Source organism: Ctenopharyngodon idella, chromosome 7 (assembly GCF_019924925.1).
Source record: "Ctenopharyngodon idella isolate HZGC_01 chromosome 7, HZGC01, whole genome shotgun sequence".
NCBI lineage: Eukaryota > Metazoa > Chordata > Actinopteri > Cypriniformes > Xenocyprididae > Ctenopharyngodon > Ctenopharyngodon idella.
This window is the reverse complement of record NC_067226.1, coordinates 19,279,948-19,330,712: the sequence shown is the minus strand read 5'-3', so window position 1 is coordinate 19,330,712 and position 50,765 is coordinate 19,279,948. Positions and strand designations below refer to the sequence as shown.

At 37.8% G+C, this 50,765-nt stretch overlaps 1 protein-coding gene across 4 annotated transcripts; it reads left to right on the top strand.

The window, feature by feature from the left end:
• The first annotated feature begins 402 nt into the window (after positions 1-402).
• crtc3 (CREB regulated transcription coactivator 3) lies at positions 403-48,720 on the top strand. Of its 4 annotated transcripts, XM_051900013.1 has the most exons (16): positions 403-1,837; positions 9,485-9,595; positions 10,208-10,336; positions 20,174-20,235; positions 27,879-27,941; positions 28,563-28,666; positions 34,028-34,066; positions 34,773-34,858; positions 35,782-35,831; positions 35,932-36,149; positions 36,868-37,133; positions 37,356-37,439; positions 38,376-38,729; positions 40,468-40,551; positions 40,642-40,837; positions 43,900-48,720. In XM_051900013.1, the coding sequence occupies exons 1-16, from the start codon at positions 1,706-1,708 to the stop codon at positions 44,103-44,105; spliced, it is 2,184 nt and encodes a 727-aa protein (XP_051755973.1). In that variant the 5' UTR covers positions 403-1,705; the 3' UTR covers positions 44,106-48,720. The 4 variants fall into 4 exon arrangements, with proteins under 4 accessions (XP_051755973.1, XP_051755974.1, XP_051755975.1 ...); XM_051900014.1 differs by lacking the exon at positions 27,879-27,941 and having other exon boundaries at positions 405-1,837; XM_051900015.1 differs by lacking the exon at positions 37,356-37,439 and having other exon boundaries at positions 419-1,837.
• The last annotated feature ends 2,045 nt before the right edge of the window (positions 48,721-50,765 follow it).

Genomic DNA, 50,765 nt, shown 5'->3' with positions numbered 1-50,765 from the left:
CATTACTCCAGTCTTAGTTTTCAGTTTTAGTTTTAATTTGAGATAGTTTTAGTTTCAATTTAAGCTTATTTCAGTTTATCGCCAAGGCAACATTTCTAATTTTTGTTTTTCATCTAAAATTTATATTTGATTTCAGCTTTATTTTATAAATAAAATGTTTTTAACTCTTTTAGTTTTGGTTAACCATAATATCTCTGCTTCTTACTTTTAAGGGGGAGTTCAAAAGAACAGCATTTATTTGAAATATATATAATCAATACACACACATAGCGTTTTTGCATCTATTTAGTATTTCATGACCAGATTTGTAGGATTTGTAGAGCAGAAGTTTTAACTTTTTTTTTTGCAAGTTCTTTATGACACCTTTAACATGAATAATAGGGCTGTGTATCCCTTTAAGGGAACTCCACTGCCTCCTTGTGGACACAACACAAAAAAATTGGTATACAGTTTTGGGGCAGGCTTGTGTGTTTTTTCCTCGGCTTGTTTTCACTCGGAGTGAGGGATCGAAGTTGACAAAACAAATGTGTGCCGTGGAGTCACGAGTCGGCGTTTCACAGTTCAGGTGGATCTAGATGATGGACAAGGAGAAGAGAGTTCAAGGGAGTACACGCGGACTACATGATCAGATTTCGCCGCTGCATTTCACGAATCAGTAACATCTAAACATTTTCTCTGACTCGTATGACAACAGCGCTCGATCACTGGCCGCTGGTTGTCCTGCCGCGGGACAGTGAGTGTCTGGTGCAGAGTTTCATTTGCTACCTTGTTGCAAAGTTGCTGTCGCGCTTACCTGTTTTATATGAGTTTTGAATGCGTAATGAGGTTTACATTGGCGAGACCACTTGTTGAAATCTCACGAAACTAAGTTCAGTATTGTGGGCAATAAGATTGATTGAATTTACCATATAGTCGGCCGTTTGCTGTCATCTACAGTTCGTTTGTGACATTTCGTTTGTGATATTTTGATTGTGTCATATCGCTCATTAGCTGGTTAGCTGTTACGGCTGACTTTACACTGTACCTGACCGAGAAATAGCAGTCAATTACACACATTTAGACAGTTATATCACCAACTGTCTACCTTAATTCATAAATAATGGTGGGCACTTAAATATTTATGTGTAATCATTAAAAATACATAATTAAAATGCTTCTCGTCAGAATCTAAAGTATTTAGCTCGCTAGCTAGAGTCGATACTGAACTTGTTTCGGAAAGCCAAGTGAAATATTTAAGCTTTTCTGTTTGGCATTGCACAGTATTCCACATCTCACTCTCTTTTTCCAATGATACAAAGCAAGAACTTGTTTGGGTGATGCCAAACAAAACTGTCATAAACGCTTGAATATTTAGCGATGTCCAGTTTCCTGACAAACTTTTAGCAATATCGGCTCATCGCCTATATTCAAAAATTGTCGTTATAAGTATAAGTAATTCCTATATATCGTCGTTACTTTGCACGTAAGCTTATTTAAGTCCATTAAGTTGTTAATAATACGGTTTCGTCGCGTTTTCCAGCTCATTAACGGTGGCAAAGCTCTTGTCATTAAAGCGACCTCGTCAAACCCCTCTAAAGCATCTGGACTGCACTCTTACACGCTTTTCAGACATGGAGGGACAACTTAAACATATTTGACTTCTATATCGACAACATTCAACAGTCAGTTCCCTGCGAAGTTGATCTCGAAACTCTGCGGCCCAATCATGTCTGGATCCCCGGGCTCGAGTGGCTCCAACCCGCGGAAGTTCAGCGAGAAGATCGCGCTGCACAACCAGAAACAGGCGGAGGAGACGCGGGCCTTCGAGCAGCTCATGACAGACCTCACCGTCTCAAGGGTAAGCACAGCCAAATTAGGAAATTACCTCGTTCCCTCGATTTCATACATCAAATGCAGATGCCTAAGTTTGTCCTATGCGCAACTGAATCACTATGAATGTAAAATGCCCGACACATCGAGCTCATGAGGAGGGATGAGAATGTCAGTGGCTGACTGCTGTCATTCACACTGCACGCATTCACACGGACATCATTAAAGGGATGATACCTTTTATTGATCTCATCATATTTGCTAGTCATCACTTGATGAATCGCTAATTACATTTTGTCTTAGCTGTGAAAAGGAAATGTATTTTTTCTTTAAGTACAGATGTTTTTGATAGTCATGACCCCTTGAAGAAGGCACCATGGCAACCATAGTTACCAGAGCTATTGTTACTACAATAAAACTGTAGTAACGACATATAGGACAGAATAACCACAGAAACAGCATTGAGGTTACCTTGATGACATCCTGGGGTGGGCAGGCGGATATGTGGGGTGGGTAGCTCAAGTAAATATGAAAAGTTCAAATAAAATATTGTCTTAAATGATTTCAAACAATATATATATTTTTTAAATGTGAATTCAGACAGAGTCACAATGCAAAGTAGTTCACTTGAATACATGGGTATCACTTTTATTACACTTTTGAGTGTGAGGAATCTGATGTAAAGTTTTTAAATTTACACCTGTGTTTTATTGGATATATATTATGTAGGAGTTTATTTGTTTGCGTTTTGTAATGTATAATGTACAGTAAGTCGATTGTTATTGGAAAATAAACCCATCATGGTTATCAGAGCCTTAAAATGGAGGGGTTTTGCAAAAATAACCCCCTTTAGGTTGATATAAGACCCCTCCACATCCACAAGTCCAGTTCACCCTGTCGAGTCTAATATTGAAAGTAATAATAATAGTAATAAGCTCGATTTATGTAGTGCCTTTTTAAAACTCAAGGTCTCTTGTATGTTTATGAAGAATTGATTTTGCAATAATAACCAGCTGAATATACATAATCTTGCTTATTACATGGCTGCTTACCAAATAAATCAAAGACAGAACATAGTTATATACCGTAGTGGTCAGTTATACAGTGTTGGCCGATAATTATTCAGAAATACTTGACTGCCGTATGTAGCAATCAAGTATTCCAATGAGTGAAAAATCAGCAAAAGAGAACGTAAAAGCCAATTAACAAAGGGTTCCAACAAAAGGATTTTTCCCAGTAATGCCGTAGAAGAACCCCTCCACGGATGTTAAAGGATCTTCATGGAACCATCAATGCCTCTTTTTTTTTTTTTTTTTTTTTTTTTTTTTTTTTTGCTAAATACTAAAATTTTGCTGATTTTATATTGTTTGGTCACTGACCATCCCTAGACATGCCCCCAAAAAGATTCACTAGTAATTTATGATTTTATACAAGAACTAGTAACTGTTGTTTAGTAGGAAGCTGCGGTTGCCATGGTAAACATTTGTAGGGGTCATGTCAGAGGCTTTTAGTGTGCTGAGCTGCTTTGCATTTTCAGTTATATTTACATGCACTTCTTGTAAACATTTAGAGTAACATTTGTAATGGTGAACATCACCCTCTAGCTTTGGACTGACCAGTAAAAGATGAGAGCTGAACATGTTCAGGCTGCTTTACTGTGAGTTGTGGAAAAATGCTTGTGTGTACCAAGCTTAGAGTTTGAGTTATGTTTTAGTTTTTGTTGTCTGCAATGAATTATTATTATTATTATTATTTAGCTTTTGAAGTATGGTTAGAGTAAGGTTAAGAAATGTTGTTCAGGTGTAGTGGCTCAACTGTAGGTCTTTCACCAGTGGGAAGTGTTTGACCAGAAAGCAGCTCTGCCTCAGACAGCGCTCTGTCTCTGTGTGGAGTCTGTAGGCGGGTATGAATGAACATGATCTGCCAGTTCATGATCTGGCTGCCTCCTCTTCTAGGGCACGAGAACATGTGGTTGTGTTATAGTAAATTGTCAGAGTTTTTCAGAGTTCATACATCTTAAATACAATTTGTCTTCTTGACAATAGAATGAGCCCTGGAGGAAAATGCTTGTATTTCAGAGAGGTTACAAAAGGCAAGTTTGTGATCTCTCAAGCATTTCTCAAATTTTACACATTTGGTTAATTTTTTAAACTTTGTGATATGTACCAAACCGCTCAGTGTTGTTGTAGCTTTCCAAACCTTGTTAGCAATGGTCCACAAATGAAATAAGTGTATACATGGCAACAGGGCTTGACATTAACTTTTTTGCTCACCAGCCACTGTGGCTAGTACTTTTCCAAAGTTACTAGCCACTCAGCACTTTCACTGGCCACAATTTTGCTGATTGGGAAATTACATTTTATATGATTAAAGTTGACTTTGGCATGCTAAAATTACTTGATTTTGAGTCATTTTACTTGATTTAGCTAGATTTAAAACGCTTTCAATCTTTCAGATGCAGATTGACCACCCTTATCAAAACTTCATGGTATATCAGCTGGTATGTATGGGTGGGCAATATGACCATAATATGAGAAATTTTATTTTTTATAAAGTTATTTTTGTTAGGCTATACAAAATGAAAAGAAGAAAAAATTTACCAATACAATAGTAAACTAAATAAACTTTTTTTTTTTTTTTTTTTTTTTTTTAAGATACAGTAGGTTTATTTAACATGTATACATTTATTTAACTGTTTGATTAACATTAATGACAGACAGGTATTTAATTGGGCTGCTGAATGCATGGACGTAATATACTGACACATATCCAGTTTTTACCCACCTGTTTACGTACACTTAAGCCATAACCGACTGTATTCACGTGAGATACTCCACACGATGGACATTTTGACATTTGTGTGTGCGTGTATTTGACTATTCAGGCGCAAGGAGAACTGATCGGGCGTGCGACAGAGAGAGAGCGCGCACGCGAGAGAGCGCTTCTGTTGTGTCATTCAGCGCTATTCCGCCTATCCCACCTTCACTAACTGCACGTTCATTGATAACGAATTGTGATTGAATTGTCATTTTGTGCTACAACAAGCTTGGCTACCTTTGATTAGGCTGTAGGCTGAAATTATATTCAACCCGCCAAAGTGGCTAGTGGGAGTGGCTGTCTTACCCGCCACAGCTGAAATCTACCCACATTTGGCGGGTTGGCGGGTGTTAGTGTCAAGCCCTGCATGGCAATAATCCCAAAGGAAGCAGCAAAATGTGTCATTTGCAAGGAAATGACTGACAATGCTTCTGGTATCTCAAAGTGATCACTTTTCTTTGTTTGATTTCTCAATATTTCTTGAGCTGCTCAAATAAACATCATTTGCCACAGTGTTTACACTGTAAACTTTTCGAGGAAGTGAACCTACAAATGGCTTAATTATATGTATGGTGTCTGCACATTAAACTGCTATCAACAAAGGGATCATTTGACAATTTTTGATTTTGTCAAACAGTTGTCTTTCTTAGGAACAAGAACACGGTTCAGAATTGAATGTGTCACTTTGAATGTCTGCTTTTAGAAACGGATTTGACACCTTCACGTTTTTGTGGATCTGAGAGATTTGGCGAAAGGCAAAGACCAGGTGTTTTTCAGAGCAGAGAGAGTGATTCTTGCCATTTTCAGTAGGATGTGATAAACAGAAATGGAAACAGAACTTGTCTGTGTGCTATTACAACACTTGTTGTCTATAAGCCCACTACATGTTTGCATGCAGGAAGTCATCCAGCTGCAGGTGTGCTGACTGTCCTTTGGCATGTCCAGCCTATGCAACTTGTAGTAGTGAATCAAGGTGTCTCTGTTAAGCCGTGGTCACTAGACTTTGAGCATCATCTATGCAATCTACTTCACTTAATTGCATCGCTGCAGTCCTGCAGATTTAAAGTTTGTCACGTTGTGCCGTATCAATATTCTATTTGTCAGACCTCTTCACGTGATACAAATTTGCATGTCATAGTTCACCAAACGTGAACTTTGGAACACAGCGAATTGTGAAACTTCTTCGCATGAGCTTGCGTTTCCTGTCTCTATTATTCACGTGTATGAATGGAAGTCAATAAAACCAAAAGTTTAGTTTGTCCACCACTTTATTTTTAGATACCAGTAGAGTTTTTTCATCTCAAGTGTTTATTAGTAAAAGTTAACAATAAAAAAACTAAAACTAAAAAATGTATGCTCTACTGCATGAGAAAAATATTGAATTGGGAAACTAAAGAACTCTGTTTACTAGTTCATTTTTAAAGGGTTAGTTCACCCAAAAATGAAAATTCTGTCTTTAATTACTCACCCTCATGCCGTTCCACACCCATAAGACCTTGGTTCATCTTCGGAACACAAATTAAGATATTTTTGTTGAAATCCGATGGCTCAGTGAGGCCTCCATAGCCAGCAATGACATTTCCTCTCTCAAGATCCATTAATGTACTAAAAACATATTTAAATCAATTCATGTGAGTACAGTGGTTCAATATTAATATTATAAAGCGACGAGAATATTTTTGGTACGCCAAAAAAAAACAAAATAATGACTTATGTAGTGATGGCTGATTTCAAAACACTGCTTCAGGAAGCTTTGGAGCGCTATGAATCTTTTGTGTCGAATCGTGATTCAGATTGCGTGTCAAACCGCCAAACTGCTGAAATGAAATCACGTGACTTTGGCGCTCTGAACCGCTGATTCGACACAAAAGATTTGTACGGTCCGAAGCTTCATGAAGCAGTGTTTTGAAATCAGCCATCACTATATAAGTCGTTATTTTGTTTTTTTTTTGGCGCACCAAAATATTCTCGTCGCTTTATTATATTAATATTGAACCACTGTACTCACATGAACTGCTGTGTTTCAGCGCGTTGTTACAGGAAGAGCACATCCACAAGAGGAGTTACACTTTCTAACTAGCATGTAACTTAGTTCAAGTTCACTTGTGCATTCATCATTTCATTTTGTGCAGATATAAGTTGTAATGTTATGTTTATGTTGTATAAATATCTGATTAATCTAATATAAGATGTTTCATTGAGTTAATTAACCCGCTAACAAAGCACTTCAGCACTTATGAATTATAACTAGCACTTTTATTTCTCTTGTATTATTTTCATCAGCAATATAGTTGAATTAAAATCATTTCATTATTGTCTGTGCAGAGGATATTCCAATACATGTATCCATGGCACATGGATTTTAATTCTTTATACACAGGTAATGTTGTCCGTTGACTTATTTGCATTTATTTAGGCATTATTTTATATTTTATTTATTTGTAAGACAGTAGATTTTTTTTTTTTTTTGGTAAAGTACATTGGCCATAGGAGTGTAAAATTAATTTTAAAAGTTCTTACACTGGTTCAAACTAAGGCTACTGCTGTTTGTTTGATTTATGTTGAAGTGCATGGGACATGGCTTTTTAGACTTTTATTTTTGTAGTCAAAACATATATGATATAAAAATCTGTATTTTGATTTATCGGCCAAAATACTGGTTATCGGCCTTCGAATAAAGAATTATCGGCTATCAGTATCAGCCAAAATACTACTAGGGATGCACCGATTTTGTAACCATTCTCTGCAATGTTGTTTGTGATGTTGACAGAGGAGAGGAAGAGCATAAGCTTAAGCACGCTGCCCCAGGGAAATCCTCGGCTTCACTAAGCTGCTTGGTCCTGCTCCACAGCTGGGGTGTCATTGTTTTGATAACGCCGTATATTGAAAGGCTGGATGTGACTCTCAATGACCCCAGAGTGTGTGCTGAGAGCGAGGATCTGTGCTTGTTTATTAACAAGCCTGTGTTTCTGAGCTGTCTGCCTGGAACCGAGTCAACACTGGATTTGAAGCAGCATCTTGCTTATGCATTGAAACAGTGTCTGATGAGTGAGAGATTGTGTTGTGTTTTTGTTTTATGGCCCATCATTTTTAAGTTCAAGATATATATAAAAGTGTTTCTCATATCTATAATTAGGGCTGCACAGTTAATCGAAATAAAGTTGGCTTTTTAAAATTATTCTAAGGATAATTGACCATGCGCTGCACATTTTTTTCCAATCAAATTCTCTCTAGAATGAAAGTGTCCCTCTCTCTAATACCACCTGTCACAGTAGGTAGTACATTTTGGTTAATGGTAACTAAAGCTTGTTGGCAGATGTCAAAAAGAAATGTCAGCACAAGAAAGAAAATGGTTTTGACCAAAAATAAAGTGAAACGATTTATTTTGTTGTTTTATCTTTGTTATAAATTGGAACAAGGATGCAAAGACCGACTGTGTTTATGTGAACCTTGTGTGTTTTTGACATAACATTGTGAGCATTTCACAGTAGAGGCACAATAAGGCAAAAATTCCACTTTCAAGTTCAGGTATGCAACGAGAACTGGGTTCTGTTTGTCTTAGCTCACTTTTGGGTCTATGAGAGTTTGGCTTTTTTTTTTTTTTTTTTTTTCTAAAGATAAATGTGAATACCCTTAAAGTCGTCATGAAATGAAAATTCACTATTTTCTGAGTGCATGTTATTGACCTAATTGTGAACAATTAATCTGTGCATATGTTTAATTTTTGCATTTCCTTTTGACCTTGTAGTTTTTTTATGAAAATGTTATAACTTTATCTTGTGGTGAAACAACAGACTTCCCACTGGTGACGTATGCCACACATAAACAACCAATGGATAGATAATTAGGGGCTTAGGGGCAGTTGTGGCCTAATGGTAAGAGTGTCGGACTTGTAACCCGAAGGTCATGGGTTTGAGTCTCAGTACTGGCAGGAAATGTAGGTGGGGGAGTGAATGAACAGCCTTCTCTTCCTCTCTCATTACCCACAACTGAGGTACCCTTGAGCAAGGCACCTAACCCCCAATCACTCCCCGGGCGCCGCAGCAAAAATGGCTGCCCACTGCTCTGGGTGCGTGTACACGGTGTGTGTGTGTGTGTTCATTACTCACTACTGTACGTGTACACTTGGATGGGTGAAATGCAGAGCACAAATTCCAAGTATGGGACACCATACTTGGCTACACGTATGGTATTTCACTTACTCCATTTCGCTCGTATGTACGAAAGAAAAGATCTGTAACTACTTCTGTTTCATTGCAACTTTGCAGCAGTACGCCTTGTATGCCTTTTTTATACTTTTTATATTTCATTGGTGTCTTAGAAGCGATGTGAAATATTAAATGTTTATGAAATCGCAATTAAAATAGGAATTTTGTTATTTGTCAAAACAACTGCAATATGTTTCAGATTATGCAATATGACTTTTTTTGGCTAAATAAAGCAGCCTTACAACCAAGCAGCACACAACTCATGTTTTGTGCTCTGGCTTAAAAATGTCAGTGTGTTGGATTAAAAAGAGGCCTTAAGCTTATGTGTAGTAACCCATTGATATCATTAAATGAGGTCAGCCTTTGAGATTCAAATTTTGTCCTTTGGTTAGTGGGAGGAAGGAACGCCTCCTGATTTGCTTGTGCCTGATCAGAATTGATAATTTTCATTGTTTACTTTTGCCTAACAACAAAATCCATACTGTCCTCCAGCTTGGGCTCTGAAGTTCACTTAAAACCAAACTCATTTCCAAGAATTTCCACCTTAGTTAAATACATATGTTATAACAACACCTTATAAAATGCCTCGATAGACTCTCACTCTTCTTTCTTTTTCAAATGCATTCACGGTGTCTTCCTCTTGATTAAAGGTGCAGTTCCAGAAGATCCAGCAGCTCCGTCTGTCTCAGAACCGGGCACAGTACTACGGTGGCTCACTGCCCAACGTCAACCAGATAGGCAATGCCAGCAATGATTTCCAGGTACCTGGGTTGTCCTCCATCCACTTATCAAAGTCTACTAAATCTGTTCATTTAGTCATGTTCATTTAAGAGAAGATAAGCTCCAGCCATATATTCCCCTTTTCTACCCTCCGATAAACGATGTCAAGAGATGGTAATTGCAAACCTTGTCCTTATAAAACAAAGAGTGTGTTTGTACCCTCCTCTTAGTTTGCCCTCACTTTGCCTACTCCTTCAGTACACGGCTATCCCCACAAGTACACTTGATACAGCGGTGTGCACCAAGAGCCGAAGAACTGTATCTGTGTCTATCCCCTATGGAGAACAGTGTTGTATACCTTTAGGTGAAAGTGCTCTTGTTGCTCTGAATAAAGCTTCTTTGAGACACCGAGCAGTGATCCCTACTTTTTGTCTGCCATGAGAAACCAAACCTAGAGAGGTAAAAGCACTTTGGAGTAGACTGATTTCCACTGGGGACACAAGCTAATGGTGGCACTTTGAATACTTTACTTGTGTGTGAGTGTGTATTCTGCATGCTTTATCAGTCCTGAAATATGAACACTGACAATTTTTAGGCAGTTACTATTAAAGGCATTTATGACAGATGTTAACCAAAATGGTGTTTCTCCACAGGGGGCGTTTCCCTCTGGTCTGGACTCTGTGCGAGGGACTAGACACCATGGTCTGGTGGAGAGGGTCCATCGAGACCGCAATCGGATCAACTCACCGCACCGCAGGCCCATTGACAAGCACGGGCGGCAGATATCCTTTAAGTTCACTGGTGGAAAGGCCTTTGTAGAGGGAAAAAGTGACTTATAATCTGTGAGGTTCTTTGCTTACGCTAGTAGATGCATCATTATTATGAGCTCAGAATGTTGTATGTGTCATACATGTTGACCTTTGCTCATGTGGGCAGCTTTTTTTGAGGCTTCAGGCTGCTGATGATCCTCTATGTATTGATATTCCCACTCTTGTACTGTGGGTGTGAATGAGTGGGTAACTGCAATAACCTGCTGTTTTCTCCCTACTCATGAGAAACGTTTAGAGATTTGAATATCAGTACTCTGGTGTCCTCATTAGTGGGTGATTAACAAAACTTGCCGCAGATCGTCTTGCGCATTCTGCCGCTAGTTCTGCATTCATTCATCACGCAAGTTGATGAAGTCACTGACTATGCCGGCCCGGCCGGTCTTTTATCTTCCTCGGTTGTGTAGTTGATGGATTTCTTTCATTTATTTTTTTAGTGGTTGTCTGTAAGCTTAATCGTCTGTGGGCTCAAAAAATAATTTCGGGTCTGCAGATTTAGCTTAGTGCTAAAGATTAAATAAAAAATAACAAGGCCCTAATGCTTTCTGAGTAACCATGCTGTTTTGAAGATGTTGAGGGCATGAACAGTCTTCCACTGATTTAGTTTTGATTTCATCATCTTTCTTTTGAAGCTGCAGAGAAGTTTTGGGGTTTGAATTATCTAGAAACCCAGTAAGAAGCTGCTCTGTAGTCATTAAAATTGGAATAGTTTGGGAATGGTCCACTTGCTCTGATACGGTGCAATACGAAAAGACAACAAAGACAGTGTGAGGGAGACAGATGAAAATAAAAAAGTGTGGCAGAGTTGAGTTACGCAAGAACTTTGAATGATGGGTTCAAAGTAATTCCACACGGTGTGCTACAGCCGCCCTTCTTTGAGTGGGAAAAAGGCATTTGTGATGGTGACCGCAGTCATGCTAAAAACTGCAAGACCTGTTTGTCAGAACTCTGCTCTGTGAATTGAGCCGCTCCCTCCCCAAGAGCTGAAGATATTCTTGTGTATTCTCATGGGTTTCTTCAGAGTCTCAGATGATTTTTTTTCTCTTCACCTCGTTGTCTGTTTGTATTGTGTTGCTTTTGTTTTTTTCCCTTAATTGCTGACACTTGTTTCTAGTTGTCTTTGAAACAAAGAAAATAATTTTAATGAGTAAATGGTTAGCTGGGTTGTTATCGTCTTCAAAGCTTTTTGCTCTAGGCTCAGAACTTTCTGGTTTTTGTTGTTGCTTTCAGTTTAAAAATTCAGCATATGAATGAGAAGACTTACTAACACATTTTAATCTGATGCAGCAAAGAGTCCAGACCAATCCAACTTGTTAGTGGTGCATCACTGTTACTATTTGTCATACTTAAAGTAGGGGTGGGCGAAATGACCAAAATCTTATTTCACAATATAAGTAATTTTATATCACGATAACAATATATCACAATATAGTTATTTTTGCTTTAAATAATGATATCAAAAATGTTCATAATTTTCATAATTCTTATCACCATTTTCAATATGATTTTAAAAAAGGAATACTAGCCTTAAAAAAAACTCTCAAGCTTACTGAAGACAAGTAAACAGTGATGATGAAAAATCAAAGAAAACAAACTACAATAGAACAAACACACAATTGAAATAGACCTACCTGAAAAAACTTCAAGCACTAGAAATACTAAGCCTACATAAAATGTACAAAGTAATCAAATGTATAAAAAACAATGCATTGTCTTTACTGTGTAAATTAAATATACATTTATTCTTATTAAAGTTACAAAAGCAACCAGTGAGAGATTTTCTCTCTTTTTTTTTTTTTTTTTGTTGTTGTTGTTTGATTAGCATTTATAAAGTCAGCAGGTAAATTTGGAAGCTGTCCCTTTAAGACTGCACCGATCTATTATACTCATGCCTTGTCTTTCTCAACTGTACCTTCACTAAAGACAAATGGCTCTGTTTACTTGCAAATACATGGTCACTTTGATACATAAATATGTGTATTTAAACGTTCAAGCCCAATTAGTAGGCAAAAAGCACTCCGTTCAGGACTCATGCTGTATGAGCAGCGGCTTCATTTTGCACGTCTCTCAGACAGAGTGCGCATACCTAAATGAGTTGTCTTTCGCTGATAATTGTGCTTCAATGGTTTAAAACCACTTTTTTTCAAACCGCAATGCTTAAAAACGCATGCAAACGATAAGCTTTCGTGACCGCGCAGCACAGCATCTTCATGTGAGCATAACCGAGATAGACAATAGTCCAAAATTGTTTCATGATGCTATACATTTTGTCAGTTCATGGATTCCCCAGCAATCAAACCCATGACCTTGGCATTGGTAGTGCCGCGCTCTACCTGTTTGAGGCCTCTATCAAAAAACAGTTTCAAGAGGCGTTACATTTTTCAGAAACGCAATTAAATGCCCACTGCCATGAATGGCAAACTTTATTGCACTATTTTTATGCTCGAGATGGCCTGCTCTATAATAGAGCCATATATGTTTGAGCCAGAGTCAGATCCCAAAGCAGAAAAAATTGAACCAACGCAACCACGATTGCCACAGTCAGTGTGCTAATTGCCTGCACTTGCTAAAATCTGTTATCTGTTTTAAAACTATTATTAAAACTTGTTTGACTGCTATAATTAATTGATATTTAGAAAAAAGGCAGCATGTTGAGAATAATTAAGAAAAGAGTATGTAGTGAAATGATATGAATAATGAAAAACAGTTAAAAATTAATTTTAGCCATGTATTTCTAATAGTTTGATCTTTTGAAAGGGAATGCAGTTTTTGGAATGCGCAGTTTGTCTACATCCAGGGACAGAACAATGTCGGACGGTCTTACTTGGCATCTTACCCTCACAGCAGTAATGCTCTTGTGATTAATGGAGAGACATGAGTAGTTAAGAACACACCTCCTTCATATGCATGTTAAGGGTCTGTAGAGAAAAATCGTGAATGGGGCGATTTTAAATCCTGGTGTTTCAGATTTATTAACCTCTTATATGTGTAAATAACAAGACAACCATCATTTTTATTGCTTTTTGTTTAAGCCTCTGCTTTTAAACCGTGCACACTTGTGTGTGTGTGTGTGTGTGTGTGTGTGTGTGTGTGTGTGTGTGACAGTGTTGGCATGTCCTTCAGATCTTTTGAGGATTTTTTTTTTTATATATATATATATAAATATGGGCAGTTGTGAGATATGTATTTTGGCATTATTTTAGGCTCATTTCTGTGAGGCAGATTGCCTATTTTGGGCTTGTTTTGTTAAACCCAGTTGTTGCTTTTTCTAGCATGATCTGGCAACACTGTCCCTATGGACCCTAATGTATGTGGTGCCCCTAGACCACAGGGCCTGTGAAAGCAACTATGGTGCAGAGAATAAGACTTGAATCAAAATGAGTTGAGATGTATTTCCCTGTGTTTGCTCGAAGTGCTGCTGGAAATGAGATACTATCTCTGATACATGTTTAAATACGTAATTAATGTCAAGTCTTTCAATTTTATTTAATATCAATTCAATTGTCACTACATTAGGGCCTGTTTACACCTGGTCACTTCATGCATTTTCTCTGATAGCTATTCGATCCTGAAAAGACCAGGTGTAAATGCCCTCCGAATCACTTTCGAGACCGATTTTTAAATCCGATCACTCAAACCACTTTAAGAGGTGGTTTGAGATGCATTCCAAACAAAACTGGACAAGTATAAATGCATCTGGTTGTTGAAACCACATATATGTACATTTTACTCACCCCAAAAAATGTTAAAAAATAAATGCGTGAGAGCGTGTTATAGGTTTGCCATGTTATAGCCAGATATGATAGCCGTATCTCTTTAGCAAGCCAACGCGCAAACTGCCGCAAATGAATTGGTCGCAGATGCTCAACACACAATCATCTTCATTAAAAATGGGACTAAATGAATCTTTCCAGTGCTGATCCCACTTTTTCTCCTGTTGCGGTCTTTGATCTTGAAATTAGCTGATAAATAAAATGCAGCTCATATCTGTTGCTTTCGTTGACGTGAACCCCGTTGAGTTTGCATACAGCGCAGGAATTGAAGTTTGGATTTATATTCGTATTGTGGATTCACATTTATGTGGCAAAGTGTAAATAAAACCGTCTTAACAAGTTTAACTTCACAAATTTTCGGTCATTTCAGGTGGTAGAATGCAATTGTTATTTCCATAATTCTTCGGAACTTTGTGAGATTAGGCACTCAGTAGATGAGGAATAACCATATTTAGGTGCAATAAGAGTTAACTAATGCTAAATCTATTAAACATTGTGGTGTATAATGCATTAGAATGGTATTCATAATGTATGTTATAATGCATTATATCTTTTCTTAAATAATTGTAAAGTTAAATGCATTATAATATTAGCAGATTCCCCTGAATTTTTTTTTTTTTTTTTTCATGTGTTTTAATGCATTGTACTTTCTAAAGGTGTGTTGAGGTTTAATAGATTAATAATAGATTACTATTATTATAACTGTGGCTACAGTTATTCACAGGACTATATAATGCATTATATGGTGCGTTTTAATGAATTTGTTAAATCTAAAACTGAAACAAAAAAATAATTATAGAAAGCTAAATAGAAATATTTTAAAGAAAACAAAAACTAATAAAAATGACAAAAGCACATAACAAAATGACTAAAACTTAAACTAAAATTAAAATGCAAACTGAAAATATTATAAAAATAAACCCTAATTCAAAATATTAATAAATGCTATAGTAGTATATAAATAATACTAAAATAACACTGATGGTCCTGGAAGCCACCTACAACACCCTGTCATTATGATGGCATGTTCTTCACAGCCATATGCCACTCACATTTTCAAAAAAAAAAAAAAAACAATTTTTAAATCTTCTTAAACTCCAAACTACACTCTACATCTAATCTAAATAAATGTAGTCTCTCTAAATAAACGTTCACCCACTAGGCTTTTCTCTTAATGTCCAAAGCATTTCATTTTCATGCCACTCTAATTCTGCTGAGTGAGAGAATATAAGGGAGGATTCAAAGCCCAAATTTGCTTTCGCTCTGATTTTTTTCCCTTTAGTGCCAGATGTCCCTCACAGTGTTGGCTTGTTTTGCTCACATCGATTCAACCACGTCTGCCAAGATTAGACTCTCTCACAGGCTCGTTAGCCAACCTAACGCTGTCCAACTTCCTCCTAACCCATGTAGTTGCCTTCAAGCCACATATATCATGCCAGATGCCTTGATTTGGCTTTGTCTGTATTTCTGGAACGATGTCCTATTGGAGGGCGAGCGGTGTGGGTCGAGTGTGAAATGTCAGAGAGAAAGGTTAGCTCACCCACGCCGTCCTGGAGCTTCTGAGACGAAGGTGCTGTCACAGCCACCCTGTCTCTCCACACCGCTTCAGCAGCCATGGGCTAATTAGATCTTAGGAAGGATCCCTCGTAATCCAAGCCGCCTGGCTTATGTCATCATCGCTCTCCCCCTCCCCAGGCCTAGCATCACCAACAGTATGTCACGCTAGGGATTTCATACAAATGATACGGGTTATAGCATACTGTATTAACTTTGAAGTGACCTAAAATGGTTTTTCTGTGGCCTGGCTTTGCCTCTTTGCTGTGTCATGGTTCGGGTCAAGGGGCGGGCTGGTGGTTGAAGAGTAGGTATGAAGAGCTCAGTCTCTCATTACTGCAGCAGAACTGATTGCTGGGTTTTCCAGGCCCATGCAGATGTTGAACAGAGAAAGACTCTGTCCTGCTTTCTGTCTTGTAAATCCACCCCTCCCCCCATTTGGATGTGAGAGTCTTGGCACAGAAGGACATGACGAGGCAGCATTGTCAACATCGTTCTGAGTCGAAGTAACAGTGTTTACTCAAGGAGTTCTTCAGCTGGGCTATTTTCTCTCCCATAGTTCCTGTAACTTTTGTTTGAGTCTTGAGTGGGTTCAGACAGCAAAAAAAGTTTAGAACTCGACACCATTTCTTCAGTTTACAAAGTACAGCTTGAAATCAAATGTGTCTACCTGGTTTTCAGAAACATTGGCCATCTGGCCACAGTGAGGTAACAAGGAGAAAGTATTATAGATTCTATTATTAAAGGGGTAGTTCACCCAAAAATGAAAATGATCCCATAATTTACTCACCCTCAAGCCATCCTAGGTGTATATGACTTCTTTCAGACGAACACAATCGGAGATATATTTTAAAATATCCTTGCTCTTCCAAGCTTTATAACGGTAGTGAAGGAGGGCCACATTTTGAAGCCCAAAAAAAATTCATCCATACATCATAAAAATAATCCATACTGCTCCAGGGGGTTAATAAAGTCCTTTTGAAGTGAAGCAATGCGTTTTTGTAAGAAAAATATCCATATTGAAAACTTTATAAATTCAAATAACTAGCTTCCGGCGGAAGACCATATGCAGAATGCGCAAGTCGACTTAGGCCAAATGAGTAACCCCCTGACGCGATGTATGATGTAAGATGTACAAACCCGATTCCAAAAAAGTTGGGACACTGTACAAATTGTGAATAAAAAAGGAATGCAATGATGTGGAAGTTTCAAATTTCAATATTTTATTCAGAATACAACATAAATGACATATCAAATGTTTAAACTGAGAAAATGTATCATTTTAAGGGAAAATTAAGTTGATTTTAAATTTCATGGCATCAACACATCTCAAAAAAGTTGGGACAAGGCCATGTTTACCACTGTTCGGCATCCCCTCTTCTTTTTATAACAGTCTGCAAACGTCTGGGGACTGAGGAGACAAGTTGCTCAAGTTTAGGAATAGAAATGTTGTCCTATTCTTGTCTGATACAGGCTTCTAGTTGCTCAACTGTCTTAGGTCTTCTTTGTCGCATCTTCCTCTTTATGATGCGCCAAATGTTTTCTATGGGTGAAAGATCTGGACTGCAGGCTGGCCATTTCAGTACCCGGATCCTTCTTCTACGCAGCCATGATGTTGTAATTGATGCAGTATGTGGTCTGGCATTGTCATGTTGGAAAATGCAAGGTCTTCCCTGAAAGAGACGACGTCTGGATGGGAGCATATGTTGTTCTAGAACTTGGATATACCTTTCAGCATTGATGGTGCCTTTCCAGATGTGTAAGCTGCCCATGCCACACGCACTCATGCAACCCCATACCATCAGAGATGCAGGCTTCTGAACTGAGCGCTGATAACAACTTGGGTTGTCCTTGTCCTCTTTAGTCCGGATGACATGGCGTCCCAGTTTTCCAAAAAGAACTTCAAATTTTGATTCGTCTGACCACAGAACAGTTTTCCACTTTGCCACAGTCCATTTTAAATGAGCCTTGGCCCAGAGAAAACGCCTGCGCTTCTGGATCATGTTTAGATATGGCTTCTTTTTTGACCTATAGAGTTTTGGCCTGCAACGGCTAATGGCACGGTGGATTGTGTTCACCGACAATGTTTTCTGGAAGTATTCCTGAGCCCATGTTGTGATTTCCATTACAGTAGCATTCCTGTATGTGACGCAGTGCCGTCTAAGGGCCCGAAGATCACGGGCATCCAGTATGGTTTTCCGGCCTTGACCCTTACGCACAGAGATTGTTCCAGATTCTCTGAATCTTTGGATGATATTATGCACTGTAGATGATGATAACTTCAAACTCTTTGCAATTTTTCTCTGAGAAACTCCTTTCTGATATTGCTCCACTATTTTTCGCCGCAGCATTGGGGGAATTGGTGATCCTCTGCCCATCTTGACTTCTGAGAGACACTGCCACTCTGAGAGGCTCTTTTTATACCCAATCATGTTGCCAATTGACCTAATAAGTTGCAAATTGGTCCTCCAACTGTTCCTTTATATGTACATTTAACTTTTCCGGCCTCTTATTGCTACCTGTCCCAACTTTTTTGGAATGTGTAGCTCTCATGAAATCCAAAATGAGCCAATATTTGGCATGACATTTCAAAATGTCTCACTTTCAACATTTGATATGTTATCTATATTCTATTGTGAATAAAATATAAATTTATGAGATTTGTAAATTATTGCATTCCTTTTTTATTCACAATTTGTACAGTGTCCCAACTTTTTTGGAATCGGGTTTGTAGGAGTATCGTAAGCTTAGACGCCTCTCACGGTTCAAACAAATAGGGCTGGGCAACAAACTCAAGCTCCTCTTCTTTTATATCGAAATCCTCCAACATTTCTCTTTAAAAATTGTTTTAGACTTCTAATTCATAACCGGTGTTTTGTTTTGCTCTATCCTCTGCACTTCCATGTTTGTCATTTCGTCATGCGTTGGGTCAGAGGTTACTCTTCCACCACATATCGGTACGTACGGCCGTCCGCCGGAAGCTAGTTATTATAGTTAATAAAGTTTTAAATATGGATATTTTTCTTAGAAAAACCCATCGCTTTGCTTTAGAAGGCCTTTATTAACCCCCTGGAGCAGTATTGATTAGTTTTATGATGGATGGATGCATTTATTTTGGCTTCAAAACCATTATCCCCCTTCACTACCATTATAAAATTTGGAAGAGCAAGGATATCTTTAAATCTATCTTTGATTGTGTTTGTCTGAAAGATGGTCATATACACCTAGGATGGCTTGAGGGTGAGTGAATCATGGGATAATTTTATTTTCATTTTTGGGTGAATTAACTGTTTAAGTCACCATCTGTTTTGTAAATGCATGTAAAATTGATCTTATTGTGAACTATTGATCTATGTATGGATTAAGTAAGAAATATTTGATGGGCCGTTGAATTATTAGAAAATAATGCACACCCAAGGTGGTAATGCAGCCATGACGCGAAGCAGAGTCAATTATTCTGCTTGTACTACAGTTACCACACCTGAAGACATTGTTCAGATGTTGTATTTCAAGATTTTTTTTTTATTTTTGTCCTTAAAATGCTTGTGTGTAGGACTAATTTCTTACACATCTTATCCCACGCCTTCATTGCTGATTCCAAAACATCATTTTAGCTCTAGTAATGGAAGCTTGAGCCATTGATAGCAGACTAATTCAGTTATTAATGCAGTAATGGAGGCTTGAGCCATTGATAGCAGACTAATGCAGTTTTTAATGCAGTTATTAGAGAGAGAGAGAGAGAGAGAGAGAGAGAGAGAGATTAAGCGTGTGTAAAGTTCCTGAGTCTCTCAACAGTGTTCAGCAGCAGCGTCTCTACTAATAGTGAAACTAATTTTATCTGCTTCAGCAGATATCAGCGCCATTATTACCTCACTAATGAGAAATGTCATTTAGCTTTTAAGTTGCTTTACTATTTTACTAATAAAATCATCAGAGCAGTGCTGACAACATGTTTCTGTGCAAGTGTTTGTTCGTACTGTATGTGTGTGCGTTTGAGTGGAAGAGAGAGCGGGAGAGAGAGAGTATGTGCTTTCCGTACATAAAATGTAATTTTGTGGCAAAAAACATGGAAATAACTTGTTGTTTTTATCCTATTGTTGTGGGTTTTGGTTCTTTTGCTGCTAACTGTTAATAACTGAAATCATTTGGTGAAGTGATATGGACTTGTAATGCAGTCAAGACCTGCCTGGAACAACTTTAGCTGTGTATTTCCTTGAAAATAATGGCACACCTCAGATTCAAGCATTCAACAGCCCCGTACTGTAAGAAAAATATAAATATTTCTTTCAAATATAAAAATACAGTACATTGCTAAAAATCAAGTAAAAATCTAAACTAGAAAGAGGGTTAAAAAATGGTCATCAAAAATTAGATTTATGCCTTTTTATATAAACAAGGGTTGAAGCACATATAATTTTGACCTTTTGCCTGTGAACATTTCGGAGGCTTTCCTTGACTGAACTACGCTGAGAGTTCTCCATATGGAACGATGTACCTTTCTCCTCCCCCTGACAACAGCTGGAGAAGGTGAGTCCTCATTTATTTACATTACACTTACATTCATGTATATGGCAGATGTTTTTACCCAAAGCAACTTATATTGCATTATCAGTTCTTGCTTTCCCTGGGAATCGAACCCAGGACCTTGCCGTTGCTAGCTACAGGAGCTACGACGGTTGCGCTACAGGAAAGATAAGGACCGATATACACCGCATTCCAAATTATTATGCAAGTGGCATATCAGTAAGATTTCAGTAGAATAAACATTCAGATTTTAGTTTGTCTAAGAAAATGTTTGTTTGTTTATTTATCCATGTCTTTTTACATAACTGGCATCAATCTCAGACAAAATAATTTGCCAGGTCTATTTAGGTAAATGGAAACCCTACTTAGAGGTTGTTCCACATTATTAAGCAAGTCACAGTTCTCATGCAATATGGGGAGGAAGAAAGATCTTTCTGAAGATGAAAAGCATGAAATGGTGCAATGTTGTGCAAAAGGCATGAAAACAACTAATATTGTGTGAAAACTGAATGCAGATTATCGAATTATCATAAGATTATTTAAAAATGAGTCTTTAATGTATTTCTAAACCCACTGTAAATGTTTCTCTTTGTGAGGTTTGGTTAGGAGTGGCTAAAATGCATCTTTACGCACAACTCCCAGTCTGCATGGAGAGGTTCTCAAGACTCCAGAGACACCAGCAGCTTCAAATACCTGTTTGCTGCTCAACACTGGCTTTTTTTATAGCTGCCCTTTTAATACAATTAATTTTTTTTGACAGGAACTTTCATTAATAAGCCTATATCTGACTTTGACTTGCTTAATAATGTGGAACAACCTCTAAGAAGGGTTTTCATAGACCTGGCAAATTATTTTTTCTGAGATTGATACCAGTTATGTAAAAAGACATGGATAAATAAACAAGCATTTTCTTAGAAAAACTAAAATATGAATGTTTATTGTGCTGAAATCTTACTGATATGTCACTTGCATAATAATTTGGAACGTGGTGTAGTCCTACACACACCCATCCACCATCAACAAATATGTGTCTGGTCATGTGTCACATACACTGTTACATTCTACTTCATGTAGAATTTGATCATATCTTCTGGGAAGGGTGCAAGGATGATGTTATCTTGATATGATGCCATCTTGGTGACATCAAGCGGTGTTGCAAGAGAGATCATGTCACATTAGAGGGAGTGTTATTGCATGTTTCGCATTTGCATAGGCTATCCCTACAGATGCCTGAAAAGAAAACAGTTTTGTTTTTTCAGCATGTGGAAAATCCGCATCCGCAGCAATGACAGATAACACCAGTAAAAGGTTAGATAAAAGCAAATGTGTTCAAAGAGAACTACGCACATGATTGTGTCAAACTTGACTCTCAGGGAGATTAGAAATCCGTTCTCTGAAAAACAAATTCTCATACGTTTGCTCTGCACAAATGTCACTCTTCTCGGTTCAGCCCCGGTGAGGCGTAACCATCGGATGGTTTTCCTCATTTGTTTACCGAGGAGTGAATTGCAGCCAGTAATAAAAGGCTTAAGGAAGCTTCTCCTCATCATAGTCGTGTTTTGAATGCAGGCTTGGCTGACGGCCAGCATACCTTCTTACCAGCAAGCTGTCTCGGGCTCCATGTTGACTCTGCGACTTGTAAAACTTTCAGAGTCCACGCCCTGTGGCATTGTGTACACCTGAAAACTGGTTGGCCTGATCAGCTTTAGCACAGCCTTCTGTTCCCACTGTGGCGAAACACTGCTGTGACAGCCATATGCCATAGAGTGGTTCACATGCAATACTAGATACAGGGCTGATTGCTTTTCTTATTTCCAATCTTATTGCTTTTAGATTGAGACGCGAAATTATATTACAGTTCAAACACTGACCGAATTGCATTGTAGATGTAGACGTTGTTGTGTAAAGAAGCACAGATGGGGGTAGCAGAGGATAAACCCTCATGCTGAGTTTAGCTGAATATATGATCTTAGGCAAACTTTAGAGCTTCGTTATAAATGCATAAACAGTGAGCGGTTCACTCCACTTCAAGGGATGTCTTGGAGGCATCCCATGAATTATGAAACATAGGATTCAGAGGATCAAGCACAGTTAGATCTTCACCACTACAATGTATATTTCAGATTTTTTTTTACATTGCCTTTTTGTTTTAATTATATCCAGTTTTTTCTCTTCTTCAGGAGTGTTGTCTTTGTGTCCTCATGAAGCCTGAATACTAACAACAGCATTTCTCCCTGATTCTAACGGCCTCTTTTTCTTCCTCAAGGATGAATGTTCAGCTATTCTTTAAATCTTTTCTCAGTGTAAACAGCACTAACTAAACCTGCCAGATCTTTTGCTAGCTACCCCTCAGAGCCGCCCTCCCCCAGAACAGATCGTGAGCTCAGCGTGTTTGTACGCCCCCCTCCCTTTTTGCTCTGGACCAGATTAGCATTTGCTAATGACTGTAGTTCATGTTTTGGTTTGGTGTTTGTTTGTTTTGTTCTGGTTTTTGTTTTATTCCGCTTTGTCCGTTTGACCTTGTACAGATATATGTGATTGAATAGTGGGTGTTCTGCTGTTGCTTTTTTGTTTCTGTTGGGATATTGTGCTGAAATGTCACCTCACGTGATTAAACGAAAGGCCAAACAGATGTTTTCTGTCTGCGTGGACATTAGAGGTTAAGCTAGATTTAGGAGGAGTCGGAGAGGGATTGCAAATGATTTTTGGCATTTTTAACTACACATGTTGTGTTTGTGAGGTCTGCTGTTTTTTTTTTGTTTTTTTTTGTCTGACAGTGTGACACGTCAGAAAATCTGCAGATTTACTAGTGTTTGTAGTTGTAAAAGGGATGTTTGCTTGGATGTTTGATGCTTTAACTCATGTAAAGAGGGTGCATATGGAAGGGAAGGGAGGTGATCTGCTGAAGGAAGGAGTCAAGGCCAGTTGGCAGCAAATCGGTGATTATGGTTTTAGAGCAGTGTTCGTGAAGGTTCAGTGGGACTTTCCATGTAAAGGGTACAAAATAGGGCCTGAAATGACTGATCTCCCCCCTCCCTGTAAGACGATGTGCAGTGCTTGAAGTGGGCTGGTACACACCAGTACGCAGTACCGGCACTTCTGTATTTGAATCTGTAGCATACTTTCAATTTTTTTTTCCCTACTGGCACTTCTCACATGTTGCTGGTACCCACACTGAAACATAGAATCAGGCTATTAATTAATTGTATTGTGCGTTTGGAGCTTTTTATAAGCTGTACGAACTGAACGGACCAATTATCTGTGCAATATGACTGAAGGCCAGTTGTTTAATTTTGCATGAATGTTGCACAAATCACTGTAGGAGCGTTCACCAGCGCGCTCTAAAAGTGTGATAAGATTTGCGCAAGCCGTTCCTATCGTGACGCTGATGATAAAATGTGCAACCCATTTGAATTGTATTGAGAATGTATCCCTTTAAAACACTATGGTGAAAGTCAAAAATGATCTAAAACAGCCACATAAACTAAAAGACTAATGAAAAGAGGAGAAAACATCATCCTGCACCAACATAAATTAAACGCTTGACCTCTCTACACATTTATAATAGATAATCTGTTAAGGAAATAGATTTTTCACTAAAGATTTATATTACAAATGTGACATGTTGTAGCTATAGTTACTGTTTTTCATAACAAATGCTATGGGTAAAAAAAGAGAGAAAAAAATATAACATTGGCCTCGGCATGGTAGTGAGGAGCCATCAATGGTTTTACATGTGATTATATCCTTACTTTATTGCAGTTATGTTGACAACCAACTTTGCGTGTTTGGATGATACCACAAAAAACCATTTTGCATATATAAATAAACAAACAAACAAATAAATAAACCTCACGAGGGAGCATGCCCTGGGAGACAACCAATCCCCCCCCCCCCACCCCCTGGAGAGCGATTTCAACAACCCCAATTTAAATGAAACTGTCACTCAAAGATAGTTTGAGATCAAATGTTGTTTTCTACTTTTTAATAAACTTGTATTTTACATTAATTCAAAGAAAGTTTGTTTGTTTTTTTTTTTCTTAAAGGGTTAGTTCACCCAAAAATGTGACCCTCATCATGTCATTCCAAACCCATAAGACTTTAGTTTATCTTTAAAAATCAAATTTAGATATTTCTTAAGAAACCTGAGAGGTTTCTTTCCCTCCATTGAAAGTCCAGGTAACTAAAACTTCTAAAATGATCTAAAAAGGTTATAAAGGTGTTTTAAAACAAATCCATATGAATCAAGTGGTTTAATCCAAGTCTTGTGAAAAGATAAAATTGCTTTATATGATGAACAGGTTAAATTGAGCATTTTATTTACATCTAAACATTGATCGACACAAACATTCACAATAGGTAAATGCAGAAACTCGTGCATGTGTCAAGCAATAGAACAAACCTCACTGGTTTTCATGCAGCATGCTTACACGGTAACCAATGAGGTTTGTTCTAGCGTGACGCACAAGCTTCTCTGTTTAAAATGCGATTCTCTCCATGTACGTATGTATGTTTATATGCGAGTCAGTAATGAAAGAATTTTCATTTTTCGGTGAGCTAACCTTTTAATAATTTTGTAACAGTGTTGAATGGTTGAGCTTGATGAATGTCAACAATATTGTAAAAACTATTTTTATCCAACTATTTTTAACCGATTCATTTTTAATGACTAAGTTGTCCATAATTTACTAAATAAGGATTAAAGATAATGATTTTTTTTTTTTTTATAATTTTTTTTTTTTTTTTTACTCACCGTTTCTACCCAATAAAATATTTTAAAGCTTGGCATAACTCCAGAAATGTCTATTCATTTTTAAAATGCCAATGGAGTTTTAAAATGTTATTGATGTACTTGACTTTTCCAGGTCTAAAAATCATAGGGTGATTTAAAATGATTAATTTTTAGTTGTTTCTGCTTATTTTAATGCTTGTTTATCTTATTTAAATAATTTTAAGTCATCTTGAGGCCCCCTAGTGGCCCCCGGCCCCCTGGTTACATTTAATATTCAGTAAATGAGCATTGTGTGCTAGTATGAGTAGTCTGTAGGGGATTGGTCATGGTTCTCTATCGGTTTAGGAGTGCAGTGGGCAGGCGTTTGAGCAGCAGAGGATGATTGTCCTACATTACTGGGAGGCTCATCCTAACATATGCCCTCGAGGAAATGTTTACAGTTCTCTCAACACATCTGTGATGCATTATCTACCGCAGCACACATTGGGTAAGGGTTAATGAGCTGAAAAAGGCATCAGCTCAGCTCATTAACCCTTTCGTCTCTTCACCACACAACTTGGCCCAACCAGTGCAGATTTCTGTTGCTTATTCACACAATAACCTGATGTATGGGTGGCGAATGTTTTGTGTTCAGTTCATAGGCCTGCTCAGTTCTTTCGCCAGAAAAGGAAATGTAAGAGGACTTGAGGTAGTATGTTGCCAATAAAAAGATGTTGTTGGCATTGAAATGGTTGAGATAAAGAGAGCCCAATACTGTAACATTAATATAAAGTGTTTTTGGAGATTTTTATCATCCATTCCTAACACATTTTTCTTTGGTTATTCTTTTGCCACAACATATTCTCATGTAAACATTGCATGACCCTTATTGAACTAACATTAATGTGGTGTACAATTTGAATCTCTGTGTTTTACTCTGCCACAAAGCTTAGTTGCGTCCTTAGGGACGACAGCGCTACTATGATACTTTCAGGCTCAGCTCTCCCTGGGGTACAGCTGTCCCTCTGGTGTCTGGGTAAACGTGGGCTGGTTTTGAATCCTAGGCAACATCCATATGTTTCCCTGTGGAGCTCAGCTGGACTGGGTCAGGAACACGGGTCAGTGCTGTCCTCTTAGTCCCACGCTCTCCCATCCTGGATCTGAGCCTCTGCTCTTCCCAGACAAGACTTCCTCTGGGAGGTTTTCTAGAAAGGCATTCGACTCAAGTGTGATTCAAGAGCGATAGGCTTTCATTGAAAAATCTCTGGTGGTCTGCCTGATGCTAGTTTAAAAACATCTGTTTTTCACGTCATTTCTTATCAAGGGTTAGATTTAAATAACAAGCTGTTTACGAATCAGCTTTCTAACCAAAGACTTTTACCAAGACTCCATCAATTCACTTCCTGATGCATTTCTTTTTATGCCATATACTGCCTTTAAACTCTTCGATTTTAAGTCTTAAATTCACAGATATCTCCAGCATGGGTGGTCGATGGACACTGACATTAGTGCTTCATATGGCATGTGCAGCTAAGCTCTACTGCACTTCAAAGCAGGGGCACAGACCAGCTTTACAGAAACATTTGAAGGAAGGCAACTTTCTGTTGTAACAAGGAGGATCTTTTTTTCCCCCCTTAAGCATTACATCACGCTAGTGTGGTCTGGCACACTGTAGCCTTTCCTTAGCAGCAGATCGGGCTGCAGGAAATCTGTTTATTATTTCTCTTTAGTGTCTTAGTGATAGGAATATATTAACCCTCTTAGTGGGAACCAGCTTCCCTGTTCTGGCAGACAGCAGCGTGCACAGGCTACATCTGCTGGGCCTCTCATGCATCTACACGGGCAAATGTGGATCATTATACATGCATGTCTTGTTTTGTGCTCTTTGACACACTTGCCATATGTTATTACTCACTGTGAGTAATGGCACCACTGAGTTATGATATCAATGGCTGCTTCGATAAGCGGTTACAGAAATAAAGAAAGAAATATTTTGTTAGTTTAATATACACTACCGTTCAAAAGTTGTTGTTTTTTTTAACATGTCTTATTATTATAAATGTTGAAAACAGTTGTGCTGCTTAATATTTTTGTGGAAACTGATACTTTTTTTTTGTTTTTGTTTTTTTTGTTTTTCAGGGAAAAAAAGAAGAGCATTTATTTGAAATATAATTTTTTGTAACATTGTCTTTTTTTTTTTTTTTTTTTTTAATCAGTTTAAACGTTGAATAAAAGTATTTCTTTCAAAAAAAAAAAAATCTTACTGACCCAAAACATTTGAACGGTAGTTCATTTAATTAGCTAGTTAGTTTGTTGGTAGTTAACAGTACAGTATGTGTGCTCCCTGGAAATCAAACCCATGACCTTGCCGTTGCTAGCACCATGCCTTACTATTTGAGCTACAGGACTAGACTAGAGTCTATTTTGACTCAGGCCAAAAAGAAACCACCTAGAACACCCTAGAGACCGCTAAGCAATGCCCTGGTCACAGAACCTTTGCTTTTTGTCCCTGAATTGCGTGGCTTTCACAAAGATTGAGGTTTTTATTTGTGTCGATTGCGTTTGTGGCCAGTAAGATATATTTGTTTATTTGGTTGAGTCTGTATCCTGATTTCCCAGTGTGGTTACTTTGCTGTAGTGTTGCCTGCGTGTTTCTTTCATTAACCACTGAAGATATTATAGCACTTTTGTTTGCTCTCAGACATGGCAGATCCAATCTAATTAAAGCAGTAAATCAGTGCTGCACACAGTATTGGACTAACCTGGGGGAATAGGCTCTGATTTCTACGACTCTGTTTGTTTTCCTGAAGGTGTCACAGAGGAATTTTCACCCTGCTTTGTCTCTCGCTTGCTCATCCTGCTGTACTAACCCCTGAGCCAGGGTTACAGGCTCAGTACAGTAGTGAGTAACACGTGACTGTTTCCATTTCTAAAGGGAGCAACAGCCATGGACCGAAGAGAAACGACCTGGATTTAGATTAATATCGCAGCTTAACAGGTGACCTTTGACTTTCAAATTCATCTCACAGATCTCCCCTGGACCTGTCTTATTTGTTTTTTCTTATTGTCATTTCTTGCAGATCTCCTTCTCTCGGCTTATCCTCCTTTTTGTGTTTTAGATCTGTTTCTTGATCAAGTCTTCATACAAACAGAATGATTTCAAGCAAATCACAGATGCCGTTTCTCTACTTGGCTGACTATAATCTTTAAACTAATATTTCACTGTACCAAACTAATCCTAACCAGGGATCATTATTTCTACTAATCAGTTTTTTCCCATCACCACACTCATTATTGTGATGTAGAGTAACTGCACTCTTGAACAGTTGCTCTACAAATAGCAAAAGCAGGACAGTTTTTATTTTTTTTTTTTTTTTTTATGTCACCTGAGAATTATTAGGTCAGACCTGATAATGGATGTAAAGCGGAGAGAGCCACTGGAGGCGAGTGAAGTGCTCTTAAGAGTGCCATCATGTGTAATTGCTTAATAAAGGCAGTGAGCAAGGGTAAAGGGTCATGTGGCTATGGCTCGGCTCAGCAATTTTATTTTTTTTTAATGATGGCTCACTGACCGAGCTGTTTTCCTCCTTTTTTCCTCCGTCCTTTTCTTCTCCCACAGAACAAACTCTGACTCAGCTCTGCACACCAGCGCCATGAGCCCAAACCCACAGGATCCTTTTGGCATGAACCAGCAGATGGGTAGAGGACCTCCTCAGCGGAACGGTGAGTTTAGCTTCCTCCCTCTCAGCCTGTTTACATACTAATTTTGAGACAGTTTAAAACCTACACAGCCATACCCTAACCATTGTTATTGTGTGGCATAACAGTGTGGTTGAAACAGAAATGCAAGGGGGTCAAATGGATTGCACAATGTCAGGCATGGATGATAAATCAATGATTTATACCAGACCCAAATCAAACCATCGCACCCGTAGTGCAGTGTGTTTGCACGACACAGCTGGGGCTCGCTGTCATGTTGTTTATCTAGTTGTCTTGGTTACAAAAGCAGGCATTTCAGATGGTAAGCTGAAAATGGCTTACAATCAGCCCAGTCCATTGTGCTGTAAAAGGATGTTCCCTATACCATTATTTTTCTCTGATTTCTAGAGCTCTTGAAAACAAATTAATGTACATTCTCCATGAGCTTTACAGATGCAATAGTCTGGCTTGTCCTCCCATAAAAAGACCCATAGCCAGAGTTCACATACACGTGCTTCAGTGAAGATGTTTGTAAGACTATAGGATTATGTCATAGGGCGGGATAATCTTCCTTCCATTCTGCATTAGCAGTGTAAACGTTTCATCATTGTATCTGTTGTAAGTTTGGCAAAGAAATTTGTTGCTTTGTCAATACAATAATACAATACAGTATTATGATAAAAAAAAAAATTTCATGATATTGCATCAACACGTCAGGTCCTTGTCTTGATACGTTTTTTTGTTGTCGTTGTTATTTAATTGTGTTCATTAAATCAAAAGTACAGTAAACATTTATAATGTTATAAAAACATACTATTTCAAATAAATTCTGATTTATACTTTCTATTCATCAAATAATCCTGAAAAGATTGTATCACATTTTCCACAAAAATATTAATTAGCACAACAGTTTATAACTGACAAGAAATATTTCTTAAAGGGATAGTTCACCCAAAAATGAAAATGTTATCATTTACTCATCCTCAAGTTGTTCCAAACCTGTATATATTTCTTTGTTCTGCTGAACACAAAGGAAGATATTTGGAAAAATGTCAGTAACCAAACAGATCTCGCCCCCCATTGACTTTCTATAGTATTTTATTATTTTTTTTCCTACAGTGGAAGTCAATGGGGGGTGAGATCTGCTTGGTTACAAATATTCTTTCAAATATCTTCCTTTGTGTGCAGCAGAACAAAGAAACATATACAGGTTTGGAACAACTTGAGGATAAGTAAATGACAGAATTTTCATTTTTGGGTGAACTATCCCTTTAAGCACCAAATCAGCATATTAGAATAATTTCTGAAGGATCATGTGACACTGAAGACTGGGATAATGATGATGAAAATTAGAGGAATAAATTGCATATTATATTTATTATATTATATTATACCAAAATGTCAGTTGACCAGTCAGTGATTCATCTTGAATCATTAAAATATTGGTGTCCGGGACAGTGTGAGCCCAGAGACACTGTGAGTTTAAAAAGCCTTAGCTTGAAGGTGTGCTATAAATGAATAGGGTTCATAAATGGCTGTTGAGAATAGTATTCTCACTTAAAAACAGAGTAGAGGCTTGAACCATGAAACTGTATTTGATTCATCGCAACTAGGAGTGGGTATCGTTTGAATTTTAGCAATTCCGATTCTTATCGATTCCCAGTTTTGATTTCAGAGAGTGCCGAATTGAATTCTCTTTTGCGTCTTGTTGCTCTTGAATGGTTTAAAATCACATTAAAATGGGCACACTGTAATTGATAAGCAGAATCGAATTTTTAAATTTCACAACAAGTATCCAGACCTTAAGTATCCGATTCCAGAAATGGAATCAATTTTCGATTCACAACCCTAGTCGTGACTTAAGTTGGATTGCCTTGACCAGTGTATTTACATTTTCTTTGTAAATTAGCTTTAAAAAAAAACCCAGACAAAATTATTCGCTTTGGTAATCAGCATTGTCACAAAAAAATATAACTTGTTGAATCTGTGATGTCCTTGATCAGTCTTACTCTCTATTGCAGTCTTTCTGTTTATCACTTGCTCTTTTATGAATGGATTTCCAGATGTATAGGCTTCAGTTTGCAGCTCATCTGCACTGCACATCGAAGATGAACGCATCTTTGTGTATTAGACTTTTGTTTAGTCAGTACGGCTCAGAGGCTGTCTCTGGCCCAGGGTAGTCGTTTTCACAGAGACACTTCAGTTCAATCTGATAAGAAACTGCTTCACTTAAGGACATGGCAGACAGCATTCATTTAATATCTGTCTGGCAGCTCATCTGAGCTATGCACATAGTTGACAGTGTGTGGAGGTGTGCAGTGAGGCTCACGTAATATGAACAAGTACAAACCAGCTTCTCGCATGGGACAAAAATTTGTCTCGCTTCCGCTATCACAGTAGTCTCATTCCAAACCTGCCAACCAACTCGACTGTGTGATGCAACTGTGCTACTCCTGTGGAGCTCCCAAAAGCATCAAGACCATATTGCAACTTGTGTTCCACGTTCAACCTCTTGACTCTGACCCTACTGGGATTTATGATTTGACACCAGCTGTAATAAGAACTACTGTTTTTATGCTCATTTTGTGCTATATGGATAAGTCTAGATTAACGTAATTGTAAATAATGTACTTCACATTAATTGGACTATGCGTTTCTTAGGTACTTTTTTTAGGTATAGGTTCAAGAAAAGTGAAACTGGACTCGGGCCAAAATGTTTTTCTATTGTAGTTGTCTTTCTGTTAGTTATGGCTTTGAATGAGACTCTCAGTGAGTGGGAAATGAGGTGTCGACATACTTTTTGTTTGATTCATTGTGCGTCGCAGTTGGGCGTCTGAGACCGGCAGCTTTGCTGAAGTGCCGGAGCTGGTTGATCTGGCTTCGGGCCCACACTGCATCTGTGCTGGGCCAGCATCAGCAGAGGAAGTAGAAAGGAGGTTTGTTTTCCACAGGATCTCTGTGGTGTACGGAAAACAATGCCTCTCCATTGATTCACTTTGCACTTGTGGTCACAGATTTCTCCTGATATACTTTTTTTTTTTTTTTTTTCTCTTTTGTCCCCTCCCTCTCACTTTCCCTTTCATGGGGGGGTTCCTTAAAGACACAGTGCACACTAAGAAGCCATTTTCAGCTCCCCTCTTCTGGAGTTTGTGCCCCGAATTTTCAATGGGTGGAGTGAGTGTGCACTGAATGACTCATTTCAATGAATCAAATGTTTGTGCTAGTTCGATTGAGCAGATTGAACTGAACTCTGCAGCCTAAATATATACAGTGCTGCTTGAAAGTTTGTGAACCACTTGCAGAATGTGAATAATTTTAACAAAATAAGAGGGATCATACAAAATGCATGTCATTTTTTTATTTGGTACTGTCCTGAGTAAGATATTTTATATAAATGACTCAACCTTGATTCTTAATACTGTGTGGTTACCTGGACGATCTATGACTGTTTATTTTTTTTGTTTTTTTTGTGATGGTTGTTCATGAGTCCCTTGTTTGTCCTATATTCTTCAAAAAAAATCCTCCAGGTCCCAAAAATTCTTCAGTTTTCCAGCATTTTTTGCATATTTGAACCCTTTCCAGCAGTGACTGTATGATTTTGAGATCCATCTTTTCACACTGAGGACAATTGAGGGACTCAAACACAATTATTAAAAAAGTTTCAAACATTCACTGATGCTCCAGAAGGAAACACAATGCATTAAGAGCCGGGGGGTGAAAACCTTTTAAATTTGAAGATCAAGGAATATTGTACTTAATTTGTCTTCTGGCAAACATTTAAGTGTCTGCTGTTGCTTCCGAAGGGCAGTACTAAATGAAAAAAAAAAAAAAGATATTTAAACAAAATAAGAAAAATTTGGACATCTTTATCCTGTTCAAAAGGTTTTCACCCCCCGGCTCTTAATGCATTGTGTTTCATTCTGGAGCATCAGTGAATGTTTGAACCTTTTTTAATAGTTGTGTTTGAGTCCCTCAATTGTCAAGTGTGAAAAGATGGATCTCAAAATCATACAGTCACTGCTGGAAATGGTTCAAATACGCGAAATGCTGGAAAACTGAAGAATTTTTGGGACCTGGAGGATTTTTTTTTTTGAAGAATATTAAGCAGTTTAACTGCTCAGGACAAACAAGGGATTCATGAACAACCATCACAAAAAAACAAAAAAACAGTTGTAGATCGTCCAGGTAACCACACAGTATTAAGAATCAAGGGTTCAAAAACTTTTGAGCGGGTCGTTTTTATAAATTCAGCTATTTTTTTTGTCTTGTGGACCATATGCAAATATTTTTTATGTAAAATATCTTACTCAGGACAGTACTAAATAAAAAAATAACATGGATATTGTATGTTACCTCTTATTTTGTTAAAATTATTCACATTTTCACAGATTCTGCAAGGGGTTCACAAACTTTCAAGCAGCACTGTATACACTACCGTTCAAATACTTTTATTTAGCAAGGATACTTAATTTTATCAAAAGTAGATATTTATAATAACAGAAAATCATTCTATTTCAAATAACTTCTGTTTTTTTTTTTAACTTTGTTCATCAAAGAATGCTGAAAAAAATGTATCACTGTTTTTACAAAAAATATTAATGTATCTTGAGAAAAATAAATGTGTCTTGAGCAGCAAATCAGCATATTAGAATGATTTCTGAAGAATCATGAGACACTGAAGACTGGAGTAATGCGTAAAATAAATTCAGCTTTACCATCACAGGAATAAATTACATTTTATAATGTATTCAAATATAAAAGTTATTTCAAATTGTAATAATATTGCTGTTTACTGTATTTTTGTATTTACTATATTTGTTTCATATTTTTGAAACCTCTGAATGGTAGTGTAGTGTATATAATGAAGGAAAGCTACCTTGCTAGAGGCTGTTTCTTCTAGAGTGAAGGTTCTGTATGCAATAATTAATTACTTTGAATGCTCAAGGCGTGATTCATTTGAGAAGGGGATATTAGACTTGATTGATTTCATCTGTTCTACGTAAAAGCTTTCGGTCAAAGTGTTGATCATTTATGTCATTAGAGATGCTTACTAATATAGTCTTACGTCACTAGCGATTCAGTTAGTTATATTAATTTTTAACAATCAAAACATACAAAAGAGAAACAAAATAAGAAAAACAGGAAGAAAGAGGGAAAACTCACAGACAAACTTTGTGAACAAATTTTGTGTTCATCTATATTTGCACAAATCTGTTTGCTTAAATGAACTTGCGCCTCGACTTTTCTCGTTTTAAATGTGATAAGACATTTGTAAATGCAAAATTATTGACTGCTTTTTGATCCTCTCTCTCTCTCTCTCTCTCTCTCTCTCTCTCTCTCTCTCTCTCTCTCTCTCTCTCTCTCTCTGTGTTTGTGGTCATGCAGCAAGCATGAATGAAGCAGAGGTGGACAATACTGGAGATGGTAAGTAGTGATGCAACAATCATGATTTTTCAATGGCAAGTGTGTGTTGTCATGCTCGTTGACTCTCCATCAAGTGTTCAGACCTTCAAAAGAAGATTCACCCCTTTAATGACAGCATCAGCCCTCACAGTATGACAGCTCTCTTGTGCTATGCTGTGGTTTGCTGTAGTGAGCTGATGGATGCTGTTTTAGAATAGTTGGTGTCCCCTGCTGGTGATCCCAGTCAGCCTCTCATACAGTTTACCTTAAAGGTAGTTCTCCCAAAAATGAAAATTCGGTCATCATTTACTCACCCTCATGTCGTTCCAACCCCAAAAGACTTTTGTTCGACTTTGGAACACAAATGAAGATATTTTGAAATCTTAGAAATTAGTTTTACAATCTTTTTATGAATTTTTTGAAGCGTCAAAGTGCTAGTTGCATCTATGGAGGGACAGAAATCGCTCAGATTTCATAAAAAAGATCTTCATTTGTGTTCCGAAGATGAATGAAAGTCTTACTGGTTTGGATGATGTGATATAAATGACGACAGAATTTAAAATTTTTTTTGTTTATTTAGTGTATTTGTAATTAAGCTGTTCACAACATATGATCTATTAGTGACTTAAGCAACTCTACTGGTGTAAAGTGAATATACATACAGCAAAAGATAGTAACAGGGATTATTTGTGTTATTTAATGTGGGTCTGTCTTTTTTCCTCTGCAGTGTTCTCATTTCCTGCTGTCCCTAATGAGGAGAATCTGCTCGGTGTGAATAAGCCATTGCCCAAACAGTTATGGGAGGCCAAAAAGGTGAGTACATGAGGACTGTCTTTCTACAGTCTGTAATACTGAGTAAAGACTAATTTGGAACCAAAGAAATCAGATTCATATCAAAATAGAAGATCCGTGCTTAGACTTAATAGACCTCTTACTGGCCATTATTACCAACAAAGTAAAGAGATGTTGTCAGTGTAGTTTTTTTTATTATTATTATTATTATTATTAATAATAATAATTTTAAATTTTCCCCATAAACAAATGTATTATGCCCACCATTTATTCAGTCATTTGGTAATTTTGAGTTTTTGAAGATTTAGAGAAGTATTTCAGAGAAGTAGTAATTAATTAGTAATTAAGTAATCTTAATTACTTTAGTAATCTTTAGTAATCTTTAGAAATTAGTAATCTGATAGTGACGTATATCCAATTTTTCTCTAATTAGAGAAAAATGTAGAGCGTAACTTAATTTTTTCCATCTGGAATTATTGAATCATTAGATTGTTGCACTTTGCTAATTTTCTGGCTGTGATTATTTAATGTGAGTGACAGGAGGGACTGAAACTTAGATATCTTATTGCTTAGCCCTCATTTCACTATACACATCATCAGAGAGGTGATGTTGTTGTGATAGGCAGGGGCATGTTAATGTTTTAATGCCACAAATTTTTTTGTTTTGTTTTTGAAAAATTAATGATGCGCATGCATAAATAATTTATAATGAACACTGCAGCATTCCATAAACAAATGGGAATTGTCAGTTTGTCATGTCAGATGTCATGATGACTTAACAAAATGTTGTGCTGATGTTTACAGAAAATGTATTATTGATTTAAGTATGATGCCATTTTGTCTTACAAGGTACAGCAGTACTAATTGATTCTATGTAGATGGTAGGTTGTTAAATGTATCTTCGGTTAGCGTGAACGTTTAATTCACATGTTGCCTGGTTGCAGGTGCAGTCTCTGTCCTCCCGGCCAAAGTCCTGTGAAGTGCCTGGAATCAAGTAAGTCAAGGGAAATTTATGTGTGTGTGCATGCATGCATGTTTATTGATATTTGCTGTACATTTGAACAGCAACATTGTCTCTCTCTGTTTCTCTGCAGTATATTCCCATCTCCAGAGCAGAATGCTGGTCTGTCTCACTACCAGGGCACGTTAAACACTGGCGGGTCTTTGCCTGACCTTAGTAACCTGCACTTCCCCTCTCCGTTGCCTACTCCGCTGGACCCTGATGAGGCTGGATATCCCAACCTGAGCGGAGGCAGCAGCACCGGCAACCTGCCTGCAGCCATGATGCATCTGGGCATTGGAAACTCACAAGGTCAGTGGTTTGACTACACACGGCATGAATAGACACGTTAATACTTGTACTGGTTTTCACACATGTAATCTCATTAACGCACAGTCTAAAGATAAAAAGAGCTTTTGTTTGTCACCAAATCGTTATTCAAGGAGGCTCGTTCGCTGTTAAAGCATCTCCTGGCTTCAGAGGAGCCTGGCTGAACACTTCAGTCTTTGTTTAATGGCACACTGTAGGCTTACACTGTAGGCGCTTTCTGGGGAATGAATGCCATGTGTTTTCTAAAGGGCCATATCCATGCAGAAGACCACAGCTCTCCTCCTCTCTCTTCCCCCCTTTTTAAATCCATCCGCCATCTGATCGCTCTCTTTGACTTCCATTCTCTTGAGCTTTATTCTTTCCATTCGCTCTCATGTCTGGGAACAGGGTGTGCTGGGATGTTTCTGCTGCCCGCTTCAGCTGCGCTGCTCGCTCATTGGCTGATCCCCAGAGACACAGGTGACCTTTAACCCCTGAATTGGCTGCTCATAAACGGCTCTTTTCTCTCTCGCTTTCACTGGTCCAGTAACCTGCAGACAATTGCTCAGTGTCTTCTCTGAGGAGTGGACATCAGGACAGGAGCCTGCCTGCACGCAGTGACTCATAAAGCCATTATTGGTTTATCTCGGTTTCATTAAGGTAGTTCAAGAAGAACTTTTGACCTCTGAAGCTGATTATGTCTTGTTTGTTGTCCTCTCAGGGCTGTCATCCTCTCTAAGCAACCCTTCCATTCAGGCGTCCCTTACCAACTCTCAGCTGCACTCATCTCTCAGCAATCCTTCGATCCACACGTCCCTGCGTCTCTCCTCGCTGTCCAACCCTCCTCCGACGGGCATGGCGAGTTCACCCAGGAGGCGGCCGGCCCCCATTAGTCCTCTGACGCTCTCTCCAGGGGGTGATCAGAGGCGAAGCCTGGGCAAGCAACTCTCTCCAACAATGTCGCCCTCTCTCTCTCCGATCACACAGGTGAGAAAGTGCTCATTAAAACACCTCACCCAACATCTCATGTTCTGCAGTGGTATCTTTACTCACTATTTATCCAGAAGATTACAGGCTTCTTGTATTAAACTGTACAGGGCTCCAGACTGCGTTAAATGTTGTTAGACTTTTCACTGGTGCAATCACACATTAAAAAAAATTCTTTAATCATACTCTACCATTTTCTGCTGTGTACAACAAATGTTACAGGGCGATTGGAATGGTAATACAGCACTAACAATTGAACCATGCAGCACAGACCAATTATCTGCACGGCATGAGTGGATAGCAAAGGTTTGTTTATTCTGAGTCTTTGAATAGCACCCCACTGATCAGTTTTGAGCCCATAAGGCATTGTAACAGAAATTTCTGTGCTGAATTCAAATGGATGCACTGTGCAAGAAATGCAATCTAAAGTTTACTTGAATTGGTATCCACAGAGCAGTTATACAAATATACACTACTGTTTGGGGTTGATATGATTTTTTTCAGTGTTTTTGAAAGAAGTCTCTTATGCTGGTCACTTCATGCGTTTTCTCCGATTAGGTATCCGATTTGTTAAAACTGTTCCATTTACACTTGGCCACATAAATGTGTCTCCCCAAAACGAATATAAATCAGATTAGAAATGAGCTTCATTTTATTTATCATCAGTTAATTTCAGGATCAAAGACTTCAATAAGAGAGAGAGCTGCATCAGCACTGGAAAGATCATTTAATCTCACTACTTTTAATGAAGATGGTTGTATGTTAAGCTTCAGGATGCAACGCCAAACTTTGAGTTTCATTTGCGTCATTTTGTGTCGGCTTGATGAAGAGATACTCAGCTACTCATCTGCGGCGGGCCAAATCTGTGGCAATGTGTGTTGCAGTAGCGCTGTCATATCTTACTACCAGGAGCCAGTATAACACGCTTTAACACTTTTTTTTTTTTTTTTTTTTTTTTTTTGTATCAATTAAATATATAGCATCAACAACCAGATGCATTTACACTTGTCCAGTTTTGTTTTTAGAATGCGTCTCAAACCAGGTGCAAGTGTCATCTGTAAAACTCAATGTTAAAGACATATTATATAAAGATATATTTTTTTACTTTTATTAATTAATTAGTGGAACACTGTGCTTAGAAATGTTGCAGCTGGTTTATTATTGTTTTTGCCAAGAACAGAGTGTTCTGGTGTGTACCATAGCCCAGTCAAATGATTTTTATAATTTTCCTGTTCTCTTTAGGGGGTTGCCTTGGACACCAGCAACTTGCCAATGGAACCACCCCCTCCCTACCCCCTTTACCAGCAAACCCAGCAGCCCCTGCAGCAGCAGCAGCAGCAGCAGCAACAGCAACCGCCTCCCCAGTCCCATCCGTCTATTCAGCAGAGCTCCCAGCATCCAGGGGTGCAGCAGCGACCAACAGGTGGCCAACAGCACCAACAACAGCACCAACAACAGCACCAACAACAGCACCAACAACAACAGCACCACCAACAACAGCACCAACAACAGCAACAACAGCACCAACAACAGCACCAACAGCACCAGCCTGTGTCCCCGCTGCAAAACGTCCCACTCGACTTCAATTCCAGCGCTGTGAGTTCCCATTGAAATCAGCTGTTAGTAGAGACAGGGCTCTGAGGGGAGAAGCTAATGTTCAGATGTTTCACAGGCTGGCTATTTTTGGCTGAACAGGAAAACACTGAAACATGTGACTGGCCAAGACTGTAGAAACACTTGGCAATATTTCCTGCACTATACAATGTAAATAATGTCTATGAAATGTAAATAATGTGTAACAGATTGTTTATCTTTTTGATATTTCATTCAAAAAATGAGCAAAAGCATAACATTTCATTGAAGTAAACAATTGAAAGTTGGGGGAAAATCATATTACGAAATAAATGTTTTTCTCCAAAACATGCTGGCCACAATTATTGGCACCCCTAGAAATTCTTATGAGTAAAATATCTCTGAAGTATATTTCCCTTTATATTTACTTTTTTTTTTTTTTTTTAGCCCACCAGGGTGACTAGGAACATGAAATTGTCCAGCCATGAGTTTCACAGGAGTATAAATATGAGGAAACACAAAGGCCAAATTCCCTTAATCATTCATCACAATGAGTAAGACCAAAGAATATAGTTCTGATGTGCAGCAAAAGATTGTTGAGCTTCACAAAATACAAAATGGCTATAAGAAAATAGCTAAAGCGTTGAAAATGACCGTTTCCACCATCAGGGCAAAAATTAAGAAGTTCCAATCAATGTTACAAATCTGCCTAGAAGAGGATGTGTGTCTGTATTATCTTAATGCACAGCAAGGAGGAGAGTTTGAGTGGCCAAAAACTCTCTAAGGATCACAGCTTGAGAATTGCAGAAATTTGTTGAATCTCGGGGTCAGAAAGCGTTTAAAAAAAATACCAGACAGCACCTACATCACCACATATTGTTTGGTGGGGTTTCAAGAAAAATCCTCTGCTCTCATCCAAAAACAAACTCCAGCATATTCAGTTGTCAAACAAGACTGGAACTTCAAACGGGACCGGCTTCTATGGTCAGATGAAACTAAAAAAAAGAGCTTTTTGGCAGCAAACCCACCAGATGGGTTTGGTGCACACAGGGATAAAAAGTACCCCATGCCCGCGGTTAAATATACTGCCGGATCTTTGACATTGTGGGCCTATTTTTCTGCTGGAGGTCCTGGACATCTTGTTCAGATACATGGCATCATGGATTCTATCAAATACCAACAAATAAAAAATCAAAACCTGACTGCCTCTTCTAGAAATCTTATAATGGGCCTTGGTTGGATCTTCCATCAGGACAATGATCCATCAAAATCAACACAAATCCAAGCTTCTGCCATGGCCATCCCAGTCCCCTGACCTGAACCCTAAAGAAAATAAGTGGGGTGAACTGAAGACGAGAAACACCAACGTGGAGCTGGGAATCTGTAGGATCTGGAGAGATTCTATATGAAGGAATGGTCTCTGATCTCTTGTCAGGCATTATAGGTGAAGTTTCAGAGCTGTTATCTTGGCATGTAGAAAAAAAGTGTTGAATAAAAGGATGCCATTAATTGTGGCCAACATGTTTTGGAGAAAAACATTCATTTCATAAAGAGGTTTTCCCCTATTTCAATTCTTTTATTTGAATGAAAGGTTAAATTTTTGTGAATTTTTTTTTAATAAAAGATCAAAAGGATTAACAATGCAGATTTATTTTCACAGGCTTCTTTGTTCAATTGTTACCAAGGGTGCCAATGATTCTGACCAGGACTGTATATGGTGTTAACGTGTTTATAACTTCCTCTTGCTTCTTTTTGCGTGCAGCACAGCAGCATGGCAGCGTTCTTTAACGATCCCTTTATGGAGCTGCAGTTCTCCGGACGTCAGTCCAAGTGTTCGTCCTATCAGGTAAACATATAAGATCCTGCAGTGCACTCTGGTTCATAAGTTGTTCATCTTTTGCCTGTAACAAATATTTTGCATGTGTTTACACCGCAGGATCAGTATAACATGTTGGAGAATGTCATGAGCTCAGTGGCAGGAGGATTTGACCCTTCCTCCAATCTCTACTACTCCCAGGCTGCCCTCATGGGCTTGAGTGGTAGCCACGGCAACCTGCAAGACCAACATCAGACAAGGCCCAACATGCTCTACTCTAATTGTGGAGGAGGAGTGCCCAACATCATCCTTACAGGTACAAGCTCTGATTCAAAAAAATAAGTCTTGTCTCATTCATGGACTATTGTTTTATGTAACTGGCAATAAAAAGGAAATGGGAATAGCAAGGAAATGTCACATTCAAAAGATATGCTAGTTGATTATCACTTAGGACCTGTTTCCACCTGTTATTAAGATGCATTTTGGTTGATCGGATCACAAGTGGGCGACCCTAAATACAGGTGTAAATGGGGTGTAAAACATTTTGAGCTTGTCTACTTTCAACCACTTCCAGAGGTAGTCAAAAATGCATTCGACCAGATGAATGCGTTCAAACAGCCACAAAAGACCACCTACTCTCTGCCTACTGATCTAATGTGTAAACATTATGGGGCGTGCGTTAGCCGGATGGGATTTAAACTTTATCAGCTGAAGACCTAAGTATGGTTTGAAGACAAAAAACATACCAAGCACAGTGTTCTCTCACTATTCCTGATTTCTAACACACACTCACCGCGTTCGGCTGGTCTTGCGGCTGTCAGTAGTGGTGGTGAGATGAAGCCTAATGAAGCATTGAAGCTTTTCAGCCAAGTGGTTCACAAAAGGGTTCATTTCTCGAGGTTTCTTTTGCTCACAATACCACCTGGTGGTCAAAGAGTGTAAAACAAGCAGATACATTACAGATGACCTGATGCGATCATGTGATACACTGTATTTTTGCACCAGTTAAGGCTTAGAAATAGCAGTGAAGAAAAAATCAATTTCCACATAGACTAATCTATTTATATGAATATATTGTGTATTTTCTGGTGGTATATAATATAACTGTGTAATAAACGTATTGGCTTGAAATGAATGGGGCTATCAAATGTGTGTAAATCAATTCTTTGGTCATAACAGGCAGGAGGGGCAATATTATTATTCTAAAGCCACACATTTTGAGGGGATCCCATAGGTTTATAATATATCTGTCAAAATGTTATTGGTATAAAGCGATACTTGCCTCGATACGCGCTTCACTGAAAGCTTCCGGGATATCTCTACACATGCTCCGAAGCCTCAGCACAGAACATGACATCACTAGCTGTCAGAGAAGAAACGAAAGCTGCTGCTCTCTGTATGTTTTTCGTCGTCTACGGGCGCGTTCATATGTAAATTGTGCAAGCTTATTTTTTTCCATTAGATCGAAAGATCTGAAAAAACCCATACATTTACCCACCCATAGACCCTCCCTTCGAAGAAATCAGGACAGAAGTGGTTGAAAGTGGACAAAAGAGACGGATTAAAATACCAGGTGTAAACAGGAATGTGTCTCCCTCGTCCACTTTGATCTGATCGACCAAAACGAATCTTAATACCAGGTGGAAACAGGGCCTTTGTCATCTTACAGCTGTCTAGTTTATATAGATTTATTTATATTTCATATGTGTACTATTCAAAAGTTTGGGGTTTTGCCATTTGATTAAAAAAATAAACTAAAAACAGTAAAACTAGCAATATTGTGAAGTAATATTACAATTAAAAATTGTATTTGAATATATAGTAAAATGTAATTTATTCCTGTGATTGGCAAAGTTGTATTTTAAGCATCATTACTCCAGTTTCTGTATCACATGATCCTTAGAAATCATTCTAAAATGCTGATTTGCAGCTCAAGACATGTTTTCTTATCCACGTATCATTTTGAAAACGGTTGTGGTGTTTAATATTTTAGTGAAAACTGTGATAATTTTTTTTTCTGGATTCTGAATAGAAAGTTCAACAGAACAGCATTTATTAGCATTTATTTGAAATAGAAATTTTTTTGTGCCATTATAAATGTCTTTACTGTCACTTTTGATCAATTTAATGTATTGCTGAAGTATTAATTTCTTTAACAACAAAATCTTACGGACCCCAAACGTTTGAATGGTACTTTATAGTTTCCCGACACAAGTGAAGTTAAAGGGGACCTATTATGCCCCTTTTTACAAGATGTAAAATAAGTCTCTGATGTCCCAAGAGTGTGCATGTGAAGTTTTAGCTCAAAATACCCCACAGATAATTTTTTATAGCATGTTAAAATTGCCACTTTAGCAAAAACGTGCTGTTTCAGTGTGAGCCCTTTAAATGCAAATGAGCTGCTGCGCTCGGCCTAAGAGGGCGGAGTTTCAAGAGCTCGTTCTCCGGTGTCAGCCTGGATTCAGTCAGGATGCACTATAATGTCAGAAACTGCAAATATATGCTGCATGGAGATAGAACACGTATAGTTTAGTTTAATTATGGTTATAACTTATATTGTTGTCTTGTTTTTATCCACTGTATTAGTACAAGCCAGTTTACAGATGAGTTTTATAACGTTTATTGTACTTCACACAAAATATGAAGCATCTATTTTCACTCTAGAAAATCACTGTAAGAGCTTAATAAAACACAGTGCAAGTGTGCATTAAGATATTATCCATAAACTCTCTCTCTCCCTTGCATTATCATCAACATACACAGCGAATTACACAGAACACCTAAAACGCTTGGGAGACGTTCTCGTCAGTGCAGCAATGGCGGACTGTACAACTCGCTGTGAACTCGCTCAGGGCGGTTCTATGTTAAAACAGCAGTGTCTGTCAACATTCATGGGCGGGACCTTTGGCTAATGTGACATCACACTGCCAGGGATCTGGAAACGGCTTGTTCTGAGACACAGCTTATGATTTATGGGGATTAAAAAAAAAAGGAGTGATTGGATTTTTATCATTATAGGGTGGTTGTGTACACACACTGCCAACACACACTTATGTCCAAACACCATGCAAAAGTGAATTTTGCATAATAGGTCCCCTTTCAATATAGTGTCTTGAGTCCTCTGTATTGTGTTCCATTCCAATGCGGGCCGTCTCGCTACATAAGAACGCATCTTATGTAAATGCCTCAGAAAAAACGCGTGTGATCGGGGCCACGCCAACCCAAAACCAGTTAGATTATAAAGAGATTCCTTAAGACTGATTAGTGGACTTGCCTTTCAGTTGACACACTGGAAAAAATAAATAAATAATGAAGTTTTGCACATCTGTTCTTTCACATCTCTTTTATTCACTCACAATTCTGCTGTTTCTCTTTCAGACGACTCCAATCCTAGCCTGTCTAAGGACATCAGCAGTGTGTTGTCTGCAGTGCCAGAGTGTTTGGACTCAGAGGGAGTTTTTCCACTCGAGGATGAACTACGTATTGAGCCGCTCAGTTTGGATGGACTGAGCATGCTCAGTGACCCCGATATGGTCCTCCCTGACCCCTCAGTAGAGGACAGCTTTCGAAGCGACAGACTTTAAAGAGCCACATCATGCATGTATACATACATACATACATACCTACAAGTCCATGGACATGACGACTAAAGCACAAAACCTATAGCACTCAGATTTCTATAAACACAAAAAAGATCTTTTTTACATTTTCTTGAACACAAAGCGCATACATAAACACTACATGTTGATATAAAACGAATCATCATGTTCGCATGAGTCACCCAGACGCCGTCTCTCAGTGGACACCATTGCTCAGCATGCTCCATCTGCCTCCCGAGACACCATTCATCACTCAACAGATATCAGTGAAACCAATCTGGATGCTTCACACGTGCTTTGACCTGTAAAGACTACAAAACAAACAAACGTGCTTGAACACATGAACCTGCCGTGTATCTGCTCCTTGTGCCGAGTGACAATCAGAACACCGAAGCCATAGCAATGCCAAACCGATGGCTGGTTCGAGCCGTTGCATTGCTGGTCTAATTCAAAGCCATGCTACCAAAACAAAATGAATGTGCTTGTTTTTACACAGTGCTTTTTGATGTTATCAGGTCACACCAGCTTTCTTTGACATTTCGATAGCAGCAAAAGGATGGGATAGTCTTGAATATGAAGATGACAATATGACGTGTTATGGAACAGAAGGAGTCGACAGCCGGCCTAATACCAGCCCATATTGATGCACCAAATGCTGTGATACGAGACACCAGCAGGATGAGTTGAGCCTTCCCCCTCCCTCGCCATGAACCCCAACCTTTATTTCAGTACCAGGACTAGAATGTGCTTGGTGTCAGCCGCTCTACTGAATCGTCTGGCTCGGGCTACTGAGCAGACACATCTAAACTAACCAACAGTCTCTGGTGTCACTGCCTGAATTTTAGAGCATGCGCTAAGCTAACCGCATGATATTGCTGTGCGACAGGTTCGCTGACCAATCAGCGGTCACTTTTCTGGCCTATGAGCCAAAGCAACTCTTACATGCTTCTGGCTGTCAAAACTCAGTCCGTCCTTTATAATGTGGCCAGTTCCCATCATTCAGATGATAGAATTTATGAGATCTCCTCCTGCACAGTCACGTACTAGAAAGAGAGGACGGAAGAGTCTAGATGATGTGTATAGAGCATTATTTTGCATATTTTTTGTATAAAAAGAAAAAACTATGAAAGAGAGCTTTGCCACATAAATATGCCTCACGATTTTCTGACTAGAATGTATTTTTGAAACAGAAAAAGGGCAAACTGTTTACAAAGATAAAGTTTGAGAACTACGAATTGTGAGTAGGCGGTGAAATTTTTATGCTTTTGGTATAAATCTAAAAGAAAAAACCTTTATATCTCGCTGACATTGATCCAGTCCATAGTTAGCGAATAGAAGCTTTGGCTATGCAGAACTTCAGCACAGGACTGTCTCAGACGGCTGGAACAATCTAGACCATAAAAAGGAACTATTTTACGTGTATATTTACTATATCTTTGTGCTTATTTCCGATTTTATACAGACTTGTAATGCGGCTTCTAATATGTCAGTTGTATTTGTACTTGTTAATCTGTTTATGTTCTCTCTCTTTGAACTTTTGTTGTGGACGTCTTCTTTGGTGAACGTTTGTTGTGATGGTATTTTTCACCGTTGTTCAGCATGGGCCCTCTCTCTGCAGCTCTGATCCTTGTGAGGGGTTTTTACGAAAAAAAAAGACACTTTGGAATTTTAAAACGTCTTTATAAGGTGTGATTTGTGGACGTGGGACACACGTATCATTGTTATTGCTCATGTTGAAGTTTGCACTGATCTGAACAAAATTGATCTTTTGGTTTTTAAAAGCAAATTCTGGTGATTTTATTTTGGTTAAGATGTTATTTGCAATGATGCAAAGATACCTGCTTGATGTTATGCTTTTTAGCATGAGGACTTTGAAATGAATGCAGTATATTTTGTGAATGACTAGATTCAAATGACCAAATGTTTTGAAATGAAGACCCTAGTGAAAAAAAAATAAGTATACTAAAATGTATTTGAAATAGATTTATTTTGTGCTAAGTATACTACAAATATATTTACATATTTATGTGCTAAATAAAAATACCCTGCAATTGTACTTTTGGTATACTAAACTGGTATACTTAGTCTTCTAAATTGGACCAATTAATTTTGTACTTAATGCACTTAAATTGTGTAGAAGTAGTGCTGAGGTCCAACTAAAGATATACTGAAGTATATTTGATTGTGCTAAAGTGCAACTATTGCAAGTATACTTTAAATATCTCACATTTAAAGACTGATATTTTACAAAAATCATGCAATCCTTATTAATAGTGATATTAAAACACTTTTAAGGCATAATATTAAGAAATGTGCATTGTGCGATAAAGAAATTCTCCAAATAAAGTTTAATTATAATTTTATATCAGTAAGTCTTAAATGATATGTCAATAAATGTTAATGGATTTGAAGTATACTTAGTATGAAATAAATGTATTTTAAATAGATTTAGATTTTTTTTTTTTTTTTACTAGGGGAAAGGTGTCTGAATATAGCTCAGGAATGTATTTTTTCTTCAATATTGTGAGTGGTCTCCTGCCTCTTGACTGCCAGATCCGGGCGAAATGTTCCCAGATTCCCAGAAAAACTGTTATAGCAAAGATCCGAGAAATCTAAATGCACTCTTCTATCTGTGTTGTTATCTGTGTAGCTTTCTATTCCAGTTACAGAGTTGGTAATAGAAAGCCATAGCAATGTTATCTGTGTGCCATGTCCACATTTTTTTTTTTTGTTTTTTGTTTTTAGTGTGTATTTTTGCATTCATCAAGGTCATTATAGAGTTTTGGTCAAAACCATCTTGTTGGTCAAATCCATCAAGTAGTCCTGACTAAAATTCTTCCTCTTTTTGTTGTGCATTGTCCATTGTGGTTCAAGTAGGCAAGAAGAGAGGACGATTGACACAAGCAGAGATTTAAGGTGCGGTGACATTAGCGAAATTTGACTGGCAAAAAGTTCCATTGTCTATTATCAATAGTTTAGAGATGTATGAAGCATAGCTCAGATGTCACTTTCAAACCAAGCAGCTTTCCTGTTGGTCAAAACGGCGAATCCATGTGACCAGCTTGAACCTGTTGCAAGTTCAGCATGGGGGGAAATCTTTTGCCCTCTTGTGAAATTCCCAATCGCGTAAATTCCTATTGAAATGACTGGATTTCGCCAGCAAAAAATCCGCTGAACAACATAAATGTGACCGCACCTTAACAAACCCCTTTATTTAATCGGATAGTTCACCCAAAAATGAAAATTTTATCATCACTTATTCACCCTCAAGTTCTGTATGTTGAAAACCTGTATGAGTTTCTTTCTTCTGCTGAACACAAAAGAAGATATTTTGAAGAATGTTGGTAATCAGACAGTTGACGGTAGACACTGACTTCTATAGTATTTTTTTTGTGAAAGTCAGTGGCTACCATTAACTGTTTGATTACCAACATTCTTCAAAATATGTGTTCAGCAGAAGAAAGAAACTCATACAGGTTTGGAACAACTTGAGGGTGAGTAAGCGATGACAAAAGTTTCACTCTTGAGTGAACTATCCCTTTAAGTATCAATTAATCTAGTTCCCCATGTACAAAAGGCAAAACAAGATTTGACTTTCACCCCCTGCAGCTGCAGATTCTTTTTATTTTGTAATGTTGTTCTTTAGGTGTATTATAAGCATCTATTATAAGAAGAACATGAGTATGGGTGATGTAGACATACACGCTGGGCTGTTGTGCATGTTATTGCATCCTGTTTCTGCTAAAAAAAAAAGCGTGCGTCTCTCTATATAACTAACATCTTTTAATCATCTCTCTCATTCTGTCATCTTCCCAGTTAACTTTGAAGTTTTTGATTAATATTAACAGTGGTATCACATTATAAGAGATGGAGTGAAACGTTCTTTAGTGGTTTTCATTGGGTCTGATGGTTAGTTTCAGCACCAGATGACACAAGAGTCTGTTCCCATCACTCATTCTCTCTCTCTGGGAGGAGTTATTGTCTTCTCCTGCCTTATTCTTGCTCTTGACCACTTGCTGTCCCTTTGAGTGTACTGTGATACTTTCATTTTTATTTTTCATTTCCAGGCCCTGTGCTCTAATGGCAAAAAAGGTGTTTATTGGCTTTTTTTTTTTTTTTTTTTTTATAAATATAGTCTTCATAACAAGATATTCGTTTTTTTTTTTCCTTCTGTTTATAGAAGGATGTTTTTTTTTTTTTCCTTTTTTTCACCTTTTTTTTATTTTTATTTTTTTTAAATGTACAGTTATATTATTTAAAAATATTTTCTTGTCCACTAGTGTTACTTCCTTTTTTTTTTTGTAATATGCCATATTGAGATCTTACTTTTTCTGACATTACAGATTTATTATACCAGTGGTTTCCAATCTTGGCCATGGGGACCCACAGCACTGCACGTTTTGTATGTCCTCCTTATTTAACACAACTGATTCAGATCAGCTCATTAGCAGAGCTCCATGAGACATGAACAAAATGTGCAGGTCCTCAAGGCCCTGATTGAAAACCACTGTACTACACCACAAGGCGTTTGGTTTGTGAAGTATGTTATAGTGCTTTCCTTTGATTTAATATAAACAAATAAAATCTTTACTGTCTCAGACATTTGCTGTGGATTTTCCTTTCTGTGACAAACTTTGTTTTCAGCCATTTTCTCTTCACTTGATGTCTTTTTATGCTACACCACTAGATGGAGTCATTAAGACACTTGTGTCGTTTGTGCACAAGGTATTAAAGGGTATGGATGCGAAGAAATGGCTGGAAAGACTGTTCTTTTGCACTTCATATATATATATATATATATATATATATATATATATATATATATAATTTACTATTATTATTATTATTATTATTATTATTATTATTATTATTATTAAAATTAAAATCATTTTGCTAATATAAGCAATAAGAATCCTGACCCCTTAATAAAAAGTTAGTCATAGTTCACTCCCTCATGCTGTTCTGAACCTGTATGAACACAAAAGAAGACGTTTTAAAGAATGTTGTAACCAAACAGTTCTGGTGACCGTTTACTTCCATTGTATGGACACAAAAACAATGAGATATTTCTTAAAATATTATCTTAATCATATTCTATGGAAGCTGAGTCAAGTTAGGAACGAGATGAGGGTGGAGAAATTCCGCTTATTCGGGAGACTGCACTATGAAAAGCATAAGAAACAAGGGTGAATGAAGGGTTGAATTCCTGTGCATCGAGAAGAAATCCCATCGGCTTTGATCTCGTTGATGTACTACCCCTGGTATCTGGTAATCCAAGGTATGACACCATTCGATATTGTACAGTGCTGGTACAAACTGATGTGGGCTGGTCCTGTAGATGTTTTTATAAGGTGTGAACAATCTGCTTCAAATGCAGCAAAGCGTGTAACATGCCTCAAATATGTGGAGAGATGCCCTGGCAAGCCTTTCATTACTGTGATACAGTACTCACGATAATGGATTTTAAAACACAGGTAGCCTAGTAATAACATGTTGGACAAGCAGTGAGAGGAAGAACATGATAAGAGCATGCTAATCTCTTTCACTGCTGGAATTCACATTAACTCTGGAAAAAGACCGGCTATGATGACTCCCTCCACCCCTGTTAACTGAAGCCAAGCTGAACTTTCTTTCATTTTTGTGTCTTCATTAAAAGGAACAAACTGAGTCAAGATTGTGGTCAGAACAAACAGTACTGTGGCCTTTTAATGGTTTGTTTACAAGACTGTTTGCTGTGTGATAGATCTTATGTCAGATTTTTTTTTATTAGTCTGTTTTATTCCCTGAGCTTGTTCAGAATTTACGCTAATTTGAATTTATTATATATACTAGTTGTATTGAGTTTGTTTTATTAGTTTGTATTTGACCTGTACCTTATTTGTAAGGTACAGGTCAGCTTAGAATAGACCAGGATCTTGGTCGCAAAAAAGTTTAACAGCAATGATTTTTACTGTTTTGTGTCAATAAAGAAAGGGAGATGATTTAATTATAGATTGCAACAGTCATGTTTTGGAAGTATTAAAAAAAAAATCCCATTCTTAAAAAAAAATAAAAATAAAATGGGGAAAAAGTATTTATTTGACATATTCCAGGTGCTAAACTACACTACCCATCTAAAAAAATCTACCTATCAGAGAGTCACAAAAGCATTCAAGCATAATACTCTTAATATTTCTGCCATATAATACACTGAAAGCTATATTCCCTTTTATGATTGTTAAAAAAAAAAAGAGTCCTCTGATTCCATTTCTGTAAAACTGCTTTTTTTTTTTTTTTTTTTGAAAGATTTATGAAAAACTCCCTCTATTGCGGCTAGATAAAATACCATTCTAATCTCAAATATTGAGAAAATACATATTTACACTGCTAAGTGGTTACTTAAAAAGGGGTTGATGGGTCAATGTTTTTTTTTCTTTTTTTACCATCTCCATGCATGTCCATTTAATCATCTTTTTGTACAACCTCATGAAGGAGAAGTGAGCTTGTGTTTGTTTAGATGTCAACTGGTAATTTACTGACAGATGACATTATTAGGTAAAGTGACAATGATCTTCTTAGTTTAATGAATGGTTCAATTAGGGTATTTTGTTAGTTTTTAGGGAGGATGCCAGACACTCCTTGTCTTGGAAAGGAGGCCAGTGACCT

Coding starts and splice junctions, on each gene's coding strand:
- crtc3 (XM_051900013.1), top strand. CDS start 1,706: ATGTCTGGATCCCCGGGCTCGAGTGGCTCCAACCCGCGGAAGTTCAGC. Junction 27,942..28,562: donor TTAATATCGCAGCTTAACAG/GTGACCTTTGAC, acceptor CTTCTCCCACAG/AACAAACTCTGACTCAGCTC. Junction 34,067..34,772: donor GGTGGACAATACTGGAGATG/GTAAGTAGTGAT, acceptor TTTCCTCTGCAG/TGTTCTCATTTCCTGCTGTC.